Source organism: Phyllostomus discolor, chromosome 2, assembly GCF_004126475.2.
Source record: "Phyllostomus discolor isolate MPI-MPIP mPhyDis1 chromosome 2, mPhyDis1.pri.v3, whole genome shotgun sequence".
NCBI lineage: Eukaryota > Metazoa > Chordata > Mammalia > Chiroptera > Phyllostomidae > Phyllostomus > Phyllostomus discolor.
This window is the reverse complement of record NC_040904.2, coordinates 99,774,004-99,845,632: the sequence shown is the minus strand read 5'-3', so window position 1 is coordinate 99,845,632 and position 71,629 is coordinate 99,774,004. Positions and strand designations below refer to the sequence as shown.

The 71,629-nt window shown below is 45.0% G+C and overlaps 1 protein-coding gene across 1 annotated transcript; it reads left to right on the top strand.

The window, feature by feature from the left end:
* Positions 1-15,359: 15,359 nt before the first annotated feature.
* On the top strand, positions 15,360-69,604 carry FSTL1 (follistatin like 1). The gene is made up of 11 exons (XM_028504647.2): positions 15,360-15,675; positions 15,827-15,883; positions 48,397-48,501; positions 50,568-50,697; positions 51,553-51,585; positions 52,865-52,995; positions 55,685-55,803; positions 57,118-57,230; positions 57,538-57,648; positions 59,931-60,007; positions 66,982-69,604. Exons 2-11 carry the CDS (start codon positions 15,827-15,829, stop codon positions 67,024-67,026), a joined length of 921 nt encoding a protein of 306 aa, XP_028360448.1. The 5' UTR covers positions 15,360-15,675; the 3' UTR covers positions 67,027-69,604.
* Positions 69,605-71,629: the final 2,025 nt, after the last annotated feature.

The following is a 71,629-nucleotide window of genomic DNA, read 5'->3' as shown; positions in this document are numbered from 1 at the left end:
CTCCTTTAATTTGACCTTATCTGAAAAGCACTTTATCTTCCCTTCCATTCTAAATGAGAGCTTTGCTGGATAGAGCAATCTGGGATGTACGTCCTTGTCTTTCATGACTTGGAATATTTCTTTCCAGCCCCTTCTTGCCTGTAAGGTCCCTTTTGAGAAATCAGCTGACAGTCTGATGGGAACTCCTTTGTAGGTGACTGTCCCCTTATCTCTTGCTGCTTCTAGGATTCTCTCCTTCGTTTTTACCTTGGCTAATGTAATTATGATGTGCCTTGGTGTGTTTCTTCTTGGGTCCAACTTCTTTGGGGCTCTCTGAGCTTCTTGGATTTCTTGGAAGACTGTTCCCTTTGCCAGAATGGGGAAGTTCTCCTTTATTATTTGTTCAAATAACTTTTCCACTTGCTGGTCTTCCCCTTCTGGTACCCCTATAATTCGGATGTTGGAATGTTTAAAGGTGTCCTCGATGCTCTTAAGCTTTTCCTCGATTTTTTGAATTCTTATTTCATCATGCTTTCCTGCTTGGTTGATTCTATCTTCCTTCTGGTCCACTGTATTGTTTTGAGACTCAGATTCCTTCCTTTCACTATTGACTCTCCTCCGCGTATCTTCCTGCATCTCTTTTATGGTAACCTGCATCCTTTTATCTCAATTGCGCCCAAAGTCAACCAATTCCGTGAGCTTTCTGATCACCAGTGTTTTGAACTGCGCATCTGATAGACTGGCTATTTCTTGGTCGCTCAAAAGGATGAGTCCTGGGGGACTGATCTGTTCTGCTGGAAACATATCTTATGTCTTTCCCTATCTCTCCTATTATTATTTTTTTTTTTCCGGTCTGGTCACTCTTGTTACAGTGGGGGGTGGAGCCTTAGGTGTTCATCGGGGCTGGGCACCCCAGTTGCTAGATTGTGACGTTATATGTGGGGGCGGGGGCGGGGGCGGGGGCGGGAGCGGGGACGAGAGGGAATGATGGAGGCAGTTCCATTCTCCTGGGCTCAGACACTTCCTTGCTTGGGATCCTGGGCCACGAGCTCTGCCCTGGTCCACAACTGCTGCCCCACTGGTTCCCCCAGCCGCAGCTTGCGTACTCAGGGATCACCGCTGCGTTCTTGCGCCCCAGATGGCTGTCGCACCGATTTTGTGCCAAATTTCCCCCGACCTCCACGCACCGCCGACCCATGCCAGCCCCGCACCCGCCCAGCTCGTCGTCCCCCTACCAGTCTGGATGTACGGGTCTACTTCAACTTCTTGGCTGTCCAACTTCCATTCAGATAAATCCTCTGACAGTTCTGAGTGAAATTATGCCTGTAAATTATTGTTGTTCTATCCTTGGTTGTGTGAGGAGGTATGGGTGCGTCCACCTATTCCTCCATGTTGCCGGAAGTCTATGCTAAGTGTTTTACAAACATTATCCAATCTCATCCTTATAAAAACCCCATGTGATATTATCATTATTCACATTTGCAAAAGAAACAGAAGAGCAGAGTTTAGGTAACTGGCCCAAGCAGCTACCTTGCAGGATCAAATCCTTCACAACCTGTAGTTTTAACTATACTACCCTGTGTTCAAAGCATAACCAAGCCCTGAATGCATAAGGAAGATATTTATTTTCCCCTCCCCCTAAAGAGAAAGAAAACTTGAGCCTATTTTAAATAACAGAGAATGGAAATGTCCCAAATACTAGTCTCCAGACAACCCTTATCACTTTTACTTCAGGAAGCTCACTGGGAAACAATCACCACAGAGCAAGCATTCCTGTGCCAAGTAGCGCTATCCCTGAGCAGCCCCAAATACTTCAAATTCAACTAAAAGGTCACATGCCAGATAAAGAAGGTGATAGCATTGAAATCAAACCATTCTTTCTAACCACAGTCTTTCCTCAGCCAACATGTCAATGGGAGTCTTTGAGGTGCTTAGCCAGGTGGCAGATGGGGTGTCCCCCACACTAACTGCGTGTTCTGAGGAGCCTTCACAAGGATGTCTTCTGCTAAGTGGTACCCACGGAGTACACTTCTTGCAGAGTCCCAGAATTTTAACTCTTATTATCTATTCAATTCATGGTCAAGTTGATAAATACACTACACTCCTGCCTCTGAACCAGCTTGGGATGCAGGGTTTGAATATTGCCCCCCACTGGGCCCACCAGGATGCTTCAGCTCACTGTTCAAGTCCAGTTTGGGGATTCTGGGGCTCAAATCCGTAGGGGCCATTACCAATGTCACAGCCGCCTGCAGGCAGCCTCCTCAAGGGCAACTCTTGCTCCAGGCCACCTTGTGTGCCTCCTGCCTGGGACAGTCTGTGCCAAGGACACTGGAGTTAGGTGGTAGGAAATCATGACTAGTTTTCCTGGCATTCATTTCATAGGAGAGGAAATCATTCCAACAAATTGAATTTTTCCCAATAAGCTCTTAGGACTCAACCGTGCAGATAACTTTTAAAGTTTTTCCTAAACCTACTTACGCTTATTTAATTTTTTTTGAGAAAGTGAAATGTGTCCTGAAACTTCCATTTTACAACATAAGGTACTGCTTCCTGTTATTGACCTGAACTATATTCTTTCATGTTTCCTCAGATGTCCTCTGGTACAACTATTCTCATTTTAGTTGCCAAATCCCTTTGTAAAGGGAATTTTTACCCCTGTGGTTAGCTGGGCTCTTTCAGGCTACTTGGAAAACACTCTCTTCTATCAGTGAAAGAAATGTGTTCATTGCAAGGACACAAAATGTGAGCCACAGGGCATAATATTCATCTTTTTTATTGATTTTTTACAGAAGAAGGGAGAGAAAACATTGATTTGTTGTTCCACTTACTTATGCATTCATTGGTTAATTCTTGGTTTCGATGGGAATCAAAACTGCAACCTTGACAAATCGGGACGATGCTCTCATCAGCTGAGCTACCCGGCCAAAGCATCATCTCCATCTTGCCCTAGACTTCCAAGATGGAGGAGCATCCCTGTCTTCACAGAGAACCAGAACAATAACTCAACATTGTCCTCACTCAGTTGGGCTCCAGTTACTTACTTTCCCTTCCTGCATCTAGCATTTATTCTTCCAAAGACAGTGGGTTAGATCAGCTTGACCCTGCTCCCTCCAGTATGAACTCCCCTAATTGGTCAGACTCTGTGACTGTTCATCTCAGTCATGTCCAACCACACTTCTTAGCTTTTGACTCAAGGAGAAATCCCTTGTTCCATCATTAACAGCCAGCACCATTTGAAAGAAAGCTAGGGTCATGACAGACATTTGTGACTTCTTGGCATATCTCCTAATTTATATTTACTGTTTTGTTTTATAACGTCATTTTCCTTAATGCAGGAAATGCCATGACCATTGGCAAATTGTAGAGATTAACGTGCTAACACAGCAGACCTGAGACTGCTATCCTCAGAAAGCTCTGATGGTCAGGTTGGTCCATAGCTGGCATGAGGAAACTTGGATTCCAGGAGCGTTCCTACCATTTCCAGAAGTGATGAGAATAGCTCACTGCACCTCAGCTGTGCAAACAGCATTGCTTATGCTGAACACTTGCTTTCCTTCTAAGGCTCTGAAATGCTGGTACATACTAGGCAGAGAGTGCCCACATAACCAGCCCCCAACAAAAACCCTAGGCATTGAGTCTCTGATGACCTTCCCTGGTGGACAACTTTTCACACACGTCCCAGTTTGTGGCTGGAGAAATTACCTTGCACCTGGTTTTTTGCCTCACGTGTCCTGCCTTTTGCTGATCTTGCTTTGTACCCTTTCACTGTAATAAATCACTGTCATAAGCTCAACTGTGTGCCCAGTCCTGCGAATCCTCCTAGCAAATTTTGGAACCTGGGAGCAGTCTTAGAGACCCCCAATACAGAGTCAATCGGGTGCATGTGAATGGAACTTCATATCGGAGTAGCACCGCTTCTTCACATTAAAGAAAGAAACTGTAAGTCTCTTCCTTGATGAGATATTATGACTCCCTCCCTCATACATCCATTACAACTATTTAAAGCAATAACTTGAAAGAGTCAGCTTTCTTTGGAAGGAGTCACAGTGACTAAAAATTTAATGAGGGCAAAGAGGAGACATCAAGGGGCAGGCATGGCTGGAGGGGCATCCGGGTAGCACCCCATAGGCTCACTCTGAGTGGTGTTCAGCAGGTTAATGGCAGCATTTCTATTTATCATGAAAAGCCAGTAAAAATGAGCATTTTCTGCCACAGTCACACATTCTTAATGAGGCAAATTCTTCTATTGCATGACCTTCATGAGCAGGTCAGTTCCTTTAACCAGCTTTTATTCACTTCCATTTTTAAGTTTTGCTGGTGCATTAAAAATAATACCTGAGGGTCTGAAAGAAGCCCTATCATTGCTCAAAAGTGCCTGGTTTATTCCCGGGGAGTAGGCCAAGCCCTGGAAGAATCTCCAACAGTGAGGTTTTATGATAAACGTCAGTGATTATGCTGATAACAGAGTGTTCCACCAAAACTAGGCAGGAGAAGGCATTTTCTTTTCAGTGGGGAAAAAAAAGCGTCACCTGCTTTGTACAAAGCCCATGACTGGTGCATTAGCATCCTGCTTTGTCTCCCCAGGGTAGGAGTGTGGAGAGAAGAAAAGAGAACGAAGACAAAGGAAGGGTTTTGGAGGGAGGGAGACTAAAGTGGGAGAGGGGAGAGAGGAAGATGAAACAGCCACAGAATGAAGAAGGGCTCTCTTCAGCCTTGGCTCTGGCCATGAAAACCTCTGTCCCCTGGGGTCTTCTCAGGCTAGCCCCAACCTGCCAATAATCTGATGCCACTGACGCCACTCTCTCATCCAGCCTGGACCAGTTCCACTCTGACTGGAACCTATAGGAAGATGGGCCCATCATTCTGACCAAACACACCGCCTTTCCAATCTCCACACAAATTCCAAAGGCAGTTGTTTACTCCTACATCTGGATTAGAGGAGGGAATGTGCTGTGTCCCGCCTCCCTGAGACAAGTCTGTTGTTCTTCTGCCCACATCTCTACATGTCCTGTGTCAAAGTGGGAAAGAGCCCAGGAATCTGGCCCTTCCAGAGTATATTTGTTGTTTTGGTCCACCCAGTATCCCACCTTTGGAAAAATTTCCTCCCTCATGCCTCCCTCACGTGGTTTGTGAAGATATCAGTCAGTGTGCTGCCTGCTGTAAGGGTGGTGTCGTGACCCAGGCAGAGCCAACCATGGGGCTGCTGCTTTGGTAACATGCTTTGTCCAAGGGTAGATGGGGCAATGACGGAAACAGCACTAAACAGAACCCTTCCCTGAGGTGGATATATACACCTTGGGAAAATAAATGCTCTCTTCTTGCTGGGTTTCCAAAGTTGGTCAAGCACAATTTTAGGACTTGTACTAGCCACCTTCTCAGTCATACGGAGAAACTAAAACTGCAGAATAAGCTGAGTCTGACAAGAAAGAAAGAGGGAAAGAGAGAGAGAGATGACAGCACTGAGTCCAGTATCTATTTTCAGGGGCTGCCTTAAAAACTGATTGCAATCTTCGTAGCTTACAACACCAGAAATTTCTTCTCAGTTCTGGAGGCCAGAAGACTGAAGTCAAGCTGTCTGCAGGGCACTGCTCTCTCTGTCTGAAGGCCCCGGAGGAGGGTCTGTTCCTTGCCTCTTCCCGCTCTAGTGGCTGACAGTATTCCCTGGTGTTCCTTGGCTGCACCACTCCAATCTCTGCCTCTATCTTCATGTTGCCTTCCCTGTGTGTCCCTTCTCCTCCTTTGTCTGTGTCTAGTGTCTCTCTGTCCCTCTCTTCTAAGGATGAATGTGATTGGAATTAGGGCTCACTTGGATAATCCAGGATAAACTTCTCAAGATCCTTAGGTTACTCACATCTTGGCCATATGAGGCAATATTTACTCTTTTGTATGCATGTAAGGTAACATTGCAGGTTCCAGAGATTAGGACGTGAGTACATCTTGGCAGGGATATAGGGAGCATTTTTTGTTAAGCCTACTATAGTCCCATTCAAATTCCTGGGACCTTAGTTCCTGCAGCTCTTCCTTCAGCCCCATGTACCCTCACCAGCCAGTAAGTTCCCTCTTGCCTTAGGCTAGTATGAGTCGAGTTCAAATTGCTTGCATTAAAGATGTCTTTAAATAGTACACATCCTTATGTCTGCAGCAGGCTGGGAAATGGAGGAGGCAGCCTGGTAAAATGGACAGAACATCTGCCCTTCTGCAAGTGTTTGGGAAAATCATTGCCTTTTCCCAGCTTTAATGTTTCAAAAAGAACTGTTGTATTTATTTATGCTGGCTATTTTATTGTTTTAAACACTCTGAAATTATATTTATGGCCTGATAATCAGTGGGATTTTTTTCAGTTATGACCAAAACCCCAACGTAAGAGGCTTGAGCAAAAATAAGCAGATGGCAAAGCTAAAAGTTTGGGGCTAATCAGTTTCAGTTCAGTCTGAGGCTCTGAATATATTACTGGGTTCCACCTCTTGGTTCTGCAGAGTTGGCAGTATCTCAGGCCCCAGGAGGTGCTCCTGGCACCTCAAACTCACATTGTCTTGTACCCGGGCCAGTGAAAGAGAGAGGCAGTTTTCCTAATGAGTGGAACAAAAATCTTGGAATAGGATCTCATTGGCCCTATTGGCCTGACTTCTGTCAGATGCCTACTCCTAAAATGTGGGCAGAGAAATGAAATGCACTGATTGTCTTACCCCCGATCATCGCTTCAGGTCCAGAGGTGCAAAACACACAGATGATGACTGAAAGAGGAATGGTATTCTAGGGAAGGGGGCAAGCAGACACCATCACCAGAAATGGAGTGAAAACACACTGGCTGCAAAAGGAATAGACGTGTACCAAATATCATGACAACTTCATGGTATAAAATTCCTTTATTTGTACAAATTTATAGGACTACCAAGCCTGTGATAAGCAGATCATAAATCACAGTTCTGTGAATATAACATGACAATTTACACTATTAATTTATAGAATTTTCAGAAATTAACTGAGGAAATTGTGTTAGCATTTTTAGACAGGGCTGAATAGGCACACATTTAAATTTATATGTTGCTTTGTATAAGTCAATAAATACATGAATATTTAATAAATACTGTTATTTCCTCCAAGTTGCTGATGAAAGCATCTTGTCACAGGTGCTCATTAAAGATGAAACATAATATCCTCATAAATGTGATTAATGTCACAATAAATATGATTAACAATAATAAATATTGTACTCCATTCTAGAAGTGTTCTTTTGGCCTGAGTGTGACATTCACTTCTATAGCGGTGGGCTTCAAACTTTATGGGTACGTGCCTCCACCAATAACAGTGGGCTAATATATTATGTATGTTATAAAACATACACAAAATTTATAAAGCAACAGGATGAATTAAAGGTAAAATAAGCAACACTTTAAAAACATTTTATTTGTTAATGATCAAAAACCCATTTGCTCTCACTCTGTTACAGAACAGACCGGGGAGGGGAGTGAATGATGTATTATTATTACTAAAAGGACCCCCCTTTTCCTCCAGGGGTTCATCCTCCATACTAAGTTTGATCTGACGGCTGCCTAAGGAAAGATGTCTCTTAATGACAGAGATTAATGAAAAGGAAAGGATTTATTTATTTAGAAGTTATACAGACCTAGAGTAATGACTTAATGTCTTCATTAAAATACTAAAGTTCTTTAGAATACCCAAACACACACAGTCCTTCCTTCTCCCTCTGCCCAGTCTGGGGTACCGTATCTCAGGAAAAGAAGCAGAAGTCTGTGATTCAGGCTCCCGGCACCATCAGCTGTGTCGCCGCCACAATCTCCAGTTAATCCAAAGCCATGTGGCACCTTCTCATGGCCCATCAGCAAGAATCCTTTCACTCCTTTTCTTCCAGGCAAAGTCTCTCCTGCTTCCTAAGGCATGTGGCAAACAGGAGCACCCCAAAGCCACATGGTCCCAACTCTTACCCAAGCCACAGAGTCCCCCCTTGGTATGGCTGTCGTGCCTGGGTTTAAATCCCAGCACCAATCTCCCTCTGCAGCCCCATTTCTGACTCCTCCCATAATCAGTTTCACCTGCCAGCATTCCTGTATTCTTCCAGCTTTACTGGGCTGCCATAATAAATCAGGGCAGGTGTGGCCCCATGTCATGGAGCCAATCATCTCCAAGCTCTCACGCAGGTGCTGTAACCTGGGGGAGTTGCCTCCCAGTTACATCTTGGATAGCAATGACTTCCATCCCCCTGGCTCAAAGCATGGTCACAGCTATTTAACATATCTATGAAACCAGTTAAAGGTTATAACTATGTTAATTGACCATGCCAGAGGCTAGCTGTAAAGCTGTTGCTATGCAAAACAGCTCTCAATGGCCCTGCTCCTTGTGTCCCATCCCCCAGGTCAGACTGGTGGGGGTGAGGACATCCTATATGTATTTTTTTCTAAGATTTCCTAGACACCTTGAGTTCTGGACCCCATTACAAATCCCTATTTGGGGCCACCCTTGGCTGCACCCTGTTACAACTCGAAAAATAAATTTAATGACAGTGATGTTTTATTTCATTTAGAAAATATTTTCTCAACATTTTGTGAGAGAGAGGGTTGAAGATTTGATTCTAAGTCCAGTTTATTTTGATATTTGGTTTTATGACTGTCGGGGGTGAAAAAAAAAAAAGGTAACTCACTGTTACAGACTGAATTGTGTTTACACAAAATTCATGTTGAAGCCCTAACTCTCTATGTGTCTGTATTTGGAAATAGTGCCTTTAACAAAGTAAATAAGGTTAAACAAGGTCAGAAGGATGCAGTCTTAATTTGATTGAACTTGTGTTCCTATAACAAAAGAAAGAGATACTAAGGATGCACACACAGAAAGAAAAGGCCAGGTGAGAACACAGAGAGGAAGTGGCCACCTATAAGCCAAGGAGAGAGGCCTCGCCAGAAACCAACCCTGCCAGAACCTTCACCTTGGACTTTCAGTTTCCTAAACTGTGAGAAAATAAATTGCTGGTATGTGAGCCACCCCGTCTGTGGTGTTCTGTTACAGCAGCCCTCGCAGCCTAACACACTACAAATACACATAGATCTAGATGAAAAATGCACATCACTGACTCACAAAATTACAATGCTCATTTTTCAGTCCTATGAACCAATTATGCAAAAGTTTCAGTCAAAATTTGTCTAGTAAATTTTCATCTGCTCTAGAAATTGTTCTTCAAATAAACTGAAAGTTGTTGCATTTTTATATTTTTCACAAATGAGTAAATAAACTACTGGGACTCTTATTTGGAGGATTTTTAAATGGGTTAGAAGATTTTTTGATGTTTTAAAAATGTATATTTTTGAGAATTTTTATGGGTGCCACACCTCTATTATTTTAAACAACAAAATCACCTACTGATGGAACATTTACAAATATCCTATTTCAAATTGTGTTCTTCATAGCATGTTTTTAAAAGCAATTAATTTCTCATTCATTATTTGCATCACAAATTTTCCTTGAAGTGGTAGATGCATACAGGCTTTTTTAAACTAATAGGTAACATTCTACTTGATATCACATAAAAAGACAACACATTTGGAACAGCTGTCTTTATGTCAAACAAATACTTATATTTTCAAGTTCAACATTAATGGCCTCTGTCCTAAGATCATCTGTAGCCTTGTTGTGGTATAAACATAGTCACTTCCCATGTCATTTTTAAGTATTATAAATTTTCTGCTACGTTATAAAAATTAACCACATCATGACTTTCTACAACATGCTGTGCGGCTCTGGCCTCAGAGTCTTTGCTGTAGCGGCTCATCTGTGGATGGTGCAGCCACGGAGACCAGGTATGGGGTGGCCGTGGGGCCTTACCCTGAACCCTCCTCCTGCTCCATTCGAAGCAGCCATTCCTCTGCAGCTCCACTTGCACAAGCCTTCTAGAAAACATTTCCTTAAAGAAGTGATGTATTATTAAGAAGGTATCTTTTTCCAGTATTGCTTCCCTTAGTTGCTTGCAAACATAGTACTTCATTATGTCATTATTGAAACAGAATCCAGCCAATATAAGTTTAGAAACATTTGAAACACTTGTATTTTCTTTCTCTTTATAGCCAATCAGCATGGTGTAATTTGCTCTAATACTTGCCTTCCCTGCTAATCTTCAGGTATATATATATGCCTGAAATGTATACATACAATTTTTTTGCTAATTTCAATGGTGTGTGCTGACCAAAGGTTGTATTTTAGCTTGTCAGCATATTGTTTTCCAGGTACTGCCTCTACTATTCCTGATTAGAGCAGGAAGACAATTGTTTCCCCTAAATGTATGTCTTTTACCATTAAGTAAGAAATTTAAAAGAAGGTCTCTCAATATTTAATCTAAATTGAGTGGAATTTTCTAAAGTACTGAATTGCACACTGCACATCTTCAAGTAGCATCAAAATTTAAAAGAAAAAGAGCCCTGACTGGCATGGCTCAGTTGGTTGTGCTTCCTTCCCCAAAGCAAAATGCTGTTGTTCGGTTCCTGGTCAGGCCACATGCCTGGGTTGTGAGTTCAGTCCCCACTCCGGGCGCTGCTTTTAAGAGAGGCAACCGATCAATATTTCTCTCCCTCTCTTCCTCCTTCCCTTCCCTTTCTCTAAAAATAAATAAATAAAATCTTTAAAAAAATAAAAAGAGCCTCTATTTTAAAAAATAAAAATGTAGGTATTTGTCTTTATATCTGGTTTTAAAATTCTTGCTAATCCTAAGTATTTTTAACTGATACCTTAAGGCACGCTTGGGATGAGAGTAGTGCTAGTAATATATGAATTCATATTTCAAATAACTTTTTTGTTACCCTTGAAGTTTCTGACTTACTTATTGTCAGATCTGATTGAGTCATTGTTTTTACCTTGCTAATGTGGCAGAGAGCAAGCTCTTTTACAAAAGGAAGAAATATGTCAACTCTGTCCTTTTTTTTAGAGAGAGAGAGAGGGAGAGAAACATCAATGTGTGGTGGCCTCTTGCACACTCCCTACTGGGGACATGACCCGCAATCCAGGCATGTGCCCTGACTGGGAATCAAACTGGCAACCCTTTGGTTCACAGGCTGACACTCAATCCACTGAGCCACACCAGCCAGGGCCTTTTTCCTGTTAATAGGAAAAAAATCTTTATCCTCATTTTTTTGGTTTCAAGGCCAAATGTTTTTTATCTAGCTAGTTAAAGCTAGATTGTATTATATGTAATCCATTTAAGTGGGCAACCTCAGTGTATCACGACGAGTTAAACGGGAACGAGCTGCTGTCAGTCCTCTGTGTGGGAGAACGCCCGCTCTCTCCTCAGGGTACCTGTCTGACATAGGGACCAAATAAGGGCAACACAGTCTGTCCACATGTTTGCGAGGTCAATTCCTATTTTTAGGTTGGAAATAGTAAACAGACAGATATTATTTTCCCATGCCCCCTGGGGACCCTGCACCCCACTTTGGAGAGCACCGGTTTCCCAGTGCTTGGTGATAGCTTGGTGTGGTTGGTGATTTGTTGCTGCAGTGGTCACTGTTCGGCTAGTCTCCCCACTCATCCCCTTCCCTGCTCTTTCTTCCTGCCCATCATCACCCTGATTGTCTTCAAGGGAGAGTCCTCAACTCCCATCCTGCCCCCCACTCCTGGGCCGCCCTCCTTTTTCTCCTGGTGACTGGTATGGGGATATCAAGAAACTCGATCTAGATTTAAAAAAAAAGGGGGGGAATTCTAGGACTTTTGTAGTAGCTCCAGAAACAGGCTCTCTCCCTCACCAAGCGCATGATGAGGCATCCACTGCAGCCAGTTTACTACCCAGAGAGCACAGACCAGAGTTCGCAGGCACCACCACATGGGACCCAGGAATGAAATGAAATGAAGATAAGGGCAAGAGATGGCAAGAAATCAGATCCTTGGTGACCTTGTTTGAGCTCCTGGATGAACTGTTTCCTGAGGCCAGATCTATGGTGGATCTCTCAGCTCTAGGCACCAATAAATTCCACTTAAATGCACAAGCCACTTATTTAAATTTAAATAATTTAAATGAATTCTCTTCATCTGCAACCAAAAAGTCCTCACTGATATAACTGTCAACTCCTTCATGCAATTTGTTTTGCTGTTTGTTTTTGTTTTTAATTTATTGTAGAGTTAAGTTAATCATACTCTGTAGCACAGAATTATCATCAGTACCTACAAAAAGTCCTATTGAATTATTTCCTTACTAGCACACATTAATTATAAGCTATGTACCTGGCACTGTCCTAAGTAACTCACACATATTAACACATTTAATTTGCCCAATAATGCTATGGAAACAGTACTATGATGATCCCCATTTTACAAACAAGCAAACTAACTTGCCCACGGTCGCACAGTAAGCAGTAAAGTCAAGCTTTACAGCCAAGACACATTTGAAACAGGGCTTCTGGCTCCTACACTAAAGCTCTTAATCACGAAAGTGCACCAGAAAGACTGCATTACTCACATGCTAACGTTTGGCATTGTCTAATTGTCTAACTTTTGCCACCATGATGAGTCTAAGATAATATTGACCACTTATTGTGTTATCTTGGACAAATTACTAAAAATCTCTGTCTTGGTTTCCTTATCTGTAAAACAGAAATAATAAAAAACAATACTGATGTCATATGATTGTTTAGTTTAACTGGCACCAGTGACTTCAAGCATCTTCTACTTGTTGGGTTTGCTTGTTCTTCTGTTGGGTTTCCTGTCTTTCTCTTGTTGATTTGCAGGGGTTGCACTTATGAGTTCCTTGTAGTTTTAGGTACTGATTCTCTCCTTCTAAACTATCTCTTTTTTATGGTGCCCTTGATTGAGTAGGATTCTTTAATTTTGATATGGTCAAATCCATCAATTGTGCCCCAAATGTAGAGAGAATTAAGAAATGAAAAACACTGTTTATGCCCTAAGCAACTTAAAATCCAGCTGGAGTATCAAGAACAACAACTGTGTGAACAGTTTCAAAGGTTTTGCTGCAATGGTAGGCAACAGAACGCCAAGTTGTAAGGCTTAATAACCAACTGTTAACCTTGGAAAAGTATCCAAATTTTTTGAGGTTCAGTTTCCTTATTTGGAAAATGTAAATAAAAAAATACCTTCCAGTTTGTTGTGATAAATAAATTAGACATGTTGAATGGCCTATGGTACCAACTACAATTCATTTGCAAAGTATATCGAAGAAATGCTAACAGCTAGATGTATGGAGGTCCACTACCCTCGAGATACTTTCTATAATATTCCATGTTTAAATTTCATAGCCCACTGAAAGGCATTATCTCTGCTAATTATCAGATGCAGAAACTCAGTTTCAGAAAGCTTAAATAATTTGATGAAGGTCATATAGCTCCTAAGTAACTGGTAGTGATAGAATTAAGAGCCAGATCTGTTTGACCTTAAACCTCATATGCTTTCTACTATGTCAAGTATTGTCTAAAGAAACAAGTTATTGCTAGAGAAGCAATGAAACTTTTTTGAGTACTGAAAAAAAAAAGACAGGTTTGAATAAACAGAAAGAGGAAGAGAGAAAAGGTCATGCCTGATTCTGAGGGGGTGCAGCGCATGTGTACAGGGGTGCTGTGCATGTGTAAGGGATGAAAGTGTGGTAAGCAGAAGAAAACCTGTGCATCACAGTTCACTTGAGTCCTGGCAGGGACTGGGAGCCCTGGCACACAGCAGCTGGCGGGGCACAGCTATTCCCCTCTCTTATTTTCATATCAAGGAAGCAGGAGTGAGTTATCTGACTGGTGAGCTGGAAAGTATGTGTCACCCTGCCCCTCAAGTCTGGGAAGTAGGTCTGCCTTAGCAAGCATGTGTGTTCTGCTTTTCCAGAAACTGTAAAACTGCAACTTCAGGTGACAGATTTTCATTACAAGGGTTCTTCTGCACCTCCAACCCTCTCTATCAGCCCTAGGGGGGGTGGCTCTAGCTTCCCAATCTTACACACAGGTCTTCCAACTCTTGTGTGTGACAGCCAGGTACTAAGGGAGCCAGTCAGCACATTTTATTTTACTTAATTCTGTGATGAAGTATAAGCAGATCCACTCATTTTCCATGCCAATCTAAAGCCAGGGCCATCATTCCAGCTTTTACCAGGGACAAAGCTGACATTTTGCTCTCCAACAGACTGGCTCTGGTGGCTAGTTCAATGGCTTGTGAACATGCATGAGGAATATAAGTGTTATTTGAAGCCCCTAAAACCACAACATTAGGCACTCAGCAAACGGTGGGAGTAGAGTGAACATGAACAGGTCAGTGGACAATGAGAGAAGACCGGCTTGATCTGAGCATAGGGAGTATATTAAGCAGCTGAAGTAAAGTTAGATGGATGGGTGATTCCAGTAATGAAAGACTTACAAGGAAGGCAGAGTTTGGGTTTCATGTGGGAGAGAGTGCTGAAAGTTTCTGAGCCCAGAAGCGCATGAGAAAGACAGTGTTTAAATCCGGTAGTTAGAAAGAATAGGCAATGAGGTGCAGTGGAGACTAGAGAGCCTGGAGGTGGACGCCAACCAGAGGTGGTTTCCAGACTTCTCCAAGTGAGGACAGATGAAGGTCTGGCCTAGGGAAATGGAAATGTGAATTACAACAGCAGATGTCAAAGTGAAAACTGCCAGGATGTGGCGACAACCTAGGTCTGGGAAGCGGAGAAGCGTTTTTTGAGGCACGCCTCATAAAGCTGCTGAGGGGCAGGCCTGGGAGCTGGTGGGAAGTGGGGCTCAGCCTGGGGCATGTCCAATCTAAAGATGCAAGTGGATTTTGTTTCTCAGCACCAGAGACACCAGAGGCAAGGTAGGAAAGAGGCCACAGTTGGAAGTTTGGAGAATCGATACAAAGAGGAAGCACACATTTGAAACCCGCTGGGAAGAGGCTGGGGGAGATGGAAAGCATGAACGTGGAGGGTAGCTGGGGTGACAGGAATGGGAGCAGGGACACAGGTGACGGGTGGGCGGAAGACAGGAAGGGGGCACAGCTCCTGGACCGGAGGAAAGGATGGACGGGGTGAGGCTGCTAGCAAACACTCCAGTCTGGGTATTTCCAGCAGAGCAGGGCTGCCGCCAACTCTCCCCTAGGAAATGCACGGTTGAACCCAAAGCAGCCTTCCGGCCCCGCGCCCACTTCCTCGAGTCCTGGCTGCAGTGACCCCCGGACTGAGAGTGTCCCTGCGAGTCTCCGGGTCTCTCACCCCTGGGGGTCGGCTGGGGCTCCCAAGGCTGCAGGGCGCCTCTCCGTCCAGGCTCCTGCCCCACACCGGGCCGGGGTACCCCAGCAGCACCGCCCAAGCTGGACACCGCCGCAGCTCGCCCGAGCTACAGCAAGCCCGGGCCCCTCCCAGGGGTGCGGTTTTGGCTCCTTCCGCCCCCCACGCACCCTCGGCTTTTGTTGCAGTGTCCCCCGGGACACCCCATCTCTGCCTCAGCCTCCGAGTCCTGGGGGCCGGGCGCGGAGCGGAGTTCGGGCGGCGCCAGGACGCACGCGGGCTCCCAGGAGCCAGCGGCGGGAGGAGGGAGCAGAGCCGGCAGCCGCGGGGGCCGCTGCTGCAGAAGGGGGAGGAGAACGGGGAGGAGCTGGGGGGCAGGCAATCGGGGAAGGAGGGGTCTTACGGGGCGACGAGCGCAGGTCGGATTTCCTTCGAGACTGGCGATCGGCGAAGCTCTCTTGGAGCTAGCTGCAGCCGCCCGCTCCGCGCCCTCTGGGAACCCGGACAGGACCAGGGTGAGAGCCCGGCTCGCGGCGCGGGGGGGGTGGGCCCCGCGGGGAAGCCGGGGGGCGCAGGGCGGAGGGGGCGAGCCTGCGGGACCCCAGGAAGTTTCCGGGGTGGGCGCGGGTCCCGGTGCCTTCAGCCGCGCTCTCGTCTCTTCCGCAGATGTGGACACGCTGGCTCGCGCTCGCGGTGGTGGCGGCGGCCTGGGTCCGCGCGGAGGTAGGCAGCGGCCGACGAGGTCCGACCTCGGGCCCCGGGCCCCGCGGTCTGCGCGCGGGCGGGCGGCGGCGCGTCCCGGGATGCGCTCAGCGGGTGGGACTGGAGTTTCCGAACGCGGGGAGGGCGGCGCTCGGAGCCGGACCGCCACTCTAGAAACTTAAGCCTCAAAAATCAGGGAAAGAAGTTTGAGCAGTGAGCGGGAGCCCCTCCGCGGCTAACGTGGAGGGGAGGGGGCGGGGAGGGGACGAGCTGGGCCCTGCGGGACCGAGGCGGCGACGGGGCGCAGCCGCGTTCAGAAAGGCCCCTCGAGAGGAAAGTGCGAAGAGTCGGGACTTTTCCTTCCGAGTCTGTCTCCTCCGGGTGAAAAAAACCAAAAAGTAACACCGGACCCCCTCACCCCCCAATCCTAAGAGATTCTTCTTTTAGGGCGGAATAATTCTGTTTTATAAAGTAAGATTATAAATCCTTTATTTTTTTTCTTCCTTTGTAAAGAGACTTCGGATTTTGTGTTATTGTCAGGACCATATAACGGCCTTCTAAATTCTCAAATTTTCCCTTAAACTAGCGTTTGCGCAAGTGTGAGCCATCCATTGCTCAGCCCTCGGAGGGCTGGGCTTTTGCAGTCCCAGTATTTCAGCACTTTTTTGGTGATGTTTCTTTCTCAACTCCAGTGACCTTCCAGAGACACTACAAACAACCAACAAACCCTTCACTCACAAGCCCTTCCATTAACTCAAAGGTTTATGGACAGAAAATAAACAATTCTAAATTCCCTGGGCTCTAGTCTCCCGAAAAGTGAGGTCAGAAACCAAACATTTGGTAATTATGGCAGGAAATGTGGAAGGAATTAAAAAGCATGAGGGAGAAGAAATGGAATGTACATTACAAAAGAAATAGCTCCCTGGTGGGTGGTTATTCTCCCTCTTTGAAATTTTTTCTTCATATTACAGTTTAGCCCCTCCCCGAGCACTGCTGCTTGACTGGGCCCAGAAAAATCATAAAAGCATGCAAAGTCTTCACGATGAAAAAAAAGAAACATTATATTGAACTCATTTAATTCATCATTACAGCATTGATTGAGCTGGAAACACAGGCTGTTTTTACAAGGAAATAAAAAAGTAGCTAATATTTATGGGTTATATACTTCGTGTTGTAATAACACTCCATTTTAATGACGAGGAAACTGAGTCATAGAGGTTACATAATTTATGCGGCACACTATGCCACTAGGAGGTGGGGGTAGAGTTTGGACCCCTACCTGCTGTGTTCTTCCGGTGTAGCAGACACGGGGCTGCCTGCATCATTTCTTTTAAAGCTTCTCCAACCTTGAAGGTCCTTTTTATTATCCTCATTTCACAGAGGAAGAAACAAGTCTTGGGAAATTAGGTGACCTGTCCAAAGTCACACAGCTAGTTAAGTTCTGAAGAAGCACCTGACCCCAGCGCCCTCCACTCCCTCCACCTTTGGAACCCATCTTGAACTCCAGATCGGCTTCTGATGCGTTGCTTTCCAGGGTTTGAATCTGAGGGAAAACCACTCATCACTGGTTGATTTAGTCTTGGCAAAGGAACGCCCTTGCTGTGGCCCTCAAAAGGCAGCTGCAGCCCTTTGATGGACAGGGTGGATTCCTGGTTGGTTTTTCAGCAGGTTTAGGATTGCCAGCTAGTGTGTGAAATTGCTTTGGGAACTGGAATGCTAATAGGAGGTATGAGGAGTTTGTGTGGCCCAACCTCCAGGATCTATTCTAGGCCGCCTGTACTCTATGCCCTTCCCCCATGGCATTGCTGGGGAAAGCTTAGTTCTCATAGGAAGTTCCCCCAACAGCAATTTCCTGCTCTAGGTAGAAGAGCAGAGTGTACTCTCACAGATTTCCCAGGCAAAATCCATGGAGAAGAAGGTAAAATATGAAAATTTGAAAGTGTTTCTTCCAAGTGTTTGGAATAGTAGAGCTCTAGAATGAGCAGAGGTGTCCTAAGCTTGGGAAAAGGTGGTTGTCATTATTAATGCCAGTCTATAAATCCTGTTTGGTTAGATTTAAGAATCTAGTAACAAATCTCATTAAGGAAAGTGTTATATTTTGAATGTTTTCCATGGTCTCTTACTTATTTTGGCACTTCCAGATTGCTTTTTTGATTGCTTCCTCTTTCTTGTGTTCTCTTTGTCTCCATTCTCTATCAAAAAAACTTAAGTGTATGACCCATGAACTAAAGAGGGGGGAGAATGTTGTAGGGAGGGGAGTGCAGGGTGAAGGGGGATAAAGGGGAGAAAAGAATGGCACAACTCTGATAGCATGATCAATAAAATATACTTTTTTAAAAACGTATTCCTTCAGGCGGCCTCCATCAACATTCTGCCCCACTCACCTGAGCCAGCATCCATGTACTTTTCAGAGTCTGCGTGAAAGGGGTGTTGGCCGTGTAGCACACCTCTCGCTGAGCATATATGAGCATCTGATATGGGTGAAGAATGGGGGTGGCAGCAGCAGGAGGGGTGCTTCAACCAACAACCGCACAGCTACTCCTTTTCTAGATTCTGTTGGGAGGGGGCTTTGTAGGCCCACTCTTCTCCCACACTCATCCCCCTCCCGGTGAGAATTACTGCCGTTGACTGAGAGGTTGGGAAAGGCTGAGAACTCGGGCACCAGTGCACGTGCCCCTGAGCCTCAGTAGATGCAGCCAAGTCCACTTCAGCATGGCAGGCTGGAGGGGACCCTGTGGCCCAACCACTGGCTTTTGAAAGACAGCATTGGTGTGTGCCTGTGCACTCTCGCTTGGTGGTTGTCCCTGCTGGCACTCTGATTCCCAGCACTCCAGCTGTATGAATTCCTTGTAAGTCACCCAAGCACTGGGGACTGATTCACAAATCAGAACACTCATTTCAATAAGGGAATACTTGACCCGTGAACTGTGAGCACATCACTTAAGATAATAATAACAAGAGCAATAACAGTTACACAGACAGATAAGAAGATTATTAAGGCATTGTCCCTGTGAAGCCAGATATCTTAACCTCATTTATACCCTGTTATCAACATACAGTTAATCAACCATGAGGAGTTTTATTGGCTGACGTGGGATCTTTTCCATATTCTTTAGAATTATTCTAATGGTGGATTCAGGCAGGCCTAGAGTCTGACCCACATCCTCTGACTTCTTGAAGCTGCAGCAAAACCAGGGCTTTAATATCCAGCTTGTACATTAACCACTAAAATAATCTCTTTGTTTATCACTTGGCAAATAAACTACTTGCCGTAATTTTAAAGACCGTTGTTGGAATTGGGATGTTAAAACATAGCAAGGACTCTGCTGAATAGACAGAACCGATGGACAAGCACCCTGCAAATTGAGGCCCTGGCCATTGAGAATGTGTTTAGAAGGGAGACATGTTACAATTCCCATGGAAGTCTCTGGATTGGGTGACAGAATGCAGGAGGCAGTTCCAAGGCTTAGCATTTAGTTGGGGAGGAGCTGTGTGGTGAAGATCGGGAGGCGTGGGCTGCAGTGGGTGTAATGTCCCGCAAAAGGAAATAGTCAGTGAGGCAGAAAGCCATGTGTTTCCAGGAGAATGGGGAAGGTAAAGGAGGAGCTGTAAATACCGGGGTCACCTATGGAGAAGTGCAAATGTCACCATGGCTTTTTCCTTCTCCTCTTTAAATAACTGGACACCTGGACATAAAATTTCTAGCAGTCACAAGTAGTCTTAGCTTAATGACACCAGATATTACAGGGTTGAAGAAATATCTAGATAGGTTCATTTTGTAAGCCAGGTGATTAATGTCCTGCAGGTCAAATGCATGCTTTTCTCTAAGAAATGCTGTCTTCTGACACCTGTGACTTTGACGCAGCGTCCTTTCTCCAGGGGAGAGTCGTTACAGCACAGGCCTTCCCTCCACAGTGCCCATCAGTCAGTATTCCCTCTGCAGGCTGAGCACACATTGTACACACACGGAGCAGAGTCATAGGTGAAGTATTAGGCATGGTCTCTGCCCTCAGGTAGCTTACATTCTAGTGGTGGGCCAGGTGCTTGCAGCTGGCAGCTACAATGTATATTATTATAACTAGATAGTAAACAAGTATCTTTGCAATTATTATTATTGCTTTTTTTACATTAACATAAGGCCTCTCTGGATTTTTACAGTTTTTACATTAGTACAGTACACAGATTGTTAATGTATAGCTTAGTGAACTTTTATATATGAATGCACCCTTGTCGCCACCACCCAACCAAGACTGAAGGAGTGAGAAAGGAGGCTAAGGACTCAGGGTGTGAGGAAATTGTTACGTTGAAAAAAGTGAGGGGTAGATATGATTATAGTTATATTTCATCACTCAAGGATCTTTATGGCTTAATTAGTCCAGTCTCTTTATGCCTGGCCCTGGTAACATTTGTTTAATTCATGTTTTACCAATTATAAACCTTTAATAATAAATGAAAAATAAATTAACCCTATTGATAATGAGACTTGCAATTTGGATGTTACCGTAGGCATTTTTATATGAACTTAACAATGCTTGCAGGACAAAATTGTTTTTCTTGTTAGCCACAAGACATATAGCAGATACATTTAAATACAGACTTTATTGACATGAATCTGTTTTAGCAAACTTTGGATCAGCTTTGGGGGAGCTGACTTTACTGCTTTGCAGGTGGATATTCCAAAACTCAATATAATTTACACTGAGAAACTAAATCAAAAAAGAAACTCAAATAATTCTATTTGACCACTTTGTCTTGTTCATTATTATTTATAAAGGTACTCTACATACGATGCCTGTCATTATTTATGATAGTTAAGAACTTAAAACCTACTACTTACACAACAATAGAAGAGGTAAGAGTCAACAGTGGTATGTACCAGTATAAGTTATGTTTAGAAAAATTTTAAGGCTCTGGCAAATGATTATGACTTCATTTAAAAATCAGAATACCCCTTACACTAATGCCTTCTCCTCACAACTATGTAAAAATTTATAGAGTAGTATTATAAAAGTCTTGAAATCTATCATGAAGATGCTGTGCCCCCTCTCCTTTTTTAAGAATAATTTACCCTCCTAATGTCATGTGCTGTTTTAGTTAAATAAAAAGTCAGTATGTTGTGGGGAGGGATGGGTGGGTGGGCTGGAATGTAATGGAAAGGACAGAAAACTGTACTTGAACAATGATTAAAATAAAATTTTTAAAAAGTCAATATGTTATTTTCTGATGAAATACAAAATAAAATATGCTCATAAAAAGCTTAGAGAATATAGAAAACACTAGAGCAAAGAACAAAATTGCCCATAATTTCAACACCTAGAGATAAAGCAGCACTCCATCCCTCCTTTCAGAGAAATTATTAAAACCAGTCGGCAGATGTCGGTGATGTGCCCGCTAGACCCTGTAGGCATTCCAAACAAGCGCCTCTTAGCACTGTGAGATATGCAGCTTGCAGAGAGAGCACCCACATGACATGCATATCACTGCTACCCTCACCCTTGCCCATGACCAACACTGTCAATCAGTCACAGAATTCTTCCTCATGGGCCTGAAGAAGGTTTGAAAATCCTTCTCAGCAATATGGTGTAGCCACTAGCAAGCAGTTGGTCTGTACGGGAGAGAAAAGATTGGCAATGGAGTAAAGTGGTGATAGCCACGGTAATGAGAAGGTATCCCCAGACTAGGAAACAAAGCAGGCAGCATCCTGGAACATGGCAGAATTTATTAGAGGGCAGTTTACTTATGGGAAGATTGTGTTGGAGCAGAAATGGTGGCCCGGTGGTCTGCAGGTCATTCTCCACTAACAGAACCTTGTTACAGTATTTATTGTATATAGTGTAACATGGGTACTAACTGTCGACAAGACAAAGGGACAAAGAAGGCAGTAGCTCCAGAGGCCCTACCTCCTGGTGGTCTTGTGATAGATGATTGCTTATAATTGATACTGTTATTAGTTTGATATTTTTCTTGGATGTCATGCCATTCTGGCTGTTGATGACAAAGTATTTATGGCTACATTTTAAGGAACACAGATAATCGTCAACTACGAAGCTTTAATATGCCGTTTGCTAAAGATGGTGAGGGTGGTCAAAGGTCACAGCATGAGACTTAAAAATGAAATGAAATTCAGATACAGAGATGGAGTTGGTTTTGTTCACATCTATATCTGTACATAGATATTTGTCATTCCTGCTAGAAAAGTCAATCCAATTTGACAAATATTGGTATATCTTTAGCCAAAATTAAGGTGATTAGAAGGCAGAGTTAAGGACTACATGGTAGGAGTAGGAGAGCAAATGGATGAAAATGTTAAGAAAACAGCACCTTGTTCCTGGCCTAAGCTTCTAAGTTCTTTTTTTTCTTTTTAGTGATTTTTTAATCCTCATCTGAGGACATTGATTGATTGCTTTCAGAGAGAGAGGTAGGGGGGAGAGAGAGAGAGGGATATTGATTGGTTGCTTTCTCTGACACACCCTGACTGAGGATTGAACCTGCAAATTAGGTACGTTCCCTGCCTGGGAATCAAACCCATGACCCTTAGTCTACGGGGCGACACTCCAATCAACTGAGCTGCACCGGCCAGGGCAAGCTTCTGTGTTCTTTAAATGATTTCGAACACCTTAAAGGAAGGTAAACCCTCTAATGTCAGCCATCAACAAAAATATGATAACGAGGATTTTCTTGGCTGTTCTGATGGCATAACAGTCACTGGCTAAGGCTCTCAGAGCTGCTGCTGTCACAGATAACAGCTTCTGTATCAGCAGCCGTCTGGCAATAATCTGCTGATAGAAGGCTCTTTGGGTAGTTGTAGTACAAAACATATTCTATAAATCTGCATTTTCTGCTGTGGTTGAAGGATTTCCATGTAATCTCTTCACAGACTTTATATGTGCTCATTTGGAAGCCATCACCTATAAGCTATTCCCAGGATTCAGTCTGAATTTATGACCCGTAAAATGTCTTCTAAATAATTGTGGATACTATTTGTGACCAACTAAGCTGTTGCCAAAACAAGTCATGTGACACATGGCAAAAGCCATGACGTGTTGCAGGCCCAGGTGTACTATGTGTGTGTCATAGAATAGTGGCTTGAATTGATGTAGGGAAATGCCTCATTGTCTTCTCTTTTTATTGTGTTCAAGATTTAAAATCTCGTGTCTGAGGCAAAGTTTGTCTTTTTCCTAACAGAAGTCTTTCCTTCTGTCCTCCAACCATAGTAAATGAGTGTAATTTATTTATCTCCAACAAAGTTGCCGGCATGAATGCTAGTCACTTTGCACAAATGCTGCTATGAAGAATAGTGTGGAACTAAAAGGCACACCATACAGGTCCCAGTCCTGAAGGAGTTGCTACCACTGTAGCTACTGTTCAGCTTGAATGGATGTGGTCCTTCAGTGCCAAATCCATGGGTTTTGCAGAAATTATCATCCCCGCCCCCCCTCCCCCGCTGCTGGCTCAGAAAATCCTGAAATAGGACAATGGGATGGAATTTGAGAGGCTGCAGTGGAGCTGCTGGGGCCATTTCTGCCTGTGCACCTTGACCACTTGCCCAGTCTGTCCAGTAGGTGGCAGTGTTTTGGGTCGGAACGTCCTCTGAAATGGTGTGTGTTCCTGGGGGCTGGTGCTCCTCTCTGATGGCCCATTTGCATGTCAGGCAGCCTTCCACTGCAATCCTTTCTCCATTCTCTCCTCTCATTCTCACATCTGGGTGTTTCCAACTCTTACCTTTGACACAGACCCTGTTACAGAACCTTCTCATTTTTAAGAGGGACATCATAAAATAATGAAAGAGGCCTACTCGACCCCTTTCTTGCTGATCCTACCTTTTTAAAGCCACCTGATGTCTCTGCAGCTTCAGGTAGGAGCAAGGGCATTGGGCTAGTAGAACAAGTTTGAATTCTGGTGTCACCTGGCTGTGAAAACTCGTGCGAGGTACTTAACCTTTCTGAGCTCCCTTTCCTTCTCTGTCAACTGGGAGTGACAGCTGTGTCGCTGCCTGCCTGTCCAGTTCAGTAATGGAAAAGGTTTCCTCTGCTCCTGACGCCAACTCCACACCACAGGTCTGCAAGAGCCAGAGTGCCAGTCACCAGCCCCTGCTGGGCACCGACGATGTTTTGTTTGTTTGTTTCTGTTTGTATTTGTTTTTTGACAATGTGCTCGACTCTGTCACATTCCAACGAGATTCCAACGAGAGAATTCTCAAATCGCACATTAGCGTCTGCTTGGCGTTGTCAGTATATGTCCAACCTGTGTGCTGGCTCAGGTTGTCACTGTTTATGAAATGTCCTTGGTACTGGTTTGGCACTCGGGCCTTGAAGCAGGATTACCCAAATTTAAATCCTAGCACTGCCCTTATTGCCCTGTGGCCTTGGGGAAGTTAATTAACCTCTCCGAGCCTGTTTCCTCATCTATACAATGGGCTTGCTACAGAGTATTTCCCCCATGGGTTACTTGTGAGAATCACACAGGCTATTTTTTTCCAGGTAAAGCAATTAGAAAAGTGGTTTGGCACAAGGAGTACAGTAAGTGTTCCCTGTTACTCTCATTCTTGTAGCACTCCTATTTATGGGAGAGCTCCAAAAGCCATGGGGGGGCATGTGTGTGTGTGTGTGCACACATGCACACGTGTGCTCAAGCCTGTGCTCGTGGCTCTCGGAACTCTCTCCTCTTTCCCCCTCACCTCTTTCACTCTTTCCAGAGATTAAGAATCGCCTTCCTTTAAAAGTGCAACTAGGATATTTATTTCAGTGGATGCTTGGCGCCCAGAATTCGTATCAGAACTCTTGCTTCTACTGAGCCAGTCTTGCCTTCAAACTTCTGGACAATGTTTCCTTGTGAAGCCAGAGCCCTGTCGTTCCTCCAGGAGAAGGAGGAAGCACTCACTGAGCACCTCCTGTGCGCAGGCGGTGGCTGTGCCTCTCGGCCTGGTTCCTCCCAAAGCCCGAGACGGCAAGGGAGAGCGCTGGAAAGGGATGCAGGGTGAGAAAAGGCAAAGAAGAGAGGTAATCAAACTCCTGGAAATTTTTCCAAGTTTTTCTTTTTTATGTCCCTCCTTAAAATATGGAGGTGGCCACAAATATCTTGGATTTTTTGTGGTGTGCTCACTTTCACATACTCTTGCTGTAGTACCCATAGTACATCTGTTACTGGGCCACAAATTCTAAATTTGGAGTTTGGAAAAATATAATCAGGCAAAAGAATAGAACCTTTTGCTTTCATTGTTTGAAAAATAAATAACCTCCTCTCAAAGACAGGGTAGGAAGCATTCCTACAACAGGCTGGATTTGTCCCTTTGGGAACCGCGGCAATGCTTCGTGTGTTTCTCACTCGCCCGCAGCCTCCAGCGGATGCTGGTTCCAGGGCCCCAGAGCCAGGTCCTAGCGATCCCGCTGTGGCTCTGTGCTCTCCTGTCCGTATTTTCTCTCCTCCTTCTTGTCTCTCCTTTTCTTTCTCATCTTCCTCCTCCACAATTACAGAGAGGTTACACTGGAGTGTGTGGGCTGTGTTAGGAGCTGTCAAAACATCCCAGACACCAGGTTCACATGTTATGCAGGGAGAAAACAACACAAAGTCTTGAGGCATCATTTTGCTCCATCCACCTGAGACTAAGTCAACTTTTTAAAGCAACTCAAGAGAGGAAAGTGAAAAGTATCACAAATCTATTATTCTCTGTCACTCAGGCACTGAGTTAGTGCTGGAGACTAAGACAAAGACCCTGCTCCAAATCACTTGCAGTCCAGTGGGGGAGGCACGCAGGGACACAGGCTTAGACTGATCCCATGTGCTAAGTGCTAGGACAGGCCTGAGAACCTACCCCAGCCTGGGGCATCTGGGAAGTCCTCCAAGAGGGGGTGCCCCACAAGCTGAACCCTGAAAAATAAGTGGTAGTTAGTGGGGTGACAACAGGCTGGAGGAGAGGCAAAGAGTCTTATCTAATGTCATTCTCACAACCTGAAAACAAGTTATTTTTTAATCCTCATCTGAGGATGTGTTTATTGATTTTTAGAGAGAAAGGAAGGGGGCAGGGAGAGAGAGATACATCTCTATGAGAGGGAAACACCCATCAGTTGCCTCCCATACGGGCTCCAACCAGGAGATCATACCTGTAACCTAGGTGTGTCCACTGACTGGGAATCGAACCTGCAAAACTTTGATGTGCAGGACAATGCTCCAGTCAACCGAGGCACCCAGCTAGAGCTGCTAATGAAGTTATAATCTTCGTTTTATGAACAAAGAAACTGTGGCTCAGAGGATTCGGTTAGTTCCTCAAAATCAGCTACCCAGTACACACAGTAAAGCCTGGGTACAAACCCCGGACTTTGACTCTCAAGGCAAATAAATGTCCTGTGTTCTGGACCCTCTGTGTCTTTTTTCTGAAAGTGACTTTGAAAACAAACCAAAAACATTTTTCTTCTAGGTAACAGGGACTCAAAAAAAAGTGTACAGGCCTCTTCACATGACATCAGCCAAGTGCCTGGATGGACACTTAACGGCTGGTCATTCTGGCCACACAGAGATGGGCAGAGTCTCGACTTGGTTCAGGTGCAGCCGCTTCTCTGACCCATATTGAGATGTACTTGTTCTGTGAGAGCACTTGTAGCATAACAGTCAGTGGCTCGGGCAATGTTTGAAGGCAGTTTCTTTGTCCTTCAGAGATATTCATAACTGTTCCACGTTGAAAAGACCAAATCATAGGACAGGTCTAAGATTCCCACTGAGTATGGTCTGAGTATGGTTGTTCAGACTGTCTACTGCCCCAGTGCGGAAGCTGAGGGCACAAGTGAGGTGGACCCCATCCCACTCTCTGCTTGCCAGGCTATGTGCCCTGGTGTAGAGCTACATGCCCACCCAGAGGAAGGGGCACCTTTTTCTAACTGATGTGCAAAGCTCCCAAACCCAACTTTTTCTCCCAGATATAAGATGCTTTCTGGACTATGGTGGGTAGCCTTTTCTCCATCTGTACATTTTATAAATAAATTGACATCATCCAGTCTTATAAAAAAATTTTTAACAGACATCCATCAAAAGCCAGTTTTGTATGTTTTTCAGATTTTCCTCATGAATTCATTAAGGTGATACAAACAAATTTGAAAAAAATCTTATTTTTTTTCACCCACCAGTGTGCTTGCTACTTTGCACTGTTGCCCAACTCAGTCTAGTTTCGGAACTATGATTCCCCAGGAATTAAGAAGAGCATTCCTGGCTTCCTCTGGTTGCTGGATGAGCACAGCTTCTCTCAGCCCACAGCTGAATTCCAGCCCCGAAGAAGAAATGTCTTAGACTGCGAGTTCCCAGCCTGGAGCCTGTCAGAGGTTGTGTCATGTGTTTGCATTAGCTGAACAAAAAGCCAGCAGGCTTTCCAGCCTTGCTCCCCCCTCTCCGCACGCCCCTCTGGAGAGGCCCGTTAACGTCTAGACAGTGTCTGCTTGGCACTCTGCCTTCTCAGCACGATCTACACAGTTGTGCAGCCCTGACGTGGGTTCCTCTCCTCACTCGTTTGCCCGGTTTTCTTAGCCTCAAATTGTCTCAGGGGGACTGGCGTGACCGCACATATAAGAAGCAGGTGAGTGAATTTATGAGACTGTCAGGATTCCACTGTCTGGAAAGGTTCAGACTTGAGAAAATACCAGTAGTGCTGCCTGAAGCTGTGACTGAGTTAACAGACGTTTCTGACATGAACTGGCTTCAAACAGGCCTCCACTGATTGGCTAGAGATGGGCTGGAGTGAATCTCCAGGACAGATGGCACCAACCAGGTGAAGAGCCTTGTGCCTTCTGTGGGTAGCGTGAACTTGGGCAAGTCACTGGACCCCTCGTCTGAAAAATATGAGAGTGAGGGTAGGTGAGCTCTAAAACCCAGATCTGAAATTCTGTCCATAAAGAAAGGAGGCAGACATTTTAGGTTGAATTATCAAAATAGTCTACATAGTGGAGCTAGGATATTTGATTAGCCCTTCCCTTAATTGACCACCCACAGAGGAGCAGTTTGAAGAGAAGCTGGTGCAGGAATGGAAAAAGAGAATGAGTAAGAGCAGGAGGCAGTTTTGTGTCCCTCACTTCCTCCTGCTTGTGTTGAGTGTAATGTAAACAGGACAGCTTGCAGCACCGGACAGTCCTCATGCCCAGGAAATTCAAATGCTATTTGCTCTATAGAAAGAAATTACTTGACTTTTCTACTTCAGAAACTATCTTCTCACAACACCAGGCAAGTAATAAAGAAAGCTGGGTCTACTTGGGGTTAAGCAAGGAATTTTTTTTAAAAAAAGAAGACAGCCCTGGCTGGTGTGGCTCAGTGGACTGAGTGCTGGGCTGCAAACCAAAGGGTCCCAGTTCGATTCCCAGTCAGGGCACATGCCTGAGTTGTGGGCCAGGCCCCCAGTTGGGAGCGCACAAATGCACAATAGGCAGTCACACATTGAGTTCCTCTCTTTCTCCCTCCCCGTTCTCTAAAAATAAATAAATAAAATCTTAAAAAATAAAAAAGACAACCCAAAATTCCAAAGTGAGCAACATCAGCTTTTGAACTTAAATAAAAAAACTTTCTTCTGACCTTTATAAATATTCACATTTTCTTTTAAAAAATGTTGCATGAGCCCTGGCTGGTGTAGCTCAGTGGACTGAGTGTGGGCTGTGAACCAGAGGGTCTCCAGTTCGATTCCCAGTCAGGGCACATGCCTGGGTTGCAGGCCAGGTCCCCAGTGGGGGCCCTATGAGAGGCAACCACAGGATGTTTCTCTCCCTCTCTTCCTCCCTCCCTTCCCTTCTCTCTAAAAATAAATAAATAAAACCTTTAAAAAATTAAAAATGTTGCATGAACCCTAATTTTAATTTCTGGAACTTTTGCTGCCTTCTCACCATGTTACCCAGCCCCTGACCAGGATCCTGGGTTTCCTGAGCTGGTATTGATCAAGTTGCTGCCCTAGTCCCCATGCCCTTCTCCCTAAATCAGCTCAGGGCTTTTTTTACAGCTGAGAGCACTACTCTTTGGCCTTGACATCATGGGTTAAATTAAGTGACTTGCTGGGTGAACTCAGTAAGGAAACAAAGGCCATGCAGATGTTTTAGTTCTGCTTAAATGCTTGGTATCTTAACTGCAATCCAGTTTCCGAATCCCACTAGGTAATTCTAGTATACTAAATTATGCTTGACTTCATTCTAAAAATCAGAGGTGTACTTTCCCTCTCAAATCCCATGGTTAGCACGTCCCACTAGCCTCTCTGTTAGCTTTAGGCTAACTGAGCCTATTTTCAGTTATGGAGACGGACCCACATTTGTGGTATAACATTTGCAACAGAAAAAAATAAAATGGATGAGGAACTCAAAGACAGTTCAGAGAAATTTCTGCTGACTTTTGCCAGGGTCATCTAAACTTTAGTGTAAATTTTATATGTGTGATAGTTTTGTGAAAGCAGCTAAAACCTGTTGCACTGAGCAGACACAGACATACTTGAGTTCCCTTCACTGTTAGGGTCCCTACCAGGAGGGCTCAGTGTGGTTCCTGATGGCTCAGTCCAGCCCACAACTACTTGCTTTGGGACAGAGGCAGAATTTGTAAATGTTCAGAACACTCAGCTTCGAGTCTCTGATGGTATCCCCACCCCTGAGTTCTCTCTATATGTTATTATTACGGTGCCACAATTAATTGGGACCAGGCTGAGGTCTATGTCGGAAGCAGAAAATTTTCACCTGGCTTCTCCGTAGAGTCCTAAAAATCTTTCATGAATGAACCATTTGTGCTTTGTTCCCCGACCCCCCCCTCTAGTTTTCTATCTTTGGCATTTTTCTTTTCTTTCCTTCCTTATCCTGTGTGGCCTTGGCCTTGTCAACAGCCACACACCAAGAAGCTAAACCACCATTTCCTGGTTTAGCTACTTATTTTGGGGTGAAGCCTTCCACCCTATGCATTAGTTGGTGTCTGCGTCCTGTTCAACAGAGTCATTTTCTACATGGCACCAAGGGCTGACTAGTGATCGAAAAACACCCTAGCACAAGGACACCTCTGTAGGTGTGAGTTCTTTGGGGGTTTTTCAATTTCCTCTTTGGAAGGACAAGACTAGAAGGGAGAAGGGGATTGGGAAGTGTTTTGAGTAGAGGCCAGACATTTCAAGTCTTTGCTAAATGTTGAGTATATTGAATTCAGTACTCACAGCAGACTTTTTTTGTAATAAAATTTCCTAAGGTATTTGTGGGCCATGTTGTTTAAACTTGAAAGGACAGTTGCCAGGTTAACAGCTTTATTTATGAGAGATGCAACTGGAAAAGAATCTGTGTATTTTTGTTTATTTCCTATAGGAGAACATGTCTAATATGACCTGGATAATAATAAGAAAATAAAACTTATTTTTTGTAGGTGTATTTTACATGCCCTATTGTGGCACCCCCCCCCCCCCGTGCACTTGTTTTAAAGACAGAAATAAAGAAATCTTAAAGATAATATAAAATCCTTTAAGAACAACCAGCATTCTGGATTGTTAACCCAATGCGTTGGTCATTTTACAGCTTAGTTAAATGAATTTCCCCTCTGAATTCCCTTTACACGTTTGATCAAATAGAAGGCCTTTATTTCCTGCTTAAGTTGCTTCAGCGAACTGCTACACAGATTAGTGAACAAGCTGGGTTCCTCCCCAGTGGCTGTATTTCAGTTAGTGATTGGGCTATTTTTCTAGGCAATGCTACCATCATTTTGCCCTGTGTAAATAGCATTGTCATTCAGTGAGCATCATTACTTGCGTTACAGTGACCTCCTCATTCCCCAGTGATCTGTTGTTTAACTCCAGGAAGGTCTTCTTTCTACCTAGGAGATGAAGTGTGTGTGTCTGATAGCTGAGGGTTATTATGGGATAGCTGTGGTTTTAGAGGTGACAGTAACCATATTTGGAAAGCTGTGACATTTCTTTTGAGGGAGAGACAAAAATTAGGGATTCTAAGCTCAGGGGTGTTTAAAGCACGTGAACCATCCCTAAATAGTTCTTGTTTAGAAATGAATGGAATAAAGAGAAAGGAGGAAAACAGTGATGAGGAGGAATGGGGGGAGAACAGGAAGGCAGTGGTGGGGATGAGAAACTGTCCCTGTTCATTGTCGTGGGGTAAGTAAATGAAGATGAGGTGGTAAAGTGAAGAATTTCTCGTCTTTGCCTTGCAGCCTCATGGGGAAATACTGTGAGTGAACACTGCTGATGTTTATGATGAGAAAAGGTGTATGTCTGCTTTTGCTGGATGAATATATAGTCTGTAATCAAAACTCACAAAAGCAAACAATAATGCAAAAGCCATAAATTCGCACATCACCTGTGAATAGTGTGTAGCGAAGGAGATAATGATCTAAAGTACCTTACACAAGGTAAGTGCTCAATAAATGGTAGCTGCTATTCTTGTTTTCCCTTCAATTCCAGGAGACAGCAGAACTACAGGGAGAGACATACAGAGCCTAGATCCATATTTTTCTTTTTCTTTTTTTTAAAGATTTTTTATTTATTCACTTTTAGAGAGGGAAGGAAGGGGGGGAGAGAGAGAGAGAGAGAGAGAGAGGGAGAGACACATCAATGTGCGGTTGCTGGGGGTTATGGCCTGCAACCCAAGCATGTACCCTGGCTGGGAATCGAACCTACGACATTTTGGTTCACAGCCCGTGCTCAATCCACTGAGCTACGCCAGCCAGGGCTTAGATCCATATTTTTCAAACTGCTCATGAGTGGTGTTAATGTATGTGGTAGGTTAAATGGATTTTTAGTCTCAGCACTTTCATAGCCCTACAATGTTCACGTGCACTATACAAGTATTCTCCCTCTCTAGGAGGAAAGTATTGTAAGCAGTGTTTCCCAGACATACAACCACAGAACACCATTTCCAAATATACCATAAATGTTTCAAGACTAGAATTCCAGGGACTGTTTGGAAACATTGGTCAGTTCTGGAAAGATTTGCATAAGCAGAAGCTGTTGACGTCTGACCCCAGGTCTTAGTGGGCTTTAGGTAAGTGAACTCACTTTCCTGAGCTAATTCAGTTTCATTAGGAAGATACGGGACTTACTTGGACCCCAGGGCCAGTCCAAGGGAGCGTTCCATCTTGGACTGCTGGCATGGCTGATATACACTGCCTGGGACTGCCTGGGACTTTTTGGTTATCAGCTTGAAGTACTCAGGAATCTTCTTGTTGACTATTTACTCTCCCAGTCCATGAGCAAGTCCTGTGAGCTCTGCTCTCGGAACATATCATGTCTTCATTAACTTTCCTTGGTCGCCATCACCACCACCCTGGTCCAAGCCATCATCGTTTGTGCCTGGACTGCTGCAGTAGCATCCTAGCTGCTCTCCCGTTTCCTTCTTGCCTCTCTCCATCTACTTCTCCACACAGCAGCCTGAGTAGTGATCTTTGTAATCACCTCACTTGCCCCTGTAAACCCTCCAGTGGCCCCTGTGTCTTTGTGAATAAAATGCAAACCTTGTATCTGTGCCTGTGAGGCCCTGCGTGCTGCAGCCTGCGGGCCGCTGTTCTCAGCTGACCTCTCACTGTTCCCCTTGCTGGACCCTGTGTCACAGCCACACATTTTTTGGTTCCAGGAACCTAATAAATTCCACCCTGCTTCAGAACCGTTGCATCTTTCTTTTCTGTCTGAATTGCTCCTTTCATTCTTCAGGTCTAAGCTCTAGAGAAGTTTCCTGACCACTCAGTCCAAGTGGTGCCCTTGCACCCGGATGTTTCTGTCAAACATCTGACGGCACACACGTCTTCTAAATGTTCGTCGCAATCTGAAATGACCTTAGGATTTGTGTTTATTCACTGTCGTCCCTTTATGATATGTATCCCTTCGCCACAGAGCCCTCCTCTGTCTCGGTCACCTGTGAATACCTATCACCCAGAAATAAGCTTAGGCTATGGTAGATGCTCAGTAAATATTTGTTGAAATGACCCACTGGCCAAATGGATTAATTAATGAATCCAAATGTTTCCTATGTGATATGAGAAGATTCATAATATCCTGCCTATAATCTGGGTACCCCAGCCACCTCTGTGTTGGATTCCACAAGTATTTGTGCCGTGGGAAGACAGTTAACAGCACTTGCCCATCAGCACTTTGCTTAGCCTTGGACCTGGTAGTAATGCTGGACTAGCTTAGTCTGACACCTGGGTTCTGATTATCTCAGCTCCAGGTGAAGCCAGGATTTAAGCAGAGGCTCGTAGAATAGTAAATATGAGCAGTTCTGATGTCACTGGGCTTCATTCCAGGAGTAAGCTGATACCCCAAGGAATGTAAAATAAAGCATTAAACTCTGTAGTTGGTGATTCCTTGCCCCAAAGCCTCTGGTCACTTTGTCTTCTGACTTTACCATTTGCTGAGATCTTTACTGTTGGTGGGATCCTTTCTGCTTTTGTTCTATCTTCTGTTTCATTTGAATGGTGACTGTGATGTCCCCCGTATGGGTAAAACACATGAGATCTCAAAGACTTTTATCCTAGGGAAAGTTCCTCCTGAGGCACAGTGCTCAGCGGTGGGTGCAGCTCCAGGGAGCCAGTCCCCCACTGGCCTGCAGCCCTGTTCTCTAAGCTCTTACAGCTGACCCACAAGCCAAGCTTCCTGACTTTCGTAGCCTGTTGTTCCATTTTTTTTTATGGAGTCAGGGTAACCTAAAGCAGCTAAATGTGTGGTATTTCTCCAGTGTTTAGTCAGCTAAAAATGAAGAACAGAGCCCTGAGAGCTGTACTGCTACATAATACTTGGGAGTGTTTTCACCTTTAATGATAGGTAACCTGTTACCACCAAGCTAGTAGGTTATCGAGTAGCATTTCTAATGCAGTCCTTGGGGAAAGCAAGATGAACAGAAAAGGAGAGCTTTGTGCATTGTTGGTATAGAGGGTGTCACAGGATTTTCATCTGCAAAAATAGGGAGTTTTGCTACAGTGCAGAAGGATACCTGGCAGTCTCTCATTGGAGGGCCTCCTGTCAACTAAGGCTGATTGGCCAGCACAAGTAGGTTTTACATCTCCTTCCCCCCAGCTGTGACTTTCCAACGGCTCGGAGGAAATGATGCAAGACAGGAATGTCTGAAGAAGAATGAAATGTGCATGTTTTCGCTGACTTTAATCTCAAGGCACTAAGAGTGTGTATGTGTGTAATGTTATCGAAAGCTGGTAGCAACCAAGTATAGCAGTTTGGCCAAGAAAAAAAATTTTTAAATATTTTGAGAAACAGCCATTTCATTACCAAATTTGTTCATAGACTTTTATGCCAAAAAAGTATATTTAAATAGTTAACAGAAGCCTCCAAATATGTAATTTAATTGGCCCCTTATCATTGTTTCATGAGAGAAACCATATACAGTCTTAATGACAGGAGGTGGGAAACATTTTATCTTCCTTACAGGAGACCGGAGGAGACATTCCTTAATGTCACAGGCATTGAAAACAGAGCCAGGGTTAGGCTTAAGTGCACACGGCATCTGCCCATTGTCAAAGGACCGGGTGTTCATGGCTTCGGTGTCCTGGCCCCGGATGGAGCCTGGTGTTCTGCCTGGCTGTGTGTCCAGGTGATAGCTGTTAGCTTCGGTTGTGTACAGCGCTTGTAAAGCATTCCAGGTTAAAGTCTCACTTCTTCTGCCTTAACTGTCTCTTCAGTTCAGCCTTCACTTCAGTAAGTTGTCAAAGCTACTCAGACTTTCTGTTTAGAGTTCTGCTATTTGGTAGGAGAAGCCACCAGCCCCAAGTGGCTGTTGAGCTCTTCAAGTGTGGTTGGTCCCATTAAGACATGCTGTAAGTGTAAAATACATGCCACATTTCAAAGACTTTTTACAGAAAAAAAAGTGTAAAATATATCATTAATGATATTGATTACACACTGAAATGGGAATATTTTGGCTACATTTGATGAAATAAAACAAATTACTAAAATAATTTGATCTGTTTCTTTTTACTTTTTAAAATGTAGCCATTAGAAAATTTTAAATTATCTATGAAACTGATACTGTATTTCTATTGGATGGTGCTGCTCTAGGCACATACCATTCAACCATACATTGCATTTAGCCACACATTGTCCTGAGTTACCTTTTATAGGTTGAGTTCTGTTATTTAAAATTCCGCACACTTATGCCCCCTCCCCCCATGGACACTGTCGGCAGTGTGGGAACACGCACTTTGGGGTGTCTCCCTGAGCCCCATCATCAAGCGGGATGGTCTGGCATTTTATTGCTTCGTGGTCCCACATATCACTTACTTTCTTGGAAATAGGCCTTGTACAGTAGCACTTCAGACAGTGATAAAAAAAAAGTAAGTTAATTTGTGTTTGGAGCATTGCTTTTCTCAAAGGGACTAATTTTATGTAGTTCTCAATTTGTCCAGAAAGGTTAGCATTCCTCGAATCTGCATTATTCAAGTCCAGGGGGTCTGCACTCAGTGTCACAACTTCCTGACATGCACGCCCAGCAAGAGCAGTGGTGCTGATGGATGATTACAGATTTTAAGGATCCCCTCATTGCCACCCCAAAATCTTGGGGAAGCTCCATATTAAGCTCAGAGATTTGCGCCCCTCATTCCAGGACCTGTCTGGGTTTAGGTGCAGGTAAATAAGTCAGATAGGCTCCAGTGACTCCAAACCCTGAGCCAGAATTGAGAGAAGAGGGCCACCACCAGCCGTGGTCGCCAAGTAACTGGCAGGAACGGCTACCAGATGGCTGTGACTCCTGGAGTTCCTGAGAAACTACTAGGAATGCACCCTGGGTGGGCCTTACCCTTTAAACATCCTACAATTTTGTAACTGAGCTTGTGGCTGAACCACATGCTCATAATTTCTAGGCTGGCCACATTATGCCTAAAATGTAGTCATTTCTGCTGTTTCCCTGGGAGAGTCTGACCTTTTCCTGGGTTTTGTGACCACAGGATCACTGAGCCATTGTTTTTGGGTCAGTTGTTCTGGAATGTGTAAGAATGTCCTCCTGAAAGCCTCTCCTCTTCAGGGGGAGATTTAGTAGCTCTCCCTGCTGGGGAATGATCCCACATTATCACCTTAAACTAATAGAGAAACAGCTCCTTTTCGCAACAATGCATGAAATAAATAAATGATTCTCTCTTTAGAGAAACAGTTGAAAGGACTTGAAATGACCATGATTTTGAAGCAAAAGTGGTCCCATCTACTCAGATTTCCCAGCTCCCCAGCAGCAGAACCCCACACATATCCTATCCATGGGGTAGTTTGAATGAATGGAGATTAAGCCTGGAAGAGACTGGCCATGCCCAGAGTAGCATGTTCATTGGGTTTCTCATCTCTCCTAGGTTACGCCTGCCCTAGAAAGAGCGAGTTGCAAAATCTATAGCTGGGTTTCTGGGGGCTCACAGACACCAAGTTAGAATTCCCACTCTCTAAAATAAAAATAATCATTTTCCCTTAGGCAGCCTAATAATTAAGGTGACTGTGTGTCATAGTTTGCCTGTTGTCCAAGTGTATCTGTTTAAAAGGCTCTTTACTCTCAAAAAAGGTCCCAGTTTGGCTGATGAAATCCATGGTTTCCCTCCTAAGCTCAGATATTCTCCGCCTCAAGCTCACAAAGCTCAGCTTGCCCTGCAGCACCCATCCGGCACCCCCACATAGAGAACCTGGGTTTTATGGTGGCATGTAAATTAAGCTTGCAGCTTCCTTCACTGGTCCTCAGACTCAGATCTAGAAAGCCCTTGGGACCAAAGACCACGCAGAGAACAATGTCACCTGCACATATTCCTCCAAGAGTCTGACTCCTCCCTAATTCCTTCTTTTGTGTGCCATCTGAAGGGAGCCCTTCGTTTGCATTTGGAATTGTTCTGGATGTACATCTCGGGGGACGAGGGGCATTGGGTGTGGGAGGTCCTGAAGAGTCAGGGAGAGGGCAGGCTGGAGGTGCATGCCCCACCCGTGGAGTATGAGGGTGATGGGTGTCACCTGCCCCTGGCATTTCTTTGGAAGACTACCCCTTGGACTCCTGGTTTTCCCCACTTTTCTCTCGGCCAGCAGTTGCCATGGCAACACAGTGTCTGAGAACTTCTAATTGCATCTATCTGCTTCTCCTAGAGCCATACCAAGTCACACATATGAAGACTTCATTTAGCCTGGAGTTTCTTGCTGGGTTTTCACCCCTTCTGCATTCCTTAAGCTGGAGAATAATTGCCAAGATACCAAAAACTTGACAGCTGCTTTGCAGCCACAGTGCCCCCAAAGATTCCCAGGGCTTTGTCCGTGTTTTTTAAGGCGGAGACTCACGCCGCTCTGCTGCGCCTGGTCTCTGGATCTCTCTGCTCCATTTTGTTCCAGCCATGCCCGACCTCCCTGCTCTCCCCACCCACCCCCTGACCCCCTTCATATGTCCAGTTGTTTTAGCTCTCAGTTGGATGTCATAGTTCCTTTTAAGGTGCCCAGTCCCAGGGCAGATAAAGCCTCATCCTTCCCTGGCAGCCCACTGCAGGATGAGCCAGAGGGGAGTAGTTGGAGACCCTGACACATTCTGGGGCCAGGGAGGGGTAAAGCAAGGCAAGAAGCTTCTTTTTCTGGCCTAGGGAGACTGACCAACTGGCCTCCCTTACACTTCACAGGACAGTGCAGGGGTGGGCTCCTGAGAAGAGTTAACACAAAACAGCTGCCTTGGATAATAAGCCCATTTTCACAATTTCTCTTGGCCTCTTCTCACTTGCTTCTCTTCATTTCCACTTCTGCCTGGCTAGGCCACCACCCTACACTCTGAAGTCTCACCCACTTGTGCCTTCCTCCAAGGTACCTTGCATTCCGACGTTACCTCCCCCTCAACCCTGTTTCCCTCCACCAAACTCCCATTCCCTCACCCATGTCAGGGAGGCTATACATTGCTGGTGGACAAAAGAAGTGATTGTAAGTCATTTCAATCCCTCATTGCTCTTCTGTCTACTTCACCAACAAATGTACACACACACACACTTCACCACCACCACCAAGGTCTTCCTGTGGGTCTAAGACAATCTCTAATTAGTGAATTTTCAGGCTGAGTATTTATGGCCTGGTGGAGAAGGGTGGGGTCTTTAGGTTAGTTCCCCCAAACGACTGATCTTGGAAGCAGGCAGCTCCAGAGAGGAGTTGGCACAAGGTCTGTCTTTCTGCCCAAGTCTTCAGGGCAGTGGGATTCAGGAGCCCTTTTGTGCTTTCAGCAAGGGTTGGTTCATAGCACAGGGTACTGTGCTGGGACCTACAAAAGAACTCTGAAACATAATCCTTGTCCTCTAGGAATGTATAGTTCAGCTGGGAAGACAAAATCTGTACAGTCAATTAAAATTATTTAAAAAGTGATCAAGATGAGTTCAGATGAAGTAGAATGAAAGTTCAGAGGAGGAAGAAGGAATTCATATCGACCAAAAGGAAGAGGGCACCAAGGAGGGAGAGGTGGAACTGGAGCTAAGCCTGAAAGGACAGGAGGAGTTCGTGCTGCAGTCCAGACAGTAAGGCAGACTTCCCAGATGTTGGCATCGTTTTAGCTGGGCTGGTAGGATACTCTCCGCCCATCCAAAGGTTAAAGAAACATCGAACAATGTCTACTGGTGCTGACATTTTCAAAGGGGAATGAGTTCTCATTTCAAAACGTAGAACCTCAGGAGTCCTATACCTTTTATTTTAGTCTACTTGTGACTTAAATATGCTGTGGCTACCTGCTCTAGCCAGGGGCACAGCTGAAGCTCATTATAGCCAGAGAGTTACTGGAGGTGAGGAGGCCACAGATCTTGAGGCCACATGAACAATGAAGTTGCCGGGGAGAGAGGAAGAAGACTCTGAACCACGTGACAAAGACCTTGTTAAATGTGGCCAGGTGGATGCCAGCAGGTGACAGTGTCAGGCATTTGAATCAGTGCTAGGTCATGTGAATCTGCTTGGAGAATGGTGGCTTAGCCTTCAGTTTTAGGGAGAGCCAGGTGCAAACTGGAATAATAGAAAGGAGCCACAGATATTGGAAGACTGGTCCCCAGTTCTAGGGAAAGTACCCAAGTTCTCTGCCACAGCAGATTTCTTCCCTAGCAGGTATGTGTATCAGGAACTACCCAGGGTCTACCTAAATCCAGTAGACCATGGGGCAAAAGGGTGGAGAGAACTCATAGCTCCATATCCACATCTCACCTGCCTCCCACCAAAGCTGGGGGATAAATCTTACATTCCACTCAGAAGCCCGTGAATGTGAACCCTATCTGGTTCCGGGCTTGGGAAGCCCAGGGAGATGGAAGGTTGGCTCACTTGGGTGCTGAGCATGTGCAGGAATGTTGGTCCAGATGTGGCAGGCATTGCAGGGGACACTCTCCCACAGCTGCCCTGGAGCTGTCACCCTTCTTTAGTTGAGGGTATTGGGATTTAGGTGTGTGGGTTTCTTTCTTTTTTTTTTTAACTTTTAATCAACCATTCTCCTTGAACTACATGTGGAAATAATTAGACCATGAATGCTGAGTAAATGTGAGTCCTGGCAGTCCCAGACATACTTCAGTGACAGGTTCTTGGCAGGAATGAAGAATTGTGAGTCTCATGTGAATTTCCTTTAACCATTCTCTCCCTTCTTTTCTTTCCTTTTTTTTTTCTTGCAAGGCAAACACAAATAGAATAAAAATGTTATTAATGGCATTCTAGGGGAGTAGAGGATTCCAGCTAGTTAACTGGTGAGTGAAATAAGGCCATTCGATTGGGGTCCCATTACTGCCCACCTGACTTCCTCTGCCACAGTCCAGGAGGGAGTAGAAGGCTTTGCTTATGAAAATTCTTTAACTATTTTAATAGTTAAAGCCAATTTTAATTCCCCAACCAAACCCAGCAAAAACTCTGAAATATCCTTAAGAGGCTCTACATGTAAACAATTCTCTTCAGTTTGGGCATTTGGGTTAACTTCCCTAGGAGAATAAAGTTTGATATTCGGAAACATAGGAATGGTAAATTCCTGTGCTTTCTCGTTAAGAGAATTCTAACAATTTAAGGGACTTTGGCATCATGTACAACCCCGTTTTTATGGATGGGGAAACCGAGGACCAGTGAGGTCAAGCACCTTGCCCTCAGCCACACTGTGTTGTAGACAGCCGTACATCAGAGCCCAGCTCCAGGCTTCTGCGTCAGTTCCCCCTGCACAGAAGCTCACTGCTGCTGTCTGGTCTGCCCTCTGGGTTACTGGTTCAGATTTTAGCAGAGGTTTAAAGGCTTTTTTGTTGGGGGAGGGGGGTCTCATCCCAATGTTTGCCAAATCGTTTCTCATACAATGGCATTCATCATCCATTTCTTGGACGATGTGTATTTCCTGGTTTTGCTCCCAGTTTTCTGAACGCACCCGCTCTGCTTTCCTGGCTGCTTTGGCTCTGGAGCCCTCACTCGGTTGTTCACTGCATGAGAAGGGGAGGGGGCCCGGATTGCAACCTGCACCACGCTCGCCAAGCCCTGTAACCTGGCCAGGTGTTGCATCTGCCTAGAGGAGGAGACACCTTTTCCGATTTGCACAAAGAACCCATGCGGGCTGGCAGCAACCTGTTCTCCCTCCTCCTTTCTGTGCACATCCTGTGCCTTCCTCTCCTCAGCCTCCCTCAGCCTCCATTCCCATCCCTTCCTCCTGAGCTCATTTGTTCTCTTGGCCACATTTCCCACTCCTACATGGATGATGCCCAGATGTGCATCTCGAGCTTTTTATTTCCAACTGTCAGTGGAATGTTTTATGTCTCCTTAGACTTATACCCATAAGTGAGTGACCCGTCACTGCTGCCCCTCCCGCCACAGCCCTGCCCAGGGCTCCATCTCTGACAGACACACCAGAACCTTCCAGGCCCTGAAAGTCAAAGATCTTGGCAGATCTCCAGAGTTTCTCCTTCCTTATGTCTGTCTCGTACGTTGCCAGATTTCTTTGTTCTTTAGAAATTTCTCTTGGATTCCTTCTTTTCTCTGTATCCCAACCACCACCTTACATGAGGCTCATCACCCCAGCCTCTTTCTAGCTGATATCCTTGTGTCTCCAAATAATTCCTCCTCACCCCTTTCTTCCCATGTACCACTGCCAAACTGTTCTTAAAACCCTCCTGTTCAAAACCTACAGGTTTTCCATCCAGATCCTTCCAGATCCTATCAGTCTTCAGGGCTCAGCTCAAGTCCGCTTCGGCCACGAAGCCGTGCCTCCTGGAGTCAGCCCCATTTCCTTCAGGGCGGCTTTGGTCCGTGTGTGTGAGTTTCATCCCCTGGCCACGTTAGAAACTTCTTCGAAGGCAGAAGCCCCTTCTTCTGAGCTTATGCTGCAGAGCTTGCACCGCACTGGTCACAGACCACTTTTATTCTTGTTTTATTATTATGGGCACTCATCAAATATGTTTTGTGATGGGTTCAAGTTACTTGCCCATTCCTTTACTGAAGACGGGAGAACTATTTAGATCCCTACTTTGTCCTTCAAAGCGGGCAAGTCTTAGCCAGACGGTTGGAGAATGGGAAATGAACACCATGCTCAAACCTAACAGGCTAATTTGGAGCAGAAAGGGGTCTGGCTAAAAAGGTTCCACCCAGGTGTTCTGAAGAAACCAACAGATAAAACTGTGAAACTCAGGGACTTGCCAAAAGCACTCTTTTGGAAGACTCTTAAGATAGCGTAGGCACTTCCAGGGGTAAATGAGGAGTGTAGACAGATATTGGGGAACATTTTGGTCAGAGTGGAGTTGCTGGATGAGCCTGACTTGAGGAGACAGCATGGCAGTCCCTGGGGAGACACCCCAGCTTATTGCCATGGGCCAGGGCCTGAAGGGGTGAGAACAGAAACCTTCTCCTCCAGTGCTGGTGACAATTCGGAGTCACAGTCCCCTCACTGCCAATAGGGGTGAAACTTTCCACCTCATAGAGCCTTGTGAGATTATTTTCAGTCCTGTGTGACTGCCCAGCATATTTCCAGCTCTGTAGGTGCTCACTAAACGCTGCTGTGTACTTCTGCTAGGACTGGACAGGACTGTTGCAGAAAACTGAACTTAGCGTTATAGAGAAGCTGAGCATCCAGTGTGCTGTGCTGTATCTGGGCCACTTGGAGAAAGACCTGCTACACGGAGGGGAAGGTGTTACAGAGAAAGGGCTTCCCTGCAAAGGTGGCAGCTTAGGTCCCTCAGTCTGACAAGACAGACACCGAGAGAATGTGACCTAATCTGTAAAATAATAACCGCGATGGTTAAGATAAACAGCCTTGTCCCATTTGAAACTTGAAAGTAGTGATTTTCAGGCACATAATACAGTATCACATGAGTGAACAGTGTCGGGAGCATGTTGTCCCCGTAAGCTCCGGTAGGGGCTGAACACAGACATCAATACAAAGGAGAACTGGGTAAATCTTGAACAACGGGTCCATAATAGATTTTTTTTTAATCTTAAAGCTGATCCTCCTGGTTGATGCATCTCTTATGTTGATGTCATAAAGCCCAGCTACGCCTTTCCCCAAACATGCCGAATGCCGTAGTCACTCGCTACTGCCACTGCCACTAATCTGAATGGATCCCAGATGATAGTTAATGTAAAAAAATGTTCATTCAGCATTTCCTCAGGCAGGACAATGTGGTGATTCTGTGGGAAACCAAAATATACAAGCACTTTGTCTACTTGAGATAAACTATACGTGTGTAAATATTAAATAAGGCTCTGACTAATAGACTAAAGGGGCAAAAGCCTTCCCTTTTGGGAAGAAAATATAGGATATAGATGGTCACATTGACTGTGAGGCTAATTAAGCTTCAGTTTCAGACCTCTTAACTTGTAAGGCCCCATCAAGGCCCTGTGCCCAATGTCACAGTCATCGCTGCATATTATTTTTCTTAAGGGGGAACCCCTCAAATTTTTTCAGTTTCAGGCCCCACAAAACCAGGATCTGGCTCGGGTGCATAAACTCAAGATGAGGGACTGGTTGTGAGCACAGAGGGGGACACCGTCCCTGCAGTGCGGTGCCTACTGCCCAGTGCATCAGGATATCTGCTCGAAATCACCATTCCTTCCTCTGTCCCTGGGATATGTCCGATGCACCCACATGTTCTTTTCAGAGAAAGGAATCAGAATTTGAGCAAAGTCACATGGTGCTCTAGCTAGATGGCAAGGTCCTGAAGTGGTTTTGCTTTCTCCTTGGCTTTCTCCGGCCTGGGCCACTAGGTTCCATTCTAGGATGGCTGCCCGGGAGTAGCCAGCATCCCTCCTACACCCACTGGGGTCTCCTGTTCTCCCCAGTTCTGTGAGTTCCTTTGTCCCCAACTCCATGTTGCTGTGCACATCTGAGGGGCCTTGGTGTTGCTGCAGAGTTTCCATGACTAACTCTGGCAAAGCAAGGAGAGCCTTTTTCATGTCAACAGAGGCACTCTGTCACAGAATAGTGGCAATTGGAGCCAAAATTCCACCTTGGCATATGTAAGGGCTGTTTTCAATTTTTTTTTTTTTTCCGGAAAGAAAGTTGGGAAGGAGGAAAAGGATGGAAGGCAGAGCCGATGCAGCTCATGTTAGTGATTGATGGTATATTAAGATGCAGTTTTATGCCTTTGCTTATAACCTTCCTCCCCTGCCAAAGTACTTTGTTCTTCCAGAAATTGTTTTACTTCAGAAGACTTTTTAAAAACATTCAAAGTGTATTTTATGTTCCGACTTAATGCTGGTCAGCCCAGAGACTCAGACACACTATCGCCTCTAGTGGTGGTTTTGCAAATAACTTGCTTTTTCAGGTGCAAAAATAATTCCCGTTTCTTTAGGCCTTGGATCCAAGACAGAGTGGTTTAGTGGAGAGGGCTGAATGAAAGTTGGGGCCCTCAGGCCAGGCCCCGTGAGGTCATGGATCAGTCCCACGCAGCCAGCCGTCCCTGCATCTCGGGTTCTTCTCCATCACAGGTGTTACATCTGGAAGGGCATGAGAGAGAAGCCTTGCCTGCCTATCCTCAAAGGTTTTGAAAATCAAAAATGATAGTAAAAACTATAGACTAATCAAAATTCTTGGTGCAAATGTAAAGTATCACTTATTGCCATGCAGAGGCTGTTGCTCAGAGAGGAAGTTTTTTCCTGGTAAAGGTCAGCAATGTTCCCGTCAGTCTTCACCGTTTACATTGTGAAACTTAACCAAGACCCCAGACCCCCAGGGCATGGCCTGCAGCACATAATGAAAACAACATAGAAGCAAGTCGGGAGATGGTGCATATGGGTCGTTCTAGAAACCTGATGTTTCTCCATTGGAAGCAAGTATTTTGTTGATTTTTATCAATGTATCAGGGTGTCCAAACTTCCAGAACACACCCTCTCCCCCTAGTCAATCACACTCTGACAGGTACATTCAAGCTGATGTGTTTATATACCTGTGACCTCACCCTCCTAGGGAATGTTCATATGCAAATATGGTTACCTGTATGTAGGTGAAATTCTCCTACAGCCTTGGGACCTAATTCCTAAAATTGTTATGGTGGTAAAGCAAGTAATTCTGTTTCATCTGTGAGAACTGCATTGAGCCCTGTGACCTCTCCCTTTGCCGGCCTTGGTAGCTGTATCCTCTCTCAAGCTCCCTCCCTTGAATGTTCTTGGTAAAGGGATATCAAGGCTCTGGAGCTGGGCTGACCTGTGTCAGAATCCTGACTCAGCTGCCACTAGTTATACCACCTCTGTGCATCACAGAGCTCTTCTGAATCTTAAGTTCCTCCCTGTCTGTTACATGGGATGAAAAATATGGAAACCTGCATAAATGTTTTGAGGACAGAGATATCTGTGAAGAGCCTCACTCAGTCGTAGGTGCTCTAATTAATATCAGCATCCAGCCCTTGGCCATTCACCCCCCACAAAACCTCTGCCCTACACTGGCAGGTTTCCCTGCCTCCACCCTCCCCCTCCAGGCTGCCCTACACTTGGAGTCAATTTCTAAGTTGGAAGGGACTAGACACAGTGGTCCAAGTCACCACATTCATCGTATCACCAGCCCCATTCCAACCTTCTCAAGGTCCTCACTGCCCACCAGATCCATGGGAAATCCCTCAGATCAGCTGGTGAGACCTGCTCCCCAACACCTGCTGTCCCACCCCATCTCTCTCTCACCATGTCCCTCCCTGCCAGATGGGTAGAACCACCGACCACCCTAAGGGACTTCCAGGAGCTTCAGGAATGCTCCCGACACTCCTGCTGCTAGAGGAGATGGAGCTTGGAAGGGCTTTCCATGGCACAAAGAAGCCCTGTCTTGGGAGAAAATGTTCTTCGTTGTTGATTTCTGCACTAAAGTGTGCCTGTGAATAGGAAGAATTGGGGAGGATGAGGGCTTCAGGTAACACATTCTCTCCCAAGCTGACAAATCCCCAGTTCTTGGTTCCTGCTGCCAGTGCCTGTGGGGCACCCGCCCCAGTCTTCCACCTCCCACCGCACCTCCCAGGGAGGCAGAGCTGGGAGGGGCCGCAGGAGCCCGGGCTGCTCTCCGCATTGCGGCTCTGGGCTTGTGAGACAAAGAGAGAGATTGCCACCTATTGACAGATACGCCATCTGCACAGAGGAATGCTTGTGTAACTAGCATCTCTCTGCGGTCTCCAAGCACGATAAACGGGCCCTTTATTTTTCCCATTCAGTGTGTCCTACTCTCAGAATTGTCACTCCAGTGCAAGGGGGGATGGGTGGGGACGTGGCGGGACGTGGCGGCTCAAAGTGGTAACAGCATCTCGGGGAAAACAGTCTGAAACTCAGTTTTGCAGTGTAATCATGGCCACCTTCAGTTGTGTGGCAGGCACCCTGGTCCATGCGGTACATCTCATTTAATCTGTACATGGCCCATGTAAAGGATCAGGGTTCTCCCTGTCACACGAGGAAACTGAGGTTTAAAGGTAGTGCCTGGCCCACTAGGAGGGCGACTAAGGAGCAGAGGTGAGACGTGGGAACTCAAATCTAACTCTGGCAGTGTTAAGCACTTTCTCCTGACATTTACTAACTATGCAAATCACATCCTCATTACAATTTCCTTAACCTTAAGTCTTCTGGGTATGAAAATAAATATAAAAGAACTTTTCCTTTAGGTTTGGTAGAATTGTAGCTCTGCCACTGGCTAGCTAGTTACTAAACTGATAAGGCCTAGTTCCCTCATCTGTCCAATGGGGATAATTATGATGTTGAACCTATGGTGCCGTTGTAGAGCTTAACGAAGATAATGTATAGGACCTGGCCAGATATCTCAGTTGGTCAGAGCATCGTCCCAACACACCTACGTTGTGGTTTCTATCCCCAGCTAGGGCACATACAAGAATCAACCAATGAATGCATAAATAATTGGAACAAATCTCTCTTTTTCTCAAATCAATAAATAAAAATTTTTTAAAAGGATAATGTATAATGAAAATCTCTTAGCAGGGTGCCATATATTTATAAATGGGAGCTTAATTATCTGTTGTCTGAGGATCTGGGAACCTAGCTCCCCTCAATCTAGCTCTGAGACCTTGGGGAAGTTACTTGACCTTTCTGATCTTTAATTTTCTAAAAAATGGGGTCAATAACATGCATATTCTTTCAGGGAGGTCCACACAGTAAGATGAAATTGTATGTATGAAAACATTTCAAAAATTTTAATTGTACTATTCAAGTATTAGTCTTTATATTTTAAATAAAGAGTATCTCTTTTTTATGGATTTCCAAGAACTATTTCTGAAAAATGACTTGGGTTGAATTCAACCTATAACTAAAAGCTTTTATTTTTAATACGCATTAAAATCAACAACATAAGATTTTTAAAAAATAGGCAAGAGGCTCCATAAATGCCACAGGCTATCCCTGCAGGAAACTCCATAAGCATTAACATTAATAACACTTTTCATAGGCAGTGTGTTTTACAGTTTGTGATGCACTTCCGAATATATTATTTCCTTTCATCTTCACAGGACAGGATTGGTATTTATCCCTATTTTATAGAGAAGGAAACTGAGGCTCAAAGAATTAAAGTGCCTAATTACAGTATGCAGCTAAGTGCTAAAGGTTGTGGAGCTGTGCCTTTTGAGTGTAGGCATATGTCCCATCATGCATTTTATGCATCTTTGTGTGTGTCTGTAACTTGTGTGACACACCCACAGACAGTTACATATTTGTCTGTATCCCTCTGTTAGTGGGTTGTTTCCTGAAAGGGAAAGAAGGGTCTTACCTGAGATTTTTTTTGTATTAGTGATAGCCTTTTCTTCTTTCTTTTTGGATCTGCTTTCTATTCCCAGACACAGTTTCCAAAAGGGCTGCTCTGTGTGGGAAATGTGCTCTCTTTTTATCTCCATTCCTGGTTTAGGAAACAACAGCTCTGTAGCCCTCCCTGCCTTCTGGGAATTACTTCCTTTTTCTTCCCTGACTGCCAGCTTTATTGAATTCGCCTTAGCAACATCCAAAGAGAATGGGTGTAACAACAGCATGTGAACCAATGAAATGGGAGCGTGGCAACAGTTTCTAGACCAATAGGGGCCTTGTATGACTTGCAAGCCAGCTCAGAGAGAAAATAATAATCTGGAGTTTGCAAAGCAACCTCCAGGTGGCAGCAGACCAGCTGTATTGGACACAGCCCCACAGCTCTGAATATCTACTTTGTTTTTTGCCTTGACTTATTCTCGGATGAAAAACCTTTACCAGCTGTAAGAATTTACTGTTAGAAGTGAGTTTGTGAGTGTGAGTTCCCCGCATGCTATACGAGACGTGACCGGAAGAGTATAATCTTAGTTTCATCTCCACCTTCACTACGGCCAATCCCGTGATGCCATCACAGCTCCTACCATCACTGTTGTTTTGTCACAGGCAATGCCACCCCAGTGGGCAGCGGCCCAGAGGCATAGATTAAAGCCCTCTCCTGCCTTTCAGTTCTGGTGTGTTGTCTGAACAGGAAATCTGGCCCTAAGAGGTTTGAGGATAGTTCTAAGGCTGGCTCATCAGATTGGCCCTCCCTGGGGGTGAAGCTAGAGGCAGATGTCGGCAGGGCTGAATGAGACCCTGCTTCCCTGGCGTAGCCAACTTTCTTTCTCCTTTTGAGATTATAATGGCCTTGAACACTGCTTAGTGAGATTTTGGTCCTTCCAATATCCGTCCTTCTCTCTGATGTTTCAACTTCTGCCTGGTTTGTTCTCATCCTTTGGGAATCAGTTAAGGCCTCCTATGTCAGAGTGTCTCATTTGATTCTCACCCTCTTCCCCTCCAGCTCTCTAGCACTTCATATTGCATTGTAAAGAGCTCTTTATTTGTGTTTCCTCAGAGCACCATGGAGCTTCTTGAGGTCAAGGACTGTGCCTTTGTATCTCCATTCCTTAGCATAATGTTGGCAAATAATGGATAATATTATATTAGCTGATAAACATTATTAGAAGAAAGGGAGTGTGCAAGAAAGGAGCTCTTGCTCTTTAAGAAATAATCTTAGGGACTCAGAGTTGGCCTGGGCTGGGGCAGTGCTGGCAAGGCTGATGCTGGCTGTTGGGGAAGCTTCTGGCCGATCAGGACCCTTCAACACCAGGAGCCCTGACTCCAAACTGACTCCTACTTGCCCTAGGCTTGAAAGATAATCCCCACCATTGGCCCATCCCAAGATGGGCTTATTTCAGTAACGTGGTTTTCTTATGATTCTGTGTTTTAGGAAGAACTGAGGAGCAAATCCAAGATCTGTGCCAATGTGTTCTGTGGAGCTGGCCGGGAATGTGCAGTCACAGAGAAGGGAGAGCCCACCTGCCTCTGCATCGAGGTGAGTCCTGAGGTCAGGAGCCAGAGGAGAGGGGCCAAGGCCAGTGTGGCCATCTTGCTGGACGTGCCAGCTGGCACAGCAGTGTCAACAATTTCATCATCTCTGTGAAAGCACACCCTGTCTATCTGAACAGAGTAGAATTTTCATCCCAAGAGTTAAAAATCAGACATGAATGCAGGATATTTTTTTCTTTTTTAGAAAAACATTTAGCTTTATCAGGGTTTTAAATTACAAAATCAGCCAAGTACAGATATTTGTACAAACAGTATTAATAATCTTCTGTATAACCTTCAAATCCTGTTAGTCCGAGTTAACCAGTGTTAACAATGTGGTATATATTTCCACATTTTTTCCCTTTGCTACTATAAACATAGAGGGTTTCCATCTATTTTATACAAAAATGGGATCATAACATAAATATGCAGATATGTGTATATGCAGCTTGCATTTTTGTACACTCATTCATATACCATGGAAAGCCCTGCAGATCAGCATGTATAGTTCTAACTCACTTTTTAACATTTTAATCTTTAGTGGTATAAAAGAACCAGATCTATGTAATCATTTTCCTATAGATAGACACTTAGTTTATTTCCCACTAAATAATAACACCTTTGTTGCTGTCTTTATTGCTATAGGATTGATTCCCATGAGGGCTTGCTAAGATATGCACATTTTTAAAAATAGACAGAATGCAGGTTTTCAGGTTTGCTTTGGTTTGAAATAAACTATAAAAAGCAAAAAGTGAGCTTTCAAGAAATACTTCTCTCCTAGGCAGGATTCTGATAAGTTTTCACCCATTTGGCAAACAAAAGTACCCTAGTTGTGTGCCCTTTCCCCGCCTTCTGTCAAAATCATTCTGTCTTTCTGCAAATAAATACACCCAACTTAGTCCCCAGGTGAAGAATCCTGGTCCCTTGCCCCAGCAGGAAGTCCCTGGGGTTAGAAACCTGAAAAACAGGCAGGCCGGAAGCCTGGCAGGGCCTCACTGGGGGTGCACTGGCCACTGTGTGGTGGCTTAAGCCCAAACTTAGGGTTCAGAAACCTGACCTCTGGTCTCACCTTGACCATGAACAGTGGTGTGACTTTTGAGTAAGTTTGTTGCCACTGGATGCTCTGAAGATAGAGACCGTATTTGGCTTTGCCCAGTGCCCAGCACACAGAAGAACTCAGTAATAAGAATTGGTTGGGTGCAGTTCGCCTTTCTGGCTTTGGTATTCTTGCCTGTTGATTGGAAAGGTTGGGCTACCTCCCAGCTCGTGATCTGAGTTTCTTTTCGCTGCATCTGCTCTTGCTTCAGTGCTTTTATTAGGCTTGAGCTGAACTTGCTTCCCTCTCTCGCCTTTCAAATACCACAAAAGTCTTAAGAAACTGAGCTTGCCTGTGACCATGGCACTTTAAATAGCCAAAGCAGACCTGAGTTGCCAAGTGAACTTTAGGGCATTTCCCTGTTGGTAATGACTCTCTGGAGCTCTTTACCAAGACCCAGGCACCCCCATCCCAGCTATACAACAGGTGGTCTAAGATTAGGAGGAAAACACAATGGCCCCAAAATACTAAACAAAGCATGAGAGCAAAGATTCTTATGGTTCATCCCCAGAAGAGTTGAAGAATTGGGGCATTTACCTGCCTTTCAGTCTCCACATTTTGAGCTCTCAGCACTGGCTGTTTTGTGTCATAGAATGCTGGAATTTTAAGGGATCTTAGATCATCCAAATACACTGAATAACTTTCTACAAAGTGACAAAGTGAAGAAAAATCCAAATTCCTGACTTCTAATGAAAACACCGGGTGGGGCAGGGGTCTGTACCTTCACCGAATAGGGGAGATGACCCTGAACCCAGATTGGCACACAGGGCCACATGGGGCTGCAGAATGATAAGGTGTCTTCAACACTGAGTGGGGTCACAGGTGCCACAGCCAAGGCTCCCTCTGCCCTGGTTGAATAGAGGCCAGCTCTGCTGGTGGGGAGTCCCCACCAGATGGGTCTGTGTGCATGTGTGTGCACACTCCTGTGTGTGTTGGCACCCCTGACTGCACAAACACTCTCTGCCACTCTGTTTCAGCAATGCAAACCTCACAAGAGGCCTGTGTGTGGCAGCAACGGCAAGACCTACCTCAACCACTGTGAGCTGCATCGAGATGCCTGCCTCACAGGATCCAAAATCCAAGTTGACTACGATGGGCACTGCAAAGGTAGGGAGTGCCCTCACCACCCCATCCCAGCTGCAGCCGTGGGGGGCCAGGGAGCACAGCAGTGTGGTGTGGGTTCCGAGAGTCCGTTCCACCCCGACCGCAGCACCCAAAGCTGTGGAGACCACCCAGGTTCTTGGAAGTGTACCCTCTTGGCATTCATGAGCCTGCTTGGTTTATCCAGGATGGCCCAGGCCTCTGCCCAGGGTTCCCTGCATCAGACCCTCAGAGGGGCTTCCAGCTCTGTCTACAGCTACATAGTGGATATAGGGGGCCACATCAGCAATCAATAAGGAAGTGTTTAAATGCATTCTGTATCTTTTAAAAAGCAGGTAACTTTCACTTTTTCCATCCTTTTAAAATCTGGGTACCTCTCAGCCCTGGTAGTATTATATTGTCTGCATTTTACACTCAAACCATTGACATTAGGATAAGAGGGAAGTGGTCCCACGCTTGTTGCTCATTAGACATTAGCCCCTGACCCAGCCTTTCTCAGCCTTGAACTTCCCTGTAGAAATAAGAAGCTGTTTCCCACATGTTGGTCTCCACTCCATTTCCATGTTCACAGCGATTCCACATGAATTATCAAAGTCCCCGGGACCTCACCCACCCCTCAGCCTAATAAGATGAGGTGTGAGACCAGGAGGGACCTTGGTGGCCTGAAAATGTCAAACAAAGCAGGAAAAAAAAGACCCCTAAACTTGGGTCTTGGAAGAATAGGAGACAATGGCTTTAGACAAAATGATGAAAAAGTTACAAGTGACTCCCTTAATGTGGCACAACTTTAATCCTAGTAATACACTGAAATTTACTTTTTTCTTTACTTTGCATTATGCATCTTTTCCTTTTGTCTTTCAGAGAAGAAGTCTGTAAGTCCCTCTGCCAGCCCCGGTGAGTGCCTGTTTCTCTGCAGTGTGCATCTTAGGGAGGAAATTCTTTTCATGATGGAAATTTCATGTCCTACAGTCCCCACTGAAGATCACAAGATCTTCTATGTGTCAGCCCCGGTGACCTACAACTGGTTGCTCTTCAACATAGCTCAGAAAGCTGCAAAACTTCTCTTTTTTGTCATTTGAAGCATCTGGTTGGGTCAGAATGTTGACCGTGTTTTGCATTTTTCTGAGTGGTGATTGAACTGCAAGGACAAGAAAGCCACTGAGTCCTTCCTCCAGTGCTCTGTAAGACATGCTGATGTCATGGGCCGAGCAGAGAGTCAGAAGGCACAACTTTTTGAAAGGAGATAATTTGAAATGCCAGTAAGATTTGTTCTATGATTTTTTATGAATAAAAAGTAAAGTTTTATCATGATTTATCGTTACAGACTCCTTTAGCTTATATTTTTCCTTAAATCTCCACAATAACCTTGTGAGGTAGGTCTTATTGTAATTATCTTATGCATGAGGATACTGAGTCTCAGGGAGGCCAAGTGAATTTCTGGAATCACACAGCTAAACAGTGGCAGAGTGAGGAAAGTGCCCAGAGTTTCATTTACTAACTTGGTGCCCTTTTCACATCCTAACATATTGTCTTCCAGGAATTCCCTTTCACCAGTCTTCCCCTTCGCTGCTTCCCCATCCACCCATCTCTCAGCCCGCCGTTGTTTCCTCATTGCTCACACAGCTTCAGCAGGGCCCTCCCTTAGCGTCGAATTGTGCTGTGTGTAACAAAGGATGATGCAGCGGTGTGAATTCTAGGTGGAAGAACGTTTTGATAGACGCAGCTGGTGAGAGAGAGAGGAAAGCTATACAGAGGGGATCAGAAAGCCAGTGGCATAAAGAATTGCAATGTTCTCCTTTATTCATTTATTATTTCAGCTTATCTTTGAGCCGAGAGAGCTGTTCTGTTGATTATTTTCCCCTCAGTTTCATAAAGTTAATGAAAATGTCCTTTATTTTGTTGTTCTTCCCTTTTTTCTCACCTAAGCAACATAGTCTCTCTTTTTCAGTATTATTGATCTTTATATATATTTTTAGAGACATGAGTTTGAATCCTGGGTCAGGTATTCCCAGTGCGTGCCCCAGGTGGACTCCTCTGCGACATGTGCGCGAGCATCCCGTTTTCCTGAGTTCTGTGGAATTCAGTGCCAGGCGGCCCTCAGAACCCCAGGCACGGGGCTTCCATGTGGTGAGTCCCAGGTGACACTCAGCTGGCCTCTCTCCCTTTCCTGCAGTCGTTTGCTATCAGTCCAACCGTGATGAGCTCCGGCGCCGCATCATCCAGTGGCTGGAAGCAGAGATCATTCCAGACGGCTGGTTTTCCAAAGGCAGCAACTACAGTGAAATCCTGGACAAGTACTTTAAGGTAATCCAAAGTTGGGGGCCAAAGACTGGTCAGCCCCAGAGAAAGGGAGGCTCCCTCTCCCACGGCCCCACCGCAAAGAAATACAGACCTGTGAGAGTCCTTGAGTGTTTCCTCATCATAGTTCCTTCCATGGAGCAGTGACAGTGGCCTTCTGACCAGCTCGATCAGTGGGAGTCCAGCAGTACAGTCTTTGGAATCCTGCACACATGTTGGGGGTGATGGACTCCTTTAGCTTTTCCTTGTCCAGGAAGCTCTTTATATGTCCTCCGCTACCTACTTTTTGATGATTACCTGAGACCAGTGTGTGCAGTCTTCAAAGGAGACTCCCTCCCATCAGGCAAACTGTTGCCTGTTGATAAGTGATCTGATATCTCACAGGGACTGTTTCTGAACCAGTGAATTGCCCTCTAGCCCACTGGCATTCCTTGTAGCAAAATTAGTTAAAAAGCCAATCTAATCAGAATGTGGCTAAGACTAATATCAGACTCTAACCTCAGCTGGTGATTCAGTCCCTCTATCTTAAGTGAAAGCGTAGCAGAATGAGGAGGGGAAGACCCAGGTAGAAAGAGCCTTTCGTGGCCATGTCACACACATCCCCTGGACTCTGGGTGGCAGACTCTAGGTGGCCAGGCTGAGACTGGACCCAGCCTTCTTACCTCCCTTACCCTGGTTCTACGTTCTCCATCATCCCAGCCGCTGTACGTGAGTGGGGCCTGGCCTAGCCCACCTCCTTTCAACAGCCTCCAAACTTGCAGTAAACCTCAAACATGAGTCTCATAACATACTGCCTGCCTTTCCACAACCCTGTGGTTACACAAAAGAAACAGGTATCTCAAGTATAAAGCTGGGAAATGCAAGAATAAGGAAGTACTATGCCTTTGTAGATGGTTGGTTGAACACAAGCCAAGTGAATTACGGTTGGTTCATGGTCCAAATTCATGATCCTTCCCTGACCCCCGAGCATAGAAGCCCCCTAGGGATCCCTGGCTGTTTCTGGGGCTGGTATCAGACCTCATTTTTCCAATGGGTTCCACATACAGACCTGGCCTGGGGCAGCCCATCTGGGCTCTCGTGAGATGAGTATAGATAGGCAAGCTGGCCCCTCTCAGCTGCAGGCCTGGGTTCTGGTCCCAGTGAATGTGAAGTGAGTACACTCAGCACTGCCTTTTGAGGGCTGCCTGAGCTGCAGTCTTCAGGTTCTGGGTACCCCTGGTGCCCTCTGGGTCTATAGCCACCCTCGACTGTTCTTCTCCCCACACTCGGTCCAGTTCAGGCCCTGATGGACTAGGCTCTGTAAGAGTGGCTCTGGTCTGCCCAGCACTTGTAACATTTGGACTCAAAGAAAGTTCTACATTGCTAAGCATGGCACCCGGCCAACCTCATTTCATTTCTCTCCCTTAATTAATCATTAAACACTCAAGGAAGTTTCCTCAAGGTGAATGTGTAGTGACTACATGTGAGATCTCTTCCTAGGAGTTCGGACAAGAGTGACAAATAAGTGCTAAACAAGGTCGTCATAGTTGTCTTACACATTCCTGTTATTGTACGTGCATGGAAAGATTTACCACGGTAGAGTGGAACACATGTGCCCACGACAATAATGGAAGGAGAGGTGGGCGCTGTACCTTTACCCACTACCTAGAAACCTGGGCAGACCTTTCTTCCAGAATTTCCCACACCCTCTGGGGAGCCACACAGAAGGTAACATGGGGGTGCTGATTATTCCCTAGGACAGAAGTATGAGGCAGCCTACGAAAAGGATTTTGAAAGGAAATATTTTTTTCCATTGGAAGTATTTTAGGAAAACAGAAGGGTCCAACTTGGAATTTCGTCCCTGCCTTGAAATTGACAGCCTCCACCTGCAGCTGAGGATGGAGTAAAAGGTCTTGGTTTATTCTCTTGACAAAGTGGGAGCAATGCCTAAGCTCACGGCAACCTCACCTTGGGCTCGTGGGATGTCAGCTGGGTCATGGGGACAGCCTGCCCCAGGTGGGCTGAGGACCTGTGCACATGAGGACCTGTGCAGTGGGGCCCACAGCGCAGGGCAGAGTGATGTGGGCTTTGCACCACCTCTGACTGCAGGTTCTTGATGCAGGCCCTTGGCCTTTGACTCCTTGTTGGTGCAGCCGATGAGGGGCACCAGTGCTAAAGTTACGCATTGCGCATGCGAGGGAAGCTGGAAATCAAGCAGTAAGAAGTGGTCCTGAGAGCTCTGAGGGCCACCTTTGTCATTGTTCCCAAGCAGCCTGTTAGGAATACACATCTTGGACTATGCTGCAGAAGTTCTGACTCACAGCTTTGTTATTCGATGTTTGTCAGGGTTTGAGAATGTGGCGTGGTGGCTGGCCTGACCCCAGGGGTGCCACCCAGACTGTCTGCAGAGTCTCTCGAGCCCCCAGGCTTCTTGGTCACTGCAGGCTGTGCTCAGGCTGCCCTTCTGAGGGTCTGGGTTTGAAAGGCCCTGGGTAGCCTCTGCCCAGGCACTTTCACTCTCTCTTCTTGGGGCTCTCTCTGGGGGCCCAGGGATTTGAGCTTTGGGTGCTGTAGTGCTCTGGAGGCCCAGCCAGGGCAGGGTTGGTTGGAGCACGTCAAGAACAAGGTGAACCAGAGGTGGGTCAAGCTAAATGCAGGAATGCCGGAACTGGGTTCTACAAAATGTTCCTGAAAGATCCCTTCACCCCCTTTCTAGAGCTTTGATAATGGTGACTCTCGCCTGGACTCCAGTGAATTCCTAAAATTTGTGGAGCAGAATGAAACCGCCATCAACATCACCACCTATGCAGACCAGGAGAATAACAAGCTGCTTAGGTGAGTGGGATGGGAGGGCCGGGGAGGGGCCCATGAGGAGAAGGCTGGACCAGAGAGGGGATTTGAAACCCTTCTTACCTGTGAAGGAGCCACCAGTGTTAATCTGAAGTCAAACGCAAAATAGGAACTCTGTCCTGGTCTGTTCCATGAACTTTATGAACTAATAAATAGAGCACCACGTGTATCTGATCAGGCGGTTATTGTTTTTGGCTAGAACTTGCAAGGAATAGAATGTAATTTTAAAATAAATGACAAAGATTGCATCAGAGCAAAGTTGTTTCTGGGTGTTGTGAGTAATGTTTTAATGGTTAATTTTCTGAAGGAATTACTTTAATGTATTATTACCTAACTGTACTTCTGAAATAGTTTTAGTTCTGATTTTAAGATAATTGGTGCTATTTTGCATAGAGAACCCTAATTGTTACAAATGTGAATATATCCCTCTCCATTTCTGGTATTATTCCAGAGTAAATATTAATAAAAATGAAACTTCTGGTGTGGTTCCATCACACTGGTAAGAATTAAAAATAGTTCAAGCACCACTTCATTCAAGAGAAGTACAAAGCATGAAGCCCAGATTCTAGAAAGATTCTTCTTAATAATAGTCCGTGGCCTACACATAATATCTGAAAATCCTTCATATTTTGATAATCTAAAGTTAGACAATATTTTACAAGTTCAGCATTTGCTCTTCATAACATCTCAGTGAAGGAGGATGTTATGTCCCCACTTGTCCCCACTTTGCAGATGAGAAAGCAGGCACAGGGGGGCTGAATAACTAGCTCAAGGCCATTTGGGTAGTAAGTGCCTGGCCAGGGCTCAGATCCCAGCCACAGGAGACTGAGGGAGCTGGGATTCTGTGAACCTTTTCTGGAAGATCTCTTTCTAGAATGGTGATGCTTGCTTGAACTCCACATTCTCTCAGATCCCACATTCCTTTCATATCATCTATTACTCTCTCTTCTGTCTTGATTTTCCTGGTTTGGTTGCCTTATACCGTAGGGAAAGGCAATTACTGGTAGAAGGTGTGCAGGTAGTGAAACATTTGTCAATCACAATTGGACAGAACTGCTCAGGAAATCGTAGTTGTCTTGGGAGGAACATTTGAGTGACCCGACATCTGGCATAACAAACTGAAGGCTGGGTGCTTACAGGAGTCAGGATGGTGAGTGGTTGTGGGAGGTCAGTATAGAGAGAAACTTTCTTGATTAACAGTCACTTGCTTGGCCGCCTCTGGGGGCTCCAGGTGTATGTGGTCCTGGTGCTGATTTCCTTTCTTCAGGAGTGACCCATTTCTCCTGTGTTTTGTTTCAGAGGACTCTGTGTCGACGCTCTCATTGAACTGTCTGATGAAAATGCTGACTGGAAACTCAGCTTCCAAGAGTTCCTCAAATGCCTCAACCCATCCTTCAACCCTCCAGAGAAGAGTATGCTTAACCAAAGATGGGGGGGTACAGGGAATGGCAGCATTTTGACAGGGCTGGAGTTGATGGAACTCTCCAGAGCCTGCTAAGAAAATTTCTTTCCATAGTTCTAGGTGGGCTCCAGCCCATCATCTCCATGATGATGTTCAGGTCCCCAAACCTGTGGTTGTTGGTAGCATTTGCTCAGATATGACGCCTATGAGGGACCTGCAGGTCTTGTCTGGAGAAAGAGTAAGGTACACAGACTGTAGTAAAGATGCTGTGTTCCACCTTCACCCTAAACTATCGCCCTGGTATCTGGTCCCAACAGAGTGTGCCCTGGAGGATGAAATGTATGCCGACGGAGCGGAGACCGAGGTGGACTGTAACCGCTGCGTCTGTGCCTGTGGAAACTGGGTCTGCACGGCCATGACCTGTGACGGTGAGCTGTGCCCCGGGCAGAAAGAAGGAGCAATGGGGAGAGAGTGTCCTTCTTAAAATCACCATGAGAGAAGTCAGGGTGGAGGTGACGGAGAAGAGTAAGGTAGTAGCTGGGAGCAAGAAACCTGATTAGCAGGAGGTTCAAGACCCAGGGCAAGATCCAATGTTGATATGAGATTGGAATAGTAATGGTCATAATGAGAGTACACGCTTAGTTAGTGAGAACAGTGTGCCAGGGGCTCTTCTAAGCACTTTATGTAACCCACTTAATCCTTATGACAGCTTAGAAAACCTATGTAAAAGACTCAGGCATTTGGAGATGAAAAGACTCCTCCTCACCACCCATTCTCAAGAGGAAAAGGAAATATGTTTGTAGACCTTCTTTCGACTAGCAAAATTAGATGTTCCTTTAAAAAAGAGAAAGTCAAGGTGTTTGAGACATGTACAGGGTGGGTTGGGGATACAGAGAGTTTGGGGGACCAGCACAGAAGCCAGAGTGTATGTTGGAACCACGAGGGTCTCTTCAGGGTCCTGGGCTACAATGATGTCAAAGACTAAAGCCAGGACCTAGGGGGAAAAACAAGCACCATTCAGAATGGAGGCAAGACAGAGAAGGGTAAAGCCAGGTCACATCTGCTCTGGGAAGAAAGGTCAGTTGGAAGAAATCAAGCACAAAATTTATACCTAGAGTGAACTTAAAATTATATCTTAAAAAGCCAACTGAAACAAGAAAAAAGCAGGCTGGTCCTAGGATCATGTTCAAGGTCAGGTAATCTGGTAACTAACTGGAGTTGGAGGATCCAAGAAGAGGTGGTTCTAGACAAAAAGCCCAGACAACACCAATAGTACACATGGAACTCAGTACTACCCAGGGGATCCCTCGTCTCCCACTCCCCAGGACTGAGTCTCTTCTCGGTGTGAAAGGGCAGAAAGCCAATCTAACTCCAGATACAAATGAAAGAGCAGGAAGAGGCTGTTTAGAGACTAGAAATGCCTAAAAGTTGCTGGAGGCCAAATCAAAGCCAAGGTAGCCAGGCCAAGCACACAGGAACTACTGAAGCCCAGAGAGAACGTCTCAAAACAGTACCCAGCCTGCCTCAACCAGGAAGCATCCTGTACTCGTCTTCCTAAAACTCTCCACTGTAGCTGTCCACGCCTGACTGCTCCTGGTCTGGCTTAGCAGAGGTAGCCGTCCATTTCTAGGACACAGGCAGTTGGTGAACAGCTGGTATGATCATCTGCATAATGAGACCCATCACATGCATCAGACAAAATCCAAATGATTGCCCCCATGGGACACTGCTCAGTTCCACAGCAGCACTGGACTGTTGATCCCCCCTGGGTGGCCCGGGTTCAGAATCCTACGTGGGTACAAAGAGCACTCACTGTCCATGGTGGCGCCCCAGGGGCCTTAGCATGTCTTGGTGTGTGTGGGCCAGGGATCTGAGAGGACACTGTAGAGGAGGCATTCCAAGGCATTTTCAGGTCGATGCTTGACAGTTAGATCCTAAATCCCAATGGCATAGAAAAGAAGGGGCACTGAGATGTGACGCCAGCTGGAGCCGGAACTGAGGCAGATTGCCAGGAGGGGCAGCTTGATGCTTAAGTCAAGCTGTGGTAGAGTGGCGTTTCCCAATAAGTTCTGTTCTCAGTTAATGTCCAGATTCCTGGCTTCCATCCCAAACCTCCTGAGTCAGAATCTGCCAAAGAGCAGTTTGGAAACCTGTTTTTAAGATACAGGCTGTAATTTTGTGTGTGTGTGTGCAAGTTTGGTAAGCATTGTAGCTGTGGTGTTACCGACCCTGGCTGCCCATCTGAACCACCTTGAGAGCTTTCTAGGACATGGTGCCCCGGCCCCACCTCACAACAGTGACATCAGAGTCTCTGAAGATGTAGTCTAAGCAACTGTATTTTAAATGTTCTCAAGGGTCTGTGAGCGGTAGGGAATCATTGCCCTAGAAGAATTCCACAGTCAGGATCCAGATTTTCTCTGCAGCTATTTCTGCAAGGCCAGTTCCTGGAGCAGATGTGTGGAAGACTCTAGACACTAGAAAGTGTTGAAGACACTAGAAACAGAGGCCAGAAAACAGTTAGGGGTAGATTGTTTTGTTTTCAGTGTGTTGCTTTGGAGGTGGCAGAGAAATATGAGTTAATTCACTCTTCTTCAGTGAATTAAATGGGAGGTGAAATTAAGAACCTAGAAAGTAGATTCTTACTTACCAACAGGATCCCTAACTGGCTTCCCTCAGCCACCTCTGCTCTGAGCCTTGGTTCTTCTTGCAGGAAAGAATCAGAAGGGGGTCCAGACCCAGACAGAGGAGGAGATGACAAGATATGTCCAGGAGCTCCAAAAGCACCAGGTGAGTTGCAGCCTCCCTGCTGATTCAGGTATCTTTGCCACCACCAGGCCCTTCCACCATTCAGACATTGCCTAATAGCCCAGGAGACCAAAAAGATGCACTCTCTTCAGTGCAATAGACCCTGAATGATACACCTATAACAGCAAACCACGATACAGCTCTCTGATGGGGTCCCTGCAGGGTCCTGCAGGTCCTATCAGAATTGCTTTATAAGTAAAAATCAGTCCACTGGTGATTTGCAGATGGGTTGGAAATGGTTTGCAAATGAGCAAGGACTAAAGAAGTTTACTGTTTTCTGTCACAAGTGCCCAGACACAAAGACCATAAATTCCTGAAGGCAAAGCTCTATGGCTTGCTCACCATCGCATCCCTGTATTTACCACAGGGTTGGGTGTATAGTTGGTTCTCAGTGAACATAAAATGAACAGATTTGGACTAGAACAGAAAGGATTTATATTAAATGCTAAACTGGCTAGAAAAAAGCCTGGACTGACAAACACAGGAAACTTCAAGGCTCTGTTTCCTGGAGACTTGAGAAGATAATGAGAATTCTGTTCAGGTTCTATGTCAAGTTGAAGGCCTTCTTGGGGAAAAGGTTCTTAGCAGAATAGTGACCCACTGACATATTTTGCTATGATCCTATAGAGAAAACATAGGTATGCTGGACTCCCAGGCCTGTCTGTCCACTAGTTTACCATAAAGTCTTAACGAAGGATATTGTACTTTAAATCACCTGTGTGTAGACTGGGTCTGGTAATACAAGCCTTCTCTCTGACACGTAAGTTGTTTTTGTTTTTGCTTTTCTTTTTTTTATCCTCACCTGAGGACATGCTTATTGATTTTAGAGAGAGGAAGAGGGAGGGCAAAAGAGGGAGAGAAACATCTATGTGAGATAGAAACATCGATCAGTCTCTATCTAACCAGGAATCGAACCCATGACCTTTCAATTTACAGGACGATGCTACAACAAATTGAGCTACACTGGCCAAGGCCCTGATGTAGTTTTTAAGGAATATAACCAACCGTCATAAGAACTGGTAAACTATTGAGATGAAACATTTGACTTGAAAATAAAGAATTGTTAATAGTAATTGCTCATATTTATTGATTTTATATGCATTTTGTCATTATTATCACTAATAGTGTAGAAATCTCATGTCAGTTTTTTTAACCAAAGCAGAATCTCCTATCCTTCATTTTTAAGTGTCTCTGTCTATGTAAGTTCCCTCAGGAGTAGATACTACAGCAAGGACTCAAGTACACACAGTTTATTTGGGAGGCAATCCCAGGAAACAGTTCCCCTCCCAGGAGGGGAGATGGGAACTGAGCTCAGGAAGGAAAGGAAGCAATAGAGTGTATCTGGGAGGTTTATCACTGCAGGCAAGTGCAGCTTAGTTCTGGTGTGGAACTCCGGGAACAGTGAGCATGCCTGAAGGAATTCCTACATGAATTCCTGTCAGCCCCTAGCGAGGGCTGATGCCATAAGCAAACATCAGTTACCTGGCACTTCTGGCCTGCCAACGTGTGTGAGCAGAGCAGGCTCCTGCTGCCAGAGAAGGAGGCAGGTGCTGGCAGTGAGAAGCCAGTTCAGTAACCTGAAAGAGTAAAGACAAGGGGCTATGGATAGGGCACCAACAGTGTCTGCCAGATGCCAGTCACTTTCATAATTTTCTTTCCTATTTAATTTTTTTGTTGAAGTATAATTCAAATATAAAATTCACATCTTTAAAATGTACAGTTCAGATTAACAAGGTGTTACCAAACGGACCCATGGGGAGGACAAAATACTATTACTGAATGGACCCCCCTTCCGGCTGCAGTGCCCCTGTATTAGGTTCACCTTGCCCACTGCCAGGGGATTATAGCTCTCAATGTCAGAGATTGGTGAAAAGGAAAGGAATTATTTATTTAAGAAGTTATACAGACTTAAGAGTAATGACTTAATGTCTTACTAAAACCCCAAAGTCCCTTAAAACACCCACAAACACACACAGTCATTCCTCCTTTGCCCAGTCTGGGGTACCGTATCTCAGGAAAAGAAATAGAAGTCTGGCTCAGGCAACCCCTGGTTTTTCCCAGTAATCCGTGCCCTGCTGGCAGGCCTCCCTCAGTTCCCAGAACCATCAGCTGTGTCGCCACCCTGATCTCCAATTCTTAATCCAAACCCATGTGGCACCTTCTCCTGGCCCACCAGCAAGAGTCCTTTACCTCTTTCCTTCCTACAGTGTGTCTCCTGCATTCTTCCAAACTGCTAAGAGAGAGCTCTGCATTGCTGCTATATCTTGCTTTCCAGCTTCCTAAGCTTCATGGCGAAGGGAGCCCCAAAGCCGCATGGTTCTCCCTTCTTGCCAAAGATGCATGGGTCCCCCTCTCACCAAAGCCCCATCATCCCCTCCCTCTCACCAAAGCCCCATCATCCTCTCCCTTTCACCAAAGCCGTGTGATCCCCACCCCTTGCATGGCTGCTGCACCTGAGTTTAAATCCCAGCACCAGTTTTCCTCTGCATTCCCATTTCCGACTCCTCCCACAATCAGCTACACCTGCCAGCATTCCTGTATTTTTCCCAGCTTTTCTGGGCTGTCATAATTTCCAGCAGGCGTGGCCCTGTGGCAAGAAGCCAGTCATCTCCAAGCTCTTATGCAGGTGCTATAACTGGGGGGTGTTGCCTCCCAGTTATATCATGGATTGAAGTCATTCCCATTTCCCTGGCTTAAAGCAGGGCCACAGCTATTTAACATATCCATGAAACCAGTTAAAAGTTATAGATATGTTAAATGACCATGCCTGAGGTTATTTGCAAAACTGTTGCTATGCAGAACAATTCTCAATGACCCTGCTCCATGTGTCCCCATCCGCCAGTTCAAACTTGTGGGGGTGAGGACATCCTATATATTTTTTAATATTTCCTAAACATCCTGAGTTATGGACTCCATTACAAATCCCTCTTTGGGGCCCCCTGGCTACACCCTGTTACAAGGAGACTTCTAGTCAATATGGTGCCATAGGTAAATACGGCTTGCCTCCTTGCACAACCACATCAAAATTATAACTAAATTACAGAACAACCATTGCTCAGAACTGTCAGAAATCAAGTTGAGTGGAACTCTGACAACTATGGAATTAAAGAAACCACATCCATCCAGATGGGTAGGAGGCGCACAGACTCCGACAGGCTGGTCCCTCACCCATGTGTGGCGGATGAAAATTCATGGGGGACATCTTGGGAGTGAGGAATGCAAGCCCCACACCAGGCCTCCAGCCCAGGGTTCCAGTGCCAGAAAGATAAGCCGCCACAACTTCTGGCTGCAAAAACCAACAGGGATTGAGTCGGTGGAAGAAACTTCTAAAGTCCCAAGCAGTTCCTCTGAAGGAACCCACACACAAACTTACTCAGACTCACTCCCTCTGAGCTCCAGCACCAGAGTAGCAGCTTGAAAGGCACCAGTGGCAGACAGGGAGGAACTGAAGTGGCTAGCATCAAGGTGAGAGCTGGAAGACAGCTTTCTCCCAGGCAGAAAGATGGACACAGCCACAGAGCTGGCAGGTGGGTGCCATATCTGAGACTCCATCAACCTGGCTAACACTGTTTGCCCCCTACTCCAGCTCTGGAAATCCCCTGAGACTCCATCCCACCCAACTTACAGCTGTTAACAGTAGCTTTTCCATATGAATACCTGGTCTTGGCTCATGCTTCACAACTTCTTAAATCCTCTCAAACAAGCAATAGCTGGGCTTCAGTGAGCCCCCAACCCTCTTACCTCGTACCTCTTGCCAAGTGGCAGCAGGCCTGGCACTAGCAGCTGCCAGTGTAGATTTGTAGCTTGGCTTCACCTGGTAATCTAGCCCAGCACAAGTAGCAGCCATCTCAGGTTGCTCTATAGCTCAGGCAGGGTGGTCCTTGGCAAAACACAGGGAGGAGTTGACCTTGGTTTGCACCACCTAGGAAACCCTAGGGACTGTGCACCCAATGGACAGCTACAGAACCACATCAGAGCACCACCACCCTGCAGCCAAACCTCCATGGAGGGTGGAGGTTGGTGGTCAGTGGTCACAGCCAATCCTTGCAACTGATGGGCCTGGGTAAATCCCTCCCATCAGCTGCCAACAGCAGTTAAGGCCCAACTACAACTGGAAGGTGTACTCAGCCCACACGAAGAGCACACCATGAGAACCCAGCTCAGGTGATAGGAGAGGCTGTGCTACTGGAACCTACAAAACACCTACTACATTAGGCCATGCTACCAAGGCAGGGAGTCATAGCAGCTCTACCCAATACACAGAAACAAACACAGGGAGGCTGCCAAAATGAAGAGACAAAGAAACATGGCCCCAATGAAAGAACAAACCAAAACTCTAGAAAAAGAACTAAACAAAATGAAGATAAGCAATATATCAGATACAGACTTCAGAAACACTGGTTGTAAAGGTGTTCAAGGAACTTAGTGAGGACCTCAACAGCATAAAAAAAAATCCAGTCGGAAATGAAGGATTGACCAATTAAAAGAAAACAATTTACGGGAAACAGGGTGGAAGAAGCTGAGAATCAAATCAATGATTTGGAACATTAGAAAGTAAAAAACCACCAATCAAAACAAGAAGGAAAAAGAATCCAAAAATATGAGGATACTATAAGCAGCCTCTGGGGCAACTTCACGCATTCCAACATTCACATCATAGGAGTGCCAGAAGGAGAAGAGAGAACGAGAAACTGAAAATCTATTTGAAAAAATAATGAAAAAAAAACCTCCCTAATTTACTGAGGGAAACAGATTTGCAAATCTAGGAAGCATAGAGAGTCCCAGACAAGATGGATGCAAAGAAGCCCTCTCCAAAACTCGTCATAATTATAATGCCAAAAGTTAAAGAGAGAATCTTAAAAGCAGCAAGAGAAAAGCACTTCCAGCCCTGCCTGGTGTGGCTCTGGATTGAGGGCTAGCCTGTGAACCAAACGGTTGCCGGTTCAATTCCCAATCAGGGCACATGCCTGGGTTGTAGACTAGATCCCCCATGGGAGGTGCTTGGGAGGCACCACACATTGATGTTTTTTTCTCTCTCTCTTCCTCCCTCACTTTCCCTCTCACTGAAAAAATAAATAAATCTTTAAAAAGGATGCATCATCACCAAGCCATTATATGAAATGTTAAAGGGACTTCAGAAAAGAAAATCAAAGCTATGAACAATTACATGCATACTTGTTAACAGTTCAATCTGAAAAACAAATTAAGCAAACAAAATGGCAGAATCATGGATATGGAGAGGGTTTTGATGGCTGCCATATGGAAGGGAGTTTTAGGAGAACCGGTGAAGAGGTGAGGGGATTAAGAAGTACAAATAGGTGGTTACAGAATAGCCATGGGGTTTGAATAGCCACAGAACTTAAACTCATGACCCATGGACATGAACAGTGGGGATTACCCAAGGAGTATGGGGTGCTGGGTGAAGGGGGACAAAGCAGGGGGAATTGGGACAACTGTAATAGCATAATCATAAAATATAATTTTTTAAAAAGATAATGAAATGTACAGTCCAGTGGTTTTAAGTATAGTCACAAGATTGTCAGCCACAAGAACATTTTCATCATCTCCAAAAGAAACCTCATACCCATTAGAAGTCACATATTCACTCTTCCCTGGCAACCACTAATCTACTTTTTAACTCTTAAGATTTGCCTGTTTTGAACATATATAAATGGAATTACTCAATATGTAGTGTTTCTGTCTTCCTCTTTTCATTTAGTGTAATGTTTTCAGGGTTTATCCTTATTGTAGTATCAATCAGTGTTTCATTCCTTTTTTTTAATTTAAAATTTTTTTCAATTAGTTGACATACATGCTTTATTCTATTTTAAGTTTAAATTATATTCCATGGTATGGATATACCACGTAGTATATATCCATTCATCAGTTGATGGATATTTAGCTTTCTACTTTTTGACTATGATGAATAATGATGTTATGAACATTCTTGTACAAGCTTTGTTTCTCTTGGGTACATATTTAGGAATGGAATTGCTGGGTCATTTGGCAACTCTGTTTATCTTCTGAAGAACTGCTAGTCTGTTTTCCAAAGTGACTACCATTTTACATCCTCACCAGCAGTGTTTCAATTTCTCCACAAACTTGGCAACATTGTCCATTATTCTTTTTTTATTTTGGCCATCCTAGTGTACTGGCATCATTGTAATTTTTATTTATATTTCCCTAATGATTGATGTTGAATATCTCCTCATGTGCTCATTGGCTTTAAAAAGAATGTCTTCTGCCCTGGCTGGCGTAGCTCAGTGGACTGAGCACCAGCCTATGAGCCAAGGGTTGCCAGTTCGATTCCCAGTCAGGACACATGCCTGGGTTACAGGCCAGGTCCCCAGTGGGGCAGGGGGAGGGGCACTCAAGGGGCAACCACACATTGATGTTTGTCTCTCTCTCCTTCCCTTCTTCTCTCTAAAAATAAATAAATAAAATACTTTTTTTAAAAAAGAAGAATATATTTTTTGGAGAGATGTATCACAGTTGTAAGAGATGGTACCTCTTACCCTCATTTTGTAGTTGAAGACACTGAGGCATAATAGGCTCCAAATCCTCCGGAACACAGCACAGCCATGACTGAAGTTCCAGCATTGTGCCTCTGGAGCCTGTTGCTCTTAACACTTCTCTGTACTTGGACTCAGGACATCTTGTGGCACTTACTTCTGTTTTGTATCCTTCTCTTCATCTTGAAAATGGGGCTAATCATGCCTGACCTGATTGTTTCATAGGAATCCCAGTGGGGTCGGCCCCTAGACAACCATGTCTTCATAACACATGATCCTTGCCCTGAAGTTGTGTGCCATCCACAGAGGAGATGGACTAGTAAACAGAACTAAAATTCAGCATAAGCATGTGTCTGTCAATGCTAGATAAAGTCTTAAGGTCTAGATAAATGCCAATGATTTAAAAAATATTTCATAACACTTATTTTCTCTTGCTTCTTGAAGGAAACTGCTGAAAAGGCCAAGAGAGTGAACACCAAAGAGATCTAGTGAGGGGGCATCTGGGAACGGTGTCCAGAGACGGGCACCTTCTCCTCCACTTCAGCGCTGAATCCAGTATACACGAGTCTGCTACAATCGCCAAATCACCAGTATTTGCTTGTATAGCAACAAGTTTTATTTTGTCTATTTGTTTTGCAATAAAGGAAATGGGGTGGCTGGTGAGGAGGGGTAAGGCCATAACCTCCATTTTTAGGAGTGATTTGAGAGAAACTATAAATGGGGCTTTGGGGCTGGAGGCAAGTAAAGAAACTGCATCAGGGTAGGGAGAGGAGCAGACCCAGATCTGAACCACTTCTGAGTCTAACATGCTGCAGGGAGGGCAAGCAGTGCCAGAGAGAACTTAGCAGATGGTACCTAGAGGAGGGCTTTGGGAAGCTCAGTGGAGAAGAAGCATTCCGCTTCCAATTCTTTTGGTTGCCATCAGCATAACAGAGACCAGCTTCTTTGCCTCTCCTCATGGCCTGACCACTGCCTGTAGATACACAGCTGTCCTGCCTAGTTACTCAGTGTCCCTCAGACTTTGATGGAGTTTCTGGGAAGGTACACCCAAATGATGCAGATACTCATGTACTCTCAGCCCCTTAGAGACCTAACCAAATTTTAAAAATACTTTTTACCAAAGGTGCTATTTTTCTGTAAAACTTTTTTTGGCAAGTTGACTTCATTTTTTGATTATTATCATTATATTATTGTTGTTTTTTAATATTTTATTTTCTTGACTAGAAATTAAGCTTTTGTAATTATTTTTCCATAGTCCTACCATTTCAGAGGTAGGGGAACTTGGGGTTCTTCCAGGTGCAGGACTGCTGTCACCCTGACTTCCTGCCCTGCCACACACTAGCTGTAGCCCAGAGTTCGTCCCCCTGGCTTCCAGTGGGTCAGTGGTCTGCTGGAGGAGCTGTGGGTGCCTCAGACAGGAGCCAGGGGAATAGAAGCATCTCCATACAAAGCTTTCAAGATCCAAAAGCTAATTTGTTTTCATTTATTCTGAGTTCATTCAAATCAGTATTTCAAGGATGGAGACAAGTATAGCTAAGCAAGGCTTAGGTATCCCGGCCTATCAATATGCTCATTGGTCCACCACTGACTAGGAGGTGACTTTGGCTCTGTCTCTTCCTATTTCCGGGCCTCAGCTTCTTCAGTGAGCAGGCAGGAATGCATGAACCTTTCGATTTCGTAAAGTCGATGATCATTGATCCATTGGAGACAAGTTTCTATGATTTTCCTTTCCTCCTTAGGATAAATGAATATTTGTTAGAACAAGATTTAGACAGCCAAAACAAGATGACCAAATTTGACCTCAGTCTGAATGGCCCCCTGGGCGTGCTGTGATGCAGAGCCTTCTCAGGTAAAGCCCTGGAAAAGAGTGGGGAAGAGAACCACTCCACTTGTCTTCACTTTTGCATTTCCTCTTTAACCTTCTTGGAAACAGAAAAAGCTTTCCATTTAGAGATGAGGACAAAAGGGAGGTTTCACATTTCAAGAGGCGAGGAGTGGAAATTTAACCTTAAAATTGTGATAGATGAGAAGTCAGTCCTTCCTATGTCTTTTGGCCTGTGTAGTTATTAACCCTACCCAGTACCATACTTAAGATGCATTTGGAACAACAAAGGTTAAACAGTTGACATAAGTTCTGATTTTCAAAAAGTAGATTATAGACCACCAGAGGGAAAATATGTGGATTGATGAAAGTTGTACTGAAGATGGAATTTATTCTAAATAATTTTCCTTGTTCTCTTTTGCAAAGAGAACATCCCACTTTGTTTAGAATTCTAAGCTTTTATCTATCATCCCACTTAAAAGCTCCCTTCAAACCCCACTTGTGCAGTCTGAAATGCACCTCCCTGTCCAAGTGCCTTGGGAACTCCCAGCAACATGCCTTGATCAAGTTTGCCAGCACTTGGACGCCAAGGGAGGGAGGGCAGGACTACCAGTTTGTTTAAAGCAAGAAACCAGAGTGTCTCCTCATAAGTTATTTGGGACAGTGGTTGCCACCCAAGACTTACCCTGCTCTGCAACAATGAATTCCCAAGAGCAAATCTGTATTCCTCCTATAAATAGGGAAGCTCTTGTCTGCACCATAGAATCATATGATCTGATGACCATTCATGGAAAGCTGCTAAACAGCCAAATTTGTAGTCTTGCATGGAGCAAATAATCAGGATTAAGTTGGGTTCAGTTCCCCCAGCTCTCTAAAAGCACAGGGCTTAGTCTGCAAGCTTCTTTGGGCTTTCTCTGTGTGCATACGGTTTTATAAAACCATATATTACAGCATCTGCTAAGATCCAGTGTCCATGAAAACTTCACACGCCATGACACTGGACTTCATTTTTTTTGGAAAGCAGGGCTTCCTCCACCTGCTAATAAGTTTGTGTGAACCAGTTTGAATGTCTTTACACCTATGTTTTAAAATAGCCAAATTTCAAGAAGCAATTTGAACAGGTTTTGTTGCCTATGCATTTGAAATGTATTTGTATTTAGTAGGCTTCCATACTGCATTTAACTTGTTTTTGTAACTCCTAATTTTTTTTGGATACTATTGATAAATAAAGAAGTTAAAATAACAGTTGTATTGGTTTCCTGCCCCGCTCTAAATAATCTTACGAGAACATATTTACTTCATAAAAGTGGTTTTAGTATTCAGGAGCCTTAAAAGAGACCTGAAGAGTTTCTCCTAATAAAACCTTGGAACTGCAGCTGGGAGAGAAAATTTACTCAGGGATAGACAAGTTTATTCAAAAGAATGACAGACTTCTAGTCAAGATGGTGATGTAGGTAAACAGCTCTCCTCCTCATACAATGACATCAAAATTACAACTAACCATGGAACAACCATCATTCAGAACCATCAGAAATCAAGCTGAATGGAAGTCCTACAACTATGGAATTAAAGGTAGGGGCAGAGACATGGAATGGGCTGGTCCCACCCACATGTGGCAGATGAAAATCCGGAAGGATATCTCAGGAGTGAGGGCTCCCAGTCCCACACCAGGCACCCCTGCCCAGGGTTTCAGTGCCAGGAAGATAAGTCCCCACAACTTAATGGTTGTAAAAACCAGCAGGGATTAGGGCTGAGGAAGACAGAAACTACTGGAGTCCCAGGTAGTTCCTCTTAAAGGGCCAGCACACAGACTTATTTGGACTCTCTCTGAGCTCTACATGGGGGTAACAGATTGAAAGGCATTAAAGACATATGGGGAAGAAGTGAATTGTGCAACATTAGAGCAAGACCTGTAGGGCAGCTTTCTCCCAGAGAGAAGTGCTGGCAGAGCATTGTTCCTTTTCTGAGCCAGAGCCCACAGGTGGGCACAATATCCTCAACCTAGCTCATATTGTTTGTCCTACCCAGGTGATTCCCTGATGCCCAGCCCCACCCAACTTCTGGGCCTGCCCAAGCTATTTCCAGTGGCTTTTTTATACAAACAGCTTGTCTTGGCCCATGCTTCAGATTTTCCTAAATTCTCTCAAACAAGCAGCATCTGGCTTCAGCAAGCCCTGTACCTCTCTCTAAATTGCCCTAGCACGGCACTAGCAGCAGCGAGCCTTGGTTTACTTCTTGGCCTAGCCGAGGCACATCCAAGCCCAGCAAAAGTAGCAGCTATCTGCAGATCTCTTTGTAGCTTATGCTGTGTGACCCTGGAAAGAACACAAGTAGAGGCTGACCTTGGATGCGCTAACAGCAGTCAAGGCTCAACTACAACAGGATGTTGTACACAGCCCACACGGTGGGTACCAGCTTGGGTGATAGGGGAGGCTGTGCCACTGGACTCTACAGGGCAAGTACTACATTAGGCCACTCTACCAAACCTGGGAGATATAGCAGCTCTACCTAACACACAGAAACAAACACAGGGAGGCAGCCAAAACAAGGGGACAAAGAAACATGGCTCAAATGAAAGAACAGAAGAAACTCCAGAAAAAACTATAAGCAATCTACTAGCTGAAGAGTTCAAAACAGTGGTTATAAGGATGCTCAAGGAATTTAGTGAGGTCCTGAACAGCATAAAAAAAATCCAGTCAAAAACAAAGGATACACTAATTGAAATAAAGAACAATTTACAGGGAATCAACAGTAGAGCAAATGAAGCTGAGAGTCAAATAAAAAATTTGGAAGATAAGGAAGCAAGAAACAACCAATCAGAACAGCAAGAAGAAAAAAATTTAAAAATGACTGTGTAGGGAGCCTCTGGAACAACTTCTAGAATACCAACATTCATATCATGGGGGTGCTGGAAGGAGAAGAGAGAGAACAATAAATTGGAAACCTATTTGAAAAAAAATGACAGAAAACTTCTCTAACCTGGTGAAAGAAATAGACATACAAGTCCATGAAGCATAGACAGTCTCAAACAAGATGAACCCAAAGAGGCCCACTCCAAGACACACCATAATAAAAATGCCAAAGTTTAATGACAAAGAGAAAATCTTAAAAGCAGTAGGAGAAAAAGTTAGTTACCTACAAGGCTATAAGGGACTGTCAGCTGATTTCTCAACAGAAACTTTACACAGTAGAAAGGATTGGCAAGAAATATTCAAAATGATAAAAACAAGGACCTACAACCAAGATTACTCTTCCCAGCAAAGCTATCAT

What these genes read in the sequence shown, in the direction of transcription:
- FSTL1 (XM_028504647.2), top strand. Translation starts at nt 15,827, where the DNA reads ATGTGGACACGCTGGCTCGCGCTCGCGGTGGTGGCGGCGGCCTGGGTC. An exon ending in CACGGCCATGACCTGTGACG is followed by an intron (nt 57,649 to 59,930) that starts GTGAGCTGTGCC and finishes TTCTTCTTGCAG; the next exon opens with GAAAGAATCAGAAGGGGGTC. An exon ending in AGGAGCTCCAAAAGCACCAG is followed by an intron (nt 60,008 to 66,981) that starts GTGAGTTGCAGC and finishes TGCTTCTTGAAG; the next exon opens with GAAACTGCTGAAAAGGCCAA.